The sequence below is a fragment of the Arachis stenosperma genome, chromosome 9 (assembly GCF_014773155.1).
Source record: "Arachis stenosperma cultivar V10309 chromosome 9, arast.V10309.gnm1.PFL2, whole genome shotgun sequence".
Classification (NCBI taxonomy): Eukaryota; Viridiplantae; Streptophyta; class Magnoliopsida; order Fabales; family Fabaceae; genus Arachis; species Arachis stenosperma.
The window spans coordinates 26,865,850-26,937,338 of NC_080385.1; the positions used below are offsets into that span (position 1 = coordinate 26,865,850).

At 38.7% G+C, this 71,489-nt stretch overlaps 5 protein-coding genes and 1 non-coding gene across 6 annotated transcripts; 3 read left to right on the forward strand and 3 right to left on the reverse strand.

Moving 5' to 3' along the window:
• Positions 1-15,195: 15,195 nt before the first annotated feature.
• Positions 15,196-17,529, reverse strand: LOC130949299 (uncharacterized). The gene is made up of 2 exons (XM_057878059.1): positions 16,058-17,529; positions 15,196-15,964 (listed from the first exon to the last, which is right to left on the reverse strand). Exons 1-2 carry the CDS (start codon positions 17,527-17,529, stop codon positions 15,196-15,198), a joined length of 2,241 nt encoding a protein of 746 aa, XP_057734042.1.
• Positions 17,530-23,869: 6,340 nt separating this feature from the next.
• On the reverse strand, positions 23,870-24,355 carry LOC130949300 (agamous-like MADS-box protein AGL80). The gene has a single exon (XM_057878060.1). The coding sequence runs from the start codon at positions 24,353-24,355 to the stop codon at positions 23,870-23,872; it is 486 nt and encodes a 161-aa protein (XP_057734043.1).
• Positions 24,356-32,063: 7,708 nt separating this feature from the next.
• Positions 32,064-36,640, forward strand: LOC130949301 (uncharacterized). Its single transcript, XM_057878061.1, has 5 exons — positions 32,064-32,099; positions 32,695-34,368; positions 34,848-35,442; positions 35,520-36,010; positions 36,338-36,640. The coding sequence occupies exons 1-5, from the start codon at positions 32,064-32,066 to the stop codon at positions 36,638-36,640; spliced, it is 3,099 nt and encodes a 1,032-aa protein (XP_057734044.1).
• A 312-nt stretch (positions 36,641-36,952) lies between these two features.
• On the reverse strand, positions 36,953-38,108 carry LOC130947374 (uncharacterized). Its single transcript, XM_057876060.1, has 2 exons — positions 37,566-38,108; positions 36,953-37,495 (listed from the first exon to the last, which is right to left on the reverse strand). The coding sequence occupies exons 1-2, from the start codon at positions 37,800-37,802 to the stop codon at positions 37,238-37,240; spliced, it is 495 nt and encodes a 164-aa protein (XP_057732043.1). The 5' UTR covers positions 37,803-38,108; the 3' UTR covers positions 36,953-37,237.
• A 192-nt stretch (positions 38,109-38,300) lies between these two features.
• On the forward strand, positions 38,301-42,310 carry LOC130947718 (putative pentatricopeptide repeat-containing protein At1g56570). Its single transcript, XM_057876422.1, has 3 exons — positions 38,301-38,966; positions 39,281-40,590; positions 40,989-42,310. The coding sequence occupies exons 2-3, from the start codon at positions 39,976-39,978 to the stop codon at positions 42,057-42,059; spliced, it is 1,686 nt and encodes a 561-aa protein (XP_057732405.1). The 5' UTR covers positions 38,301-38,966; positions 39,281-39,975; the 3' UTR covers positions 42,060-42,310.
• A 20,402-nt stretch (positions 42,311-62,712) lies between these two features.
• Positions 62,713-62,820, forward strand: LOC130952601 (small nucleolar RNA R71). The gene has a single exon (XR_009074780.1). It is a non-coding gene; the product is annotated as a small nucleolar RNA R71 (small nucleolar RNA).
• Positions 62,821-71,489: the final 8,669 nt, after the last annotated feature.

Below are 71,489 nucleotides of genomic sequence, written 5' to 3' on the forward strand. Positions count from 1 at the left end.
ACTACTATTTTCTATTCAATTCTATTTATTCATATTCTAAGATATTCGTTGCACTTCAACTTGATGAATGTGATGATCCATGACACTCATCATCATTCTCACCTATGAACGCGCGTGACTGACAACCACTTCCGTTCTACCTTAGACCGGGCGCATATCTCTTGGATTCCTTAATCAGAATCTTCATGGTATAAGCTAGAATTGATGGCGGCATTCATGAGAATCCGGAAAGTCTAACCTTGTCTGTGGTATTCCGAGTAGGATTCCGGGATTGAATGACTGTGACGAGCTTCAAACTCCTGAAGGCTGGGCGTTAGTGACAGACGCAAAAGAATCAAGGGATTTTATTCCAACCTGATTGAGAACCGACAGATGATTAGCCGTGCTGTGACAGAGCATTTGGACCTTTTTCACTGAGAGGATGGGATGTAGCCATTGACAACGGTGATACCCTACATACAGCTTGCCATGGAAAGGAGTAAGAAGGATTGAAGGAAGAAGTAGGAAAGTAGAAAAAGAAAGGGCAGAGTATCTCCATACGCTTATCTGAAATTCCCACCATTAATTTACATAAGTATTTCTATCCCTTTATTTTATTTATCTTTTAAATATCTAATCCAATTATATTTGATTCTATCTGACTGGGATTTACAAGATAACCATAGCTTGCTTCATACCAACAATCTCCGTGGGATCGACCCTTACTCACGTAAGGTATTACTTGGACGACCCAGTGCACTTGCTGGTTAGTTGTGCGAAGTTGTGAACCATGGTATTGGCATCAAGCTTTTGGAGCCATTACTGGGGCAATCAATTTCGAACAACAATTCAAGCATGAATCATAATTTCGTTCACCAAGTTTTTGGCGCCGTTGCCGGGGATTGTTTGAATTACAATTACGTGCAACTACAGCGCCAAGTTTTTCTGATCCGGTAACAACACCAAGTTTTTGGCGCCGTTGCCGGGGATTGTTCGAGTATGGACAACTGACGGCTCATCTTGTTGCTCAGATTAGGTAATTTTATTTTATTTTATTTTGTTTTATTGTTCTTAAATTTCGAAAAAAATTATATTACTTATCCTGTTCTTCAGAATTTTTAAGAATGAATTCTAGAGTTTCATGAAGTATGTTGAAGCCTGGCTGGCTGTAAAGCCATGTCTAATCTTTTGGACCGAGGCTTCAACCCATCATCACAAGAGCAAGCTAGCTGTTACTAATCCATCTGCTGCTGTATGCTTGATTTGTCACTTAAAGCTTGGCTGGCCATTGGCCATGTCTAGTGTTTTGGACCGGAACTTTTACAAAAGCTTGGCTGGCTAGTAAGCCATGTCTAATTCCTGGACTGAAGCTTTAGACTGACATTTGATGAACACTGGAATTCTCATTAAAAATTTAGAATTTCTTATTTTATTTTTCCTATATATTTTCGAAAAAATATAAAAATAAAATACAAAAAAATTAGAAAATCATAAAATAAAAAATATTTTGTGTTTCTTGTTAGAGTCTTGTGTCAAGTTTTAAGTTTGGTGTCAATTGCATATTCATCATGCATTTTTCGAAAATTGCATTCATGCATTGCATTCATCATGATCTTCAAGTTGTTCTTGATGAACTTTCTTGTTTGATCTTCATATTTTCTTGTTTTGTGTTGTATGGTGTTTTTCATATGCATTATTGCATTCATAGAGTCTAAACATGAAAAATTTCTAAGTTTGGTGTCTTGCATGTTTTCTTTACATTGAAAATTTTTCAAAAATATGTTCTTGATGTTCATCATGATCTTCAAAGTGTTCTTGGTGTTCATCTTGACATTCATAGTGTTCTTGCATGCATCATGTGTTTTGATCCAAATTTTCATGCATTGAGTATTTTTAGTGTTTTTCTCTCTCATCATAAAAAAATTCAAAAATAAAAAAAAATATCTTATCTTTTTAAATCTTATTTTTTTAAAATCTTTTCAAAAATCATATCTTTTCCATTTTTTTATCATATTCGAAAATTTCAAAAATCTTTTTCAACATATTTTCAAAAATTTTTTCTTATCTTTACATCATATTTTCAAAAATATCATCAACAATTAATGTTTTGATTCAAAAATTTCAAGTTTGTTACTTTCTTGTTAAGAAAGATTCAAACTTTAAGTTCTAGAATCATATCTTGTGATTTCTTGTGAGTCAAGTCATTAATTGTGATTTTAAAATTCAAATCTTTTTCAAAACTAATTTCAATCATATCTTTTTAAAACCATATCTTTTAAAATCATATCTTTTCAAAAAAAATATCTTTTCAATCTTATCTTTTCAAAAATCATATCTTTTTATCATATCTTTTTATCATATCTTTTATATCATATCTTTTTCAAAATTTTATCTTTTTCAAAAATTTGATTTTAAAATATCTTAACTAACTTCTTATCTTCTTATCTTTTCAAATTTGATTTTAATATCTTTTTCAACTAACTAATTAACTTTTTGTTTGTTTCTTATCTTTTTCAAAACTACCTAACTACTTTTCCCTCTCTAATTTTCGAAAATACCTCTCTCTTTTTCAAAAATTTTTTTTAATTAATTAATTGTTTCAAATTTTAATTTTAATTTTATTTCTTCCTTTAATTTTCGAAATTACTAACCCATTTTTCAAAATTATTTTCGAATTTCTCTCCCCCTCATCCCTTTCTATTTATTTTATTTATTTATTAACACTTCTCTTCATCCTAAAATTTGAACCTCCCTCTCTCTGAGTTCAAATTTTCCTCTTCTCCTTCCTATTCTTCTTCTTTTCTACTCATATAAAGGAACCTCTATATCTGGACAAAGAGGATCCCTATTATTATTTTCTATTCCCTTTTTTTTCATATGAGCAAGAGCAAGGACAAGAACATTCTTATTGAAGCAGATCCTGAACCTGAAAGGACTCTGAAGAGGAAGTCAAGAGAAACTAAAATTCAATAATTCAGAGAAAACTTTACAGAAATTTTTGAAAAAGAAGAGGAGATGGCAGCCGAAAATAATAACAATGCAAGGAGGATGCTTGGTGATTATACTACACCTAATGCCAGAGAAACCTCAAAAGAAAAAAAAAGAAAAAAAAAAGAGAAAAGGGAAGACAAAAAGCTTCCACCTCCAAGTCATGGGAGATGGAGAGATTCATCTCAAGGGTCCATAGCTCAGTAGAAGAGCATTTGACTACACATCAAGAGAACATGAGGAATTCCCTCATCAAGAAATCTCTAAGATACCTCAGGGGATACATTTTCCTCCACATAATTATTAGGAGCACCAAAATCACTAGAGAGGAGCAACAAAGACAAGGAAGAGACATAGAAGAGCTCAAGGACATCAATGGTCCTTCAAGAAGGCGCCACCCTCACTAAGGTGGACTCATTCCTTGTTCTTAAATTTTTTTCTGCTTTTCATTTTTTTTATGCTATATGTTTATCTATGTTTGTGTCTTTATTACATGATCATTAGTATTTAGTAACTATGTCTTAAGGCTATGAATAATTCCATGAATCCTTCACCTCTCTTAAATGAAAAATATTTCTAATTCAAAAGAACAAGAAGTACATGAGTTTCAAAATTATCCTTGAATTTAGTTTAATTATATTGATGTGGTGATAATACTTTTTGTTTTCTGAATGAATGCTTGAACAGTGCATATTTTTTATCTTGTTGTTTATGAATGTTAAAATTGTTGGCTCTTGAAAGAATGATGAACAAGAGAAATGTTATTGATGATCTGAAAAATCATAAAATTGATTCTTGAAGCAAGAAAAAGCAGTGAAAAAGCAAAGGCTTGCGGGAAAAAAAAAGTGGCGAAAAAATTAGAAAGAAAAAGAAAAAGCAAGCAAAAAAAGCCAATAGCCCTTAAAACCAAAAGGCAAGGGTAAAAAGGATCCAAGGCTTTGAGCATCAATGGATAGGAGGGCCCAAGGAAATAAAATCCAGGCCTAAGCGGCTAAATTAACTTGTCCCTAACAATGTGCTTGTGGCATGAAAGTCCAAGTGAAAAGCTTGAGACTGAGTGGTTAAAGTCGTGATCCAAAGGAAAAAGAGTGTGCTTAAGAGCTCTGGACACCTCTAACTGGGGACTCTAGCAAAGCTGAGTCACAATCTGAAAAGGTTCACCCAGTCATGTGTCTGTGGCATTTATGTATCCGGTGGTAATACTGGAAAACAAAGTGCTTAGGGCCACGGGCAAGACTCATAAAAGTAGCTGTGTTCAAGAATCAACATACTTAACTAGGAGAATCAATTAACACTATCTGAACTCTGAATTCCTATAGAAGCCAATTATTCTGAACTTCAAAAGAAAAAAGTGAGATGCCAAAACTGTTCAGAAGCAAAAAGCTACAAGTCCCGCTCATCTAATTAGAATTAATATTCATTGATATTTTGATATTTATAGTATATTCTCTTCTTTTTATCCTAATTTATTTTTAGTTGCTTGGGGACAAGCAACAATTTAAGTTTGGTGTTGTGATGAGCGGATAATTTATACGCTTTTTGGTATTATTTTTAGGTAGTTTTTAGTATGATCTAGTTACTTTTAGGGATGTTTTTATTAGTTTTTATGCTAAATTCACATTTCTGGACTTTACTAGGAGTTTGTGTATTTTTCTGTGATTTCAGGTATTTTCTGGCTGAAATTGAGGGACCTGAGCAAAACTCTGATAAGAAGGCTGACAAAGGACTGCTGATGCTGTTGGAATCTGACCTCCCTACACTCGAAATGAATTTTCTGGAGCTACAAAACTCCAAATGGCGCGCTCTTAACGGCGTTGGAAAGTAGACATCCAGAGCTTTCCAGAAATATATAATAGTTCATACTTTATTTGGGATTTGATGACGTAAATTGGCGCTCAACGCCAGTTCCATGTTGCTATCTGGAGTCAAACGCCAGAAACACGTTATGACCCAGAGTTGAACGCCAGAAACACGTTACAACTTGGCGTTCAACTCCAATAAAAGCCTCAACTCGTGGATAGATCAAGCTCAGCCCAAACATACACCAAGTGGGCCCCGGAAGTGGATTTCTGCATCAATTACTTACTTCTGTAAACCCTAGTAGCTAGTCTATTATAAATAGAATTTTTACTAGTGTATTATACATCTTTGAACGATTAGTTCTCAGATCATGGGGGCTGGCCATTCGGCCATGCCTGAACCTCTCACTTATGTATTTTCAACGGTGGAGTTTCCACACACCATAGATTAAGGGTGTGGAGCTCTGCTGTACCTCGAGTTTTAATGCAATTACTACTATTTTCTATGCAATTCTCTTTATTCCTATTCTAAGATATTCGTTGCACTTCAACTTGATGAATGTGATGATCCCTGACACTCATCATCATTCTCACCTATGAATGCGCGTGATTGACAACCACTTTCGTTCTACCTTAGACCGGGCGCATATCTCTTGGATTCCTTAATCAGAATCTTCATGGTATAAGCTAGAATTGATGGCGGCATTCATGGGAATCCAGAAAGTCTAACCTTGTCTGTGGTATTCCGAGTAGGATTCCGGGATTGAATGACTGTGACGAGCTTCAAACTCCTGAAGGCTGGGCGTTAGTGACAGACGCAAAAGAATCAAGGGATTCTACTCCAACCTGATTGAGAACCGACAGATGATTAGCCGTGCTGTGACAGAGCATTTGGACCTTTTTCACTGAGAGGATGGGATGTAGCTATTAACAACGGTGATGCCCTACATACAGCTTGCCATGGAAAGGAGTAAGAAGGATTGAAGGAAGAAGTATGAAAGTAGAAAAAGAAAGGGCAGAGTATCTCCATACGCTTATCTGAAATTCCCACCATTAATTTACATAAGTATTTCTATCCCTTTATTTTATTTATCTTTTAAATATCTAATCCAATTATATTTGATTCTATCTGACTGGAATTTACAAGATGACCATAGCTTGCTTCATACCAACAATCTCCGTGGGATCGACCCTTACTCACGTAAGGTATTACTTGGACGACCCAGTGCACTTGCTGGTTAGTTGTGCGAAGTTGTGAACCATGGTATTGGCATCATATTTTTGGCGCCATTGCCAGGGAAAGAAAGAGTAATGAATTTTACATAAACATATGAATCACAATTTCGTCCACCACAAGGCTTTGAGCATTAATGGATAGGAGGAGGGTCCAAGGGAACAAAATCCTGGCCTAAGCGGCTAAATCAAGGTGTCCCTAACCATGTGCTTGTGGCATGAAGGTCCAAGTGAAAAGCTTGAGACTGAGTGGTTAAAGTCGTGATCCAAAGTAAAAAGAGTATGCTCAAGAACTCTGGACACCTCTAACTTGGGACTTTAGCAAAGCTGAGTCACAATCTGAAAAGGTTCACCCAGTAATGTGTTTGTGGTATTTATGTATCCGGTGGTAATACTAGAAAACAAAGTGCTTAGAGTCACGGCCAAGACTCATAAAGTAGCTGTGTTCAAGAATCAACATACTGAACTAGGAGAATCAATAACACTATCTAAATTTTGAGCTCCTATAGATGCCAATCATTTTGAATTTCAAAGGATAAAATGAGATGCCAAAACTGTTCAAGAGCAAAAAGCTACTAGCCCCGCTCATCTAATTGGGACTAAGTTTCATTGATATTGTGAGATTTATTGTATATTTTCTTCTTTTTATCCTATTTTATTTTTAGTTGTTTGGGGACAAGCAACAATTTAAGTTTGGTGTTGTGATGAGCGGATAATTTATACGCTTTTTGACATTGTTTTTACGTAGTTTTTAGTATGATTTAGTTAGTTTTTAGTATATAATTATTAGTTTTTATGCAAAAATCACATTTCTAGACTTTACTATGTGTTTTTTGTGTTTTTCTGTGATTATAGGTATTTTCTGGCTGAAATTGAGGGGCCTGAGCAAAAATCTTATTCAGAGGCTGAAAAAGGACTGCAGATGGTGTTGGATTCTGACCTCCCTGCACTCAAAATGGATTTTTTGGAGTTACAGAAGCCCAATTGGCGCACTCTCAATTGCGTTGAAAAGTAGATATCATAGGCTTTCCAGCAATAAATAATAGTCCATACTTTACCCGAGTTTTGATAACGCAAACTGGCGTTTAAACTTCAACTTTCTACGCTTTTCTGGCGTTAAACGCCAGAACTAGCATAAAAGCTGGAGTTAAACGCCCAAACTAGCACTAGAGCTGGCGTTTAACTCTAAGAAAAGCCTATGCACGTGAAAGCTTCAATGCTCAGCCCAAGCACACACCAAGTGGGCCCCAGAAGTAGATTTCTGCATCATTTACTTATTTCTGTAAACCCTAGGTTACTAGTTCATTAAAAATAAGACCTTTTACTATTGTATTTGCATCTTTTGATCATCCTTGATCTTGGGATCAGGTCTTTGAACCCTTTTTTGATTGTTTCATGTTATTTGGGATGCTTGGCCATTCGGCCATGTCTGGACCTTCATCACTTATGTATTTTCATCGGTGGAGTTTCTACACCTCATAGATTAAGGTGTGGAGCTCTGCTGTTCCTCATGAATTAATGCAATTACTAATGTTTTCTATTCAATTCAAGCTTATTCTTGTTCTAAGATATTCATTCGCACTTCAACATGATGAATGTGATGATCAAGTGACACTCATCACCATTCTCACTTATGAACGTGTGCTTGACAACCACTTCCGTTCTACCTGAAAACAAGCTCGAATGTATATCTCTTGGCCTCCTGGTCCACAATGCATGGTTGCCTCTCCTGACAACAGAACCTTCCATTCCGTGAGATCAGAGTCTTCGTGGTATAAGCTAGAATCAATTGGCAGCATTCTTGAGATCCGAAAAGTCTAAACCTTGTCTGTGGTATTTCGAGTAGGATCTGGGATGGGATGACTGTGACGAGCTTCAAACTCGTGAGTGTTGGGCGCAGTGACAGTGTGCAAAAGGATTAATGGATTCTATTCCTACACAAGTGAGAACCGACAGATGATTAGCCCTACGTAAACCGTAGTCGGACCATTTTCACTGAGAGGACAGATGGTAGCCATTGACAATGGTGATCCCCCAACATACAGCTTGCCATGGAAAGGAGTACGCATGACTGGATGAAAGCAGTAGGAAAGTAGGGATTCAAAAAGGAACAAAGCATCTCCATACGCTTATCTGAAATTCTTACCAATGAATTACATAAGTATCTCTATCCTATTTTATATTTTATTTATCTTTTAATTATCAAAACCCCATAACCATTTGAATCCGCCTGACTGAGATCAACAAGATGACCATAGCTTGCTTCAAGCCGACAATCTCTGTGGGATCGACCCTTACTCACGTAAGGTATTACTTGGATGACCCATTGCACTTGCTGGTTAGTTATGTGGAGTTGTGAAAAGTGTGATCACAATTTCATGCACCAATGAGGGAAAAGCCGATAATCACATTGCTTGAAGAAGTGAGGATGTTTTTAATGAGGACAATGGCAAAAAATAAGGTGAAGCTGGATAATTATGTGGAGATACTTCCCCCAGTAATCAAGAGCAGACTTGAGAAGGTGAGGAAGGAATCTAAACACTGGAAACCAATTTGCGCTGGAGACACTGGCTATGAGAAGTTCGAGGTGCATGGACATCCTACAAACTATGTAGTTGACTTGGGGAAAAGGCTATGTACTTGCCAATTTTGGATGCTAACTGGTAATAACTTTTAACTCTCTGTCACAAATATATTACTTAGTTACTGGATTATTGTTTTGATGTTTGGTTCGATTAATAGTTAATTAGTCTACCTGGTTACCTAATTACTTAGTCACCAGATTTATGATACGAGTGTCATGATTACTTAGTCACCAATATGCTTTGCTAGTTAATCAGTTAGATAGTTGCTTAATTACTTATTTAATTACTTAGTAGTTATTTGGTTATTATTTCTACTATTACAGGAATTTCGTGTGTTCATGCTTGTGCTGCTATTGTTAGAGTGAACAAGCATCCAAAGAATTTCTATCACAAGCTATTGTCTATGGAGTCATATAAAGTCACTTACAGCCACCACATCAACCCCCTACCTGGCCAACAATTATAGGAACAATCTGAATAAAATAGACTTTTGGCACCATTTGTTAAGAGAAAACTTGGATAGCTCCAAACCAAGAGGAGAAACGATGCGGATGAAGGAGGACAATCTAACAAGAAATCAAAGCCAACTACCACTTTGAAAAGGCAGCTACGACGATTTACTTGCAAGTATTGTCTGCAGAAGGGTCATACAAAAAGAGGATGTCAGAAAAAGAGAGCTGCCAATACTGCAAAAAACTGCTGTTGCCGCCAAAGCTACGGAGGCTGTTGCAAAGGACCCTAAGAATGCTGCTCATAATGCCACTGTAACTGTATCTGCAAATGCTACAGCAACTAGAACTACTATGACTTACACTGTAACTGCCACTACAACTGCCACTGCTACTACTGATCCTACCCCTCTTGTGGAAGTGGATGGCCAACAGGCTGAGATTGATCTATCTCAGTCGTCATATTCTGAAGCAAAAGACTCCCAAAAGGTATTGTCTCATAAGGTTTCATATTATGTCTTTTTAATATTTGGAATATTCTGATTTTTGTAACTATTTATGGTGTCATATGTTTGCACTGCAGAATCATCCACTTAAGAAGAAGACACCAACTAGACCTGTAAAGCTGTCACATAGAAGAAGGTCACCTCCTCCAATGGAGTCTGCACCATTGAATCCAATGCAGGAAGCTAGTGAAGCCACTGCAGCACGGTTGGAAGGCTTCCTCAAGTTTGTGCCCACCCTAGGAATCAAAGCCCCAAAAGAGAAGTGATGAATGTCCATAGGTTTAGGATGTCAGTCTAAAAGCTTGTGTTATTTTGTGAAACAATTATGACAATGTTCTATTTATTTTTTGTTTGTTTATGGTGATTTATAGACTTCTCTGCAACTATGTTATGGTAACTAGGTCACCGAAAAATAGCTAAAACAATGCTAAATATCTTTTTGATTGTGATTGTCATCATTGCATTATTGCAGAACTTTAGATGAACTAATGTTATTGTAGATCATTTATGAATGATATTTTATATTAGCTATTGTTATTGTTGCTTATCCATTTGATAATTGTGTGTTCAATTACATTTACAAAAACAAAACCACAGAAACAAGCTACCAAAGAGCACAATCATTTGATGCTTCAAAACCCACCTTATATCAATTATAATGTTTATAAAATATATTACATTAATATCTGGTTCTGCATTGCAGGACTGATTCTATTCAAACCTTTAACATCAACATTACCACAAACACAAATACTATGAAAAATCTTAAACCAAGCACTTGGATAATCACTTTTACATTTTTTATATCTACTTCCATTTAACCCACCCTTCATGCAATGTTTATCTTCATCTCACCATTCTCATTTTCTTCATCAGATTTTATTGGCACCTTATCTTGTATAAAATCTGCCCAGACAAATAACCCGCACCAATTCTTTCCACTAATCTGCAAATATACATCAAGCTTAGCACATTATAATTTGGACACCCGAAGAACGACTTATTAGGATGCGTCTTTGTCCCTGACCATCTAAGAACCTGCCGACACCCACATTCGCACCACTCTGAAAATGGTCCATGCCTGCTTTGCACATTGTTCCCTGTCCAGTTTCCCGTCGCAGAGGAGCGATTCGACTTTCCTAAAACGTGATTGCCACTCATGGGCACAATAGCGATAGCACACTACAACAAATTCGGGCTGAGGCAACCCTTTAAAAACGTTGCTTATAATAAGAGAAAGTGTTGCCTTTGATAGAAGGCAACACTTTCCGACAAAAGGCAACGCTTTTTGGGGGGTTGGCTATACGGCCGTTACCTTTGGTCTAAGGCAACGCTTTTGTATATTATAGGGAACCCTTTTTTTGGCAACCTTCAAAAAATGTTGCCTTTTCTGCAAATAAAGCAACTCCGCGAAAGGGTTGCCTTAGAGCACCCAAACACATCGCTTTATATGAAACGCTATAGCAACACTTTTTACGAGTTGTATTTTCTAATATATAAAGCAACACTTGTCCAGAGTTTTGTAAGTTGCTTTTTCATATACCTAAAGCAACACTTGTACAAGTTTTTTTAAGTTGCCTTTTCCTCTACCTAAAGCAACACTTGTCCAGGTTTTTTTAAGTTGCATTTTCATATACCTAAAGCAACACTTGTCCAGATTTTTTTAAGTTGCATTTTCATATACCTAAAGCAACACTTGTCCAGGTTTTTTTAAGTTGCCTTTTTTATAGACCTAATGCAACACTTATGTAGGTTTATTTACAGTTGTCTTTTTTTAATACATAAAGCAACACCTTATTGAATTTTTCTTAGATTCTCTTTTTTAATATCTAAAATAATATTTTTTTATCTTTGTTATATTTATATGACATTTGAAGAATATATAACACCCGCATTTGATAAGATAATAATATATTATATATATATATAGAAAGGTCTTTCAAGTACCAATTAACATATATATACTTGCTAATAAGTTACCAAGTCAAATAATAATAAACCTAAGTAAGCAAAATACATGTTTTTCTGCTAATGAACTTAAACAAAAAAGAAACTAAGTTGTCCACTTAAAACCAAAAGACTTTGTGCTTCACCATTGTGGCAAGAATTGTTTTATGTCTTCAGAAAACTTCCTCCACAATAAGAAAGCTGTAGTCAAATTTAAATGAACAAAAAAATTATAGTCAAAACATCAGCTATACAATAATATGTATACTCAAGTGGTACAACAATTTAGCATACATATACCTAATCATGATTTGGTATATGAGTCGATGGAGGAGAATGCCGAGGAACTAAATTTGGATCTTGTGCACTATTTGCATACGATTGCTTAGATCGCAAAAGAGAAAGCGCTTCATCAACATTCATACCAGGAGAAGTTTGTTGCAACATAAGTTTCACAATATCTTCCAATCCTTGCAGTCGTTGCTTATGGTCGTCTAATTCAGTTTTTAAAGCTGTTACCTTCTCTTCACTTTGTTTTTTGATTTCATTTATTTCTTTATTTTTCTTAAGAGAAGTTTTTGTAACAGTTCTTCTATAACATCGAACTCTTCCTGAATTCTCTTTACCAAAAACTTTTTGAAATGCATTAGTAGGAGTTTCTCCAGATTCTTGGAGATCATCAAGTTCATCCTATACACACAAATATATGATATGTCTATTTTTAGTGATAAAAATTCAATGAAAGAATCCAAAAACCTATTGATAACTAATAGGGACAGCAATCCAAAATAGCCATAAAAGAGCCATAAAACAGCAATCCTTGATAGCCATAAAACATGGTTGTAAATTGTCATAGAACAGCAATTAAATCAGCCATAAAACAGCCATGAAATAACCATAAAATAGCAGTCCATGATAGCCATAAAACATCGATAAAATAGCCATAAGTAGATACTAAAACAACAACCACGATAGCCATAAAACAGACATAAAATAGCCACAGAACAGCAGCTAAATCAGCCATGAAACAGCCCATGAAACAGCCACAAAATAGATACCACAAAACATAGAAAGCAGCAAGTCAGCAACCATGACAACCACAAAATAGCCATAAAGTAGATACTAAAACAACAACCATGATAGCCATAAAACAGTCATAAAATAGCTGCCATGACAGCCATAAAATATGCATAAATAGCCATAAAAAGCAACTAAATCAGCCATGAAACAGTCCATGAAACAGCCATGAAACAGCCACAAAATAGATACCATAACAATAATCACGATAGCCATAAAACAGCAAAAAAACTAGCATCCATGACAGTCATAAAACAACAACTAAAACAAGAAAATTATAGAGGAACTTACAATAACAGCTTGTGTTTCTACATCAAGTGTTTTCCCTTTTAGTCCATTCCGAGTTGCAACAAACATTTCAGCTTGATTTGGTTCCTTTTTGTTCTCTTTTTTCTCACGCTACAGATCAAGATAACAATTACAAAGTTATAACATACTTAAATTAGGGAGAAGTAACAAGTAGAAAATTTTAACTTAAATGTGACCTTACAAAATCAACACGCACTCTTGCAAAATTGATTGGGCCCATTTTATACCTCCATTGTTGCTTCTTGCGATTTTCAGAATTATAACACATGGCCTGTGTTTAAAATAAACAATGATGAAATATAATAATGGAAAGAATTATACTTGATCATATAATAATAATAAATCCTCTAGCTCACTTTGACAGTTGGAATACTCCAATATGCAATTAGCTTCCGAAATTGTATTTCTGGAATTTCCAAAGGACGATTCACCAACATATCCTCAATATTTCCAGAATATGGTTCAAAATGCTTCTTTTTTATTCTTGTTTTGTAACGCTTCCATGCTCCTTGAACACCAGTCATCACCCATAACTTTGAAGATTTTGGAAGAATGAACTTTGACTACAAACACATCAATTTCATCATATCATATGCATAAAAAGATTATTAACATATGGCATAAACATAAAGATAAATGGAGCTTACATTAATATACTTCCAAATGCGCTTTTTGATTTGCTTAGGCACAGCTTTCCAATTAGTGTACATCAAGGTAATAAAATCACTATTCCTTCCCATTGTTCCAATAAAATTAGTTAAATCCTTCACTCTTTGAGCTGTTGGCCCCACGACTGCTCCCTGATCAAAAGTCACTTCTTCCCTTTCTTCCCAAGTTCTTGCATAAATCTTTAGGCATCTTGTTTTTCCACGAGTCTTTTTAACCTTTGAAGTATCTAAATTAAAAATTGAGAAATAGTACAAATTAAAACCAAAGACAGCCGTGAATGGTATGAAAGGACAGCCCCTCATAGATAAAAAGAAAATGTAAAACAAATAGCAACAAACTAAATTACATCACCTTCTACATGAGCCTCTTCCATAACTTGATCCCCTTCTACATCAAAATTGTCACTTTCATGTTCACCAATATAATCTTTCTCAGAGGGGATATGAACATTTTCTCCATTATTCGGGGATGGCCTAGATCTAGCATCCTCAGTAGTTGGAACTTCATTATGTTCCTCTTCTCTTTCCACATGAATTCCTTGGTCACCCAAAAAAGCATCAAGAGTCATGGCTGGACGCTTTAAGTTATTTTTTAAGTTTGTCAAGTTAGCTGGTTCTTTTTCAGTAGCTCCAGCATCCTCACCAATTGACTCAAAGTCATCTTCCTCTTCTCTTTCCACTTCTACTCCTTCTGTATGCAAAAAGGCATCAAGAGCCATTGCTGGACACTTTTCCTTGCTCTTCATCTTCTTAGGAATTGGTTGTTCTTCTAGTTGAACATTATTCCTCACTTGGTTATGGGAAGACCTCAAAGACCGGTTCATAACATTGTCTACAAGTGTTTTATTTCTCCCTTCCATTGAATTCTCCCTACTATATTTGTCTCCAATTTCTGAAATTTTTCTCCTAGGCTGTTGTGCTATTTTGGCTTGATTACTTCCTTTATCACCTTTGGTTATAAAATTCCGAACTAGTTTCGCAGCAGAAGATACTTCCGTCATTTCAAATTCCTTAACTTTTGCATGAGCTTGATACTTTTTTACCAGTCTTTTCCTCTTTGAAGTTGCTCCGTTTTCCATTAAGTTGCTGTATAAAAATATTAAAACGGCCATAAAATACCATTGCATATGCATCTAATAAGGGGAAGAGGTAAACCATATCAAACAATTACCAAATTCTATATCACAATATTTAGCAAAAGAGGAAAAATGCAGAAAAATTCAACATGCAGAAAAATGCAGAAAAATATGTCCCACACATACTCATAAGGCAGAAAAATACAGAAAAATTCAAAATACAGAAAAATTTAAAATGCAGAAAATTCTAAGAAGCAACAATCAGAACATAAAAGAGGGAAAACAAGTTGAAAACTGCTAACATAAAGCGATAAATCTGACTTATATACCATAAAAGAGGGAAACAAGTCACTCAAAAAGTCTTCAGAATCATATTCTTCACTCAAAAGGCAGAAAAATACAGAAAAATTCAAAATGCAGAAAAATATGTCCCATACAAACTCATAATCAAGATGCAGAAAAAATCAGAAAATTCTAAGAAGCAACAATCAGAACATAAAAGAGGGAAAACAAGTTGAAAACTGCTAACGTAAAGCGATAAATCTGACTTATATACCATAAAAGAGGGAAACAAGTCGCTCAAAAGTCTTCGGAATCATATTCTTTATCCAATCCTGTGTTATACTCTTGGAAAAAATAGACTTCTTTTGCAACATCGACCAGAACTTCATTCAAATCATTCCTTACCAAGTCTACTTCACCATCATCATTAGGTATAGAAGGAACCGTCGAATTATCAAATGGCTCATTTTCATAAGTATCTTCAACATCAATGGCAACTTGATCACTTATGCTAAATAGGTCCCTTGGAACAGTCTTCATTACATAATGTTTATTTTTATCAAATGCATCTTGCACATAGAAGCATTGGTGCACTTGACATGCCAATACAAAAGGCTCTTCCTGATAGCACTTTTTGTTAAAATGCACATATGTCGAGCCATAAGCATCCTCCCTAGCCTCATACCAATCACATTTGAACAATGTAACCTTAAAATTTCCATAGTAGTCCAACTCAATGATATCATTCACTCTACCATAATAAGAAACATTTTCATGAATTGGATTTGCATCCTTTGTGCTTGCAAAGCTTGTCGTTAATGCTACTAAAGTAACACCACTATTTTGTGTCTTGCGTCTTACCTCACGTTGCCTAGTGTGAAATCTATAACCGTTGATAAAATAACCAGAATATCTTTTTGCACATTGGGTTTGTCCTCTAAATAGCTCTTTTATCCAATTTGGAACATCATGCCGCAAAGCACGTGTTTTAAACCATGTAGGAAAGTTTTTGCTATGGTTTTTAGCTCTCATCCATCGTGTTCCTTGTTGATAAGTCTCATGCTCACTAAAACTCAAAAATATAATATTTGTAAGTATAAAACAGACCTATCAATTTCTAATTAAAATACCAAAATATAGTAGAATTAGTATGATTTACCTAACATAGTCGTCTATTTTGTGACAATTCAATAATATGTAGCTATGAACTTGCTCTCGAGACTTGTCGTCAAGGAGAAAAGGTTCACCTTTCTTTGCACCCAAAGGAACACCTCTTTTTGGAAATAGATTCAAAAATGCATCTGTAGTTTCCATCATAGAATTATTAGGTTCATCATTATTTCTGGGTTGTCTATTCAATTTTGTTTGGACACCAGAATGTAAGTAACGCGAGCAAAATGTCAAACATTCTTCAACCAAATATGCCTCTGCAATAGATCCTTCAGGACGACTTCTGTTTCGAACATAGGACTTCAAAGTACACATGTATCTTTCGGGAGGATACATCCACCGAAATTGAACTGGACCTCCCAATCTCACTTCATTAGCCAAATGAATAGGCAAATGAATCATTATATCGAAGAAAGAAGGAGGAAAGATCCTCTCTAATTGGCATAATGTTGTGACAATATCCTCTTCTAATTGATCTATCTCTTGTAATGTGATAGACTTTTGACACAATTGACGGAAAAATGAGCTAAGTCGAATCAAAGGAACTGCAACTTGATCTGAAAGTATTCCTTTAATAGGAATTTGTAACAAATAGTGAAGAATGAAATGAGCATCATGAGTCTTATAACCAGATATTCTTCTCTCCAAAAGGTTCACACACCGAGAAATATTTGAAGCAGAGCCATCTGGCAACTTTGCTGTCTTCAAGACGTCACAAAAAATCGACTTTTCAGCATTGGTCATTGAGTAGCATGCCTTTGCCAGCTTAACCTTTTTCCTACCATTTGTTTTCTTGGGGTGAAGGTTCTTTCGAATGCCCATTTCTTGCAAGTCATATCGAGCATTTGTGTGATCTTTTGTCTTGCCAGAAATATCCAAGAGAGTTCCAAGAATACTATCAACTATGTTCTTTTCTATGTGCATCACATCTAAATTGTGTCGTGATGTGTTATACTGCCAATAAGGTAAATCAAAGAATATTGACCTCTTCTTCCATGGACCATCTTTCTTTGGTTTTAGCTTCCCAAACGAATTATCCACATACTCCAACTGACTTAAAGCTTCAGTACCCGACAATAATGGTGGAGCTTGCCTATGTTCTACTTTTCCATTGAAAGATCTCTTGTTAGCTCTCCATGGATGATCCTCAGGCAAAAAGGCACGATGACCCATGTAGCATGTTTTGCGACTATATTTAAGATAGTTAGAACAAGTCCCATGGTTACAACAAGGACAAGCTAGCTTCCCTTTTGTACTCCAACCAGATAGCATTACATAAGCCGGAAAATCACTTATTGTCCACATGAGAGCTGCATACATTTGGAAGGTTTCATTTTTTGATGCATCATATGTTTCCACCCCGACCTCCCACAACTCCTTCAACTCCTCGATTAAAGGTTGCAAGTAAATGTCTATATCATTTCCTGGTGACTTTGGTCCAGGGATTAGCAACGACAACATAAAGTATTCCTATTTCATAGACATCCATGGCGGCAAATTATAAGCCATTAAAACAACAGGCCACGTGCTATGAGATATGCTCACGGTTCGATATGGATTGAATCCGTCACTTGACAAGCCAAGTCTCACATTACGGGTATCGAGAGCAAAATTTGTATGACGATTGTCAAACTCCTTCCATGACTGGCCGTCAGCGGGATGCCTTAACTTGTCATCTTTTCTGCATTCTTCGTCATGCCACCTCATGCTTTTAGCTGTTGCTGAGCACATGAATAGTCTTTGAAGCCTAGGAATTAGGGGAAAGTGTCGCAATGTCTTCACAGGAATATTGTGAGATTTTTTTGAAGGCAAAACATCAGCTTCAACTACAGGATGTACAATCCAACGAGAAGCGCCACATTCATGACAAGATGTGTCCTTCTCGTACTCTTTCCAATATAGCATGCAATCGTTCGGGCATGCGTCAATCTTCTTATAGTCAAGACCTAAGTCTCTCACCATAGTCTTGGCTTTATTGAAAGAAGTTGGAATATTTAAGTTAGGAACAGCCTTTTTTAGCAACTCCAAGAGAGAAGCAAAAGAGGCATTACTCCACCCATGTTGACACTTTAACAAGTATAGGCGGATGGTGAAAGACAACGTAGAAAATCCCTTGCAACCGGGATACAGTTCTTTGCTAGTCTCTTCAACCAAATCATAGAATTTCTTTGCATCTTCATTCATACCTTCTTTTATCCCTTCAGCTTGTGCCACATCCCTAAATCTATCATTCAACAAGGCGTCCATGTCGTCATACGAGTTAGTCTCACTATGACTATCAATCTCACTATCACTATCGCTATCAACATCCATGCCGACTACGCTTTCCCCATGATGAATCCATCTCGTATAACCATTAACGAATCCAAAGGCAATCAAATGGATATAAATTGTTTGTCGTTTATGCCACAAGAAATTACAACACTTTGCACAAGGGCATAAGATTTCCTCTCCTTGCGGGCTTCCGATAGAGTAAGCAAAGTCTAAGAAGTCATTGACACCGTTACTAAACTCAACTTTATCTCTCGGTAAACTCATCCAATCTTTTTCTAAGTCTTGGGAAAACCTAATTATTAATATATTGTTATTACTATTTAACCAAGCATGCAAATAATAATGTTCATGCATATTGGGTACATAAATCCATCAAAAAGGCACACACAAATATTATTAAAATTAAGAAACAATTATATTGCTTATCTAAAAGTGGACTAAATATCAAAAGACATTCAACATGAAAAACAAAAAACTGCACAAAGGTCATAATATACATATGAAAACCTACAAGTATATGCAAGAGAAAAAAAAACTTACGGAGTCATGGCTCAACAAATTGCAATCTTCAAGTTCTAGAATGTCCACCAATGTTCCTTAAAGTCCTTTGAAGCAATCTTTCTCTATAACAGAGTAAAGTATCAAATTTACAGTATTCTTTATAAACAATTTAACTCAATCAAAGTGGCAAACAGAACAATCAATTGAAAAATAATAATCGATTCTATATGAACTAGTTAACTCAGCTAATTACGAAAATTAATCTTTTTTTTGTGAAGACATAAATTTCTAAGCAAAAGTAAGTACTTACAGGGCTTTGACCACTGAAAAAAGAGTGACATAAGTCGTTCTATTGACTATAAAAAAGTTTATTTCAAAAGGAACACCATGAATATAGATAGAAAAAACTTGCAGGCTCGTAGAAATATTAGTTCGAAAAGGCAAGATGCAGGTTAAAAGGAACACCATGATAAATTGCAGGCTCGCAGAAAAACTGCAGGTTCGTAGAAATATTATGTAGAAAAGGAACACCATGAATAGAGATGATAAAAAGGCAATATGTTTTAACTTTCAGCATCATAAAAAAAATATTATTATTCAGTGTTTTCTCCTTTCTCAATTTAAGGTGGAGGAAAACAATCAAATTCATAGAGACTAAGAGCAACTTTGCTTAATAATGCATCACTAAATGCTACTATAAAGTATTGACAAGCTAAAGTGCATGAATTCAATTCTTATTGAAAACCCTGGCATGGATTAAGCAGATAACAACAACCAAAAAAATAGCTAGATGTCCAGGGCCAAGAAGAAAAATGTTTACCTGATGAGTTTACATATAGCTTTGGCAACTGGAATTCCAAGAACTGGTCCAGCTCTTCAATTGGGAGTTTACTACAAGAATTAATGTAAAATCAGCATCAACATGTGTTTAAATATAATTTGTATATTAATTTTTAAATGTTAAGAAAAAGTGGTCAATTAAAATAACATATATATACAAGTACACTAAACATTTAGAGATCAGATGGGTCAATATTAGGAAGCATGAAGACAATTTAGATGCCAAATGTTTGCAAAAAACCATAGAATATTATAATGAACAATGCATATTTAGCATAATAGAGGTAGTGGATTCCTACTGCAAGATGGTTTTCTGAGCATTCAGTGCATATGATTGGAGTTTAGATGAGATGAAGTCTCATTTCCTTTAGTAAGATAAGGGTTTAAAAGTAGCACAGATGGCATGAGGGATATTTTGAAAATTATTACAGATTTTTCTATGATACTTTTTATTTTGATTCCCTGCTAATTGCTAAATAACACCTCCAAACATAAGTTTTCAAAATAGTTAAAATATTTCTGGTGATAAATATGTAAAACCTATATGTATTTTCACTTAAAAAAGAAAAAAACACATTCATGGCATGTATTTTCAATTTTACCAACAAAAAGTCTTCTCCTTAGTATTTGAATTTGTGCTTTGCAATTCATATAGCAATTCACTCAGCACCGGGATTTGAAATTGCGTTGGAAACACAGGACCAAAGCAAAACTTTAAAACATGATAGCACTCAAGTGTGAAGAAAATAGAAACATGCTGATAAACATTTAGGTAAGAAATTCTACTTCGAAACAACATTGATTTAGATTTTTCCCTGATTATATAAGGTGGGAGGAGGGGAAAAACACAAGTTGAAGCTCAACGGAATTCCTAACAATAATAAAGGATGAAGATAGCATAGATGAATGAAGCAAACAGAGCATATAAATATATATAAATTGATAAATGTTGTTTTCAAGCACTTTCTCAGGAACCAAACAACATGAAGGTAAGAAAATGAACCTCATGAATGTGGATTTCTTAGGATCAGAGGCACAGCCAAGAAATAGCAAGATGTCCAGGGCCAAGAAGGAAAATGTTTACCTGATGGGTTCACATATAGCTTTGGCAACTGGAATTCCAAGAACTGGTGCAGCTCTTCAACTGGGGGTTTACTGCAAGAATCAATGTAAAATCAGCATCAACATGAAATCCATGATATCACAGCTTTATGTATTACTAAAATTCAGTACATTCAGAACATTCCCATAGCGAAAATTTAGATTCAATGCATTCAAAAATTCTATTTTCATAGTAAAATTCAGAACATTCCCAATCTTCATTCAAAATCAAAGTATTCAGAAAATCCAATTCATAGTAAATCAGAAAATCCAATTCATAGTAAATCAGAAAATCAGAAGCTTCTTACCAAGCAATACGCAGAGGAGGCGGAAGGGGATTATCGCTGCATGTAGTGTTGTCTGAGCTTGCGAAGAGGAGGAGGCGAGACAGGGGAAGAGGAGGAAGAAGGAGAGGGGTTTCTCAAACGTGACTGCGACGCGAAGCTGAGACAGGAGGAGGAGAGCAACTCGCCGACGCCTGTGGAGGAGAGCAACTCGCCGACGCCTGTGGAGGAGAGCACCGCGCCGTCGCCGACAGAGACCTGCTCTCGTACGCGAACGAGACCTGCTGCCGTTCGTGTCGTGCCGTCTGGGTCGAGACCTACTGCCGTTCGTGTCGTGCCGTCTGGGTCGAGACCTACTGCCGTTCGTGTCGCGCCGTCTGGGTCGAGACCTGCTGCCCTTCGTGTCGCGCCGTGAGTTAGGGCTTTTCCCTTTTCTTCGAATGGTGGGTGGCTGTGAGGAACTAAGCACTGGAAATATGACTTCTCTAATAGCTTTTCTTTTTTTTACTAAGTTATTTGATTGGGAAATAATTATTTGGAGGGAATATGATTAAAAGTTTCCCTCTAAAATTTTTAGCTATGAATGATTTTAGGCAACTTTTTATAAAAGTTATTTATTCAATTTTTTTATAACCCTTATAAAATGTTGTATTTTTATTTAAAAATGTTGTCTTTAATGTTTTATATTGTAATATTTTTTAAGTGTTGCTTTAGATATCAAAGACAACTCTTTTTATGGGTGGCCAAAAATTTTGTTATCTTTGCCTTACTCAAAGGCAACTCGTTAAAAATGTTGTCTTTACCTATCTAAACAAAAGTTGCTTCGAATAAGGGTTACCTTAGGCCAAAAATGTTGTAGTGGCAAGAACTATGTTTAGGGTTTATGATTCAGAAAGGAAGGAGGAAGAACTATGTTTAGGGTTTATAATTGGTGTCAAGGACTACATTGGAGAATTTTAGAATGTATTCTGTATCAGCTAGCCATTTCAAATGTCCTACGTAAAAGTGGCAGCGCTAGGTCAGCGCTCTGCCTGCTGACTCATGCCGAAATTGGGTAGAAGGATCTGTATGTAGCCCGGAGTTCAAATTGAAGGATATATTTAGTGCAATTGAAAACTGAGGGGACAACATTGGTGGACGGACCAAATTTTGGGAGACTACTTTAGAAATTTACTCAAAAGAAAGTTTAACGTTGTGACTTCAATTTAAATCCTTTAACTTTAGGTCTTGTTATACTTGTTAACTTCAATTTAAAGGGTCATACTTTCACAGAGTCCATTAATTAATGATAGGCTCATAGGCCTTGTTAGCACTTGTTTGTGCAAAATTTTTTTTTAATAATTTTTGGATTAGACTTTATTTATATTAAACTAAATACTACTTTTTTTTCTAAAATGTTAGGAGAGCATATTTTTATAAAAATCGGATCAAATTGACCGATTTGGCAAGAACTAGTCAACCTCAGGTAAAAATTTTAAAATTGATGAAGATGAGATTTAAACCCAAATTCTCTTTATTACTACATACTTCTCTTACCATTAGACTTTGCTATTTCTTATTATTTTATATGATAGTTATTAATTATATAGTAAAAATATACAATAATTTTATTAGATATTATTTTAATTTTATATTCACTTATGTTTAAATTAATTATATTTTTTATTATGCATAATTATTAATATAAATATTATTAAACATGCATAAAAAAATATCAAATAATTTTATTAATTATAATATAATTATTCTTTTTTATTATATAATATTTATTAATATTATTTTTTAATAAATACATATAGTATATAACAATTAATAAATATAAATTAGTTAGCTACTAATTAAAATTAAAATGAGTTACTTTAATATAAAAATAAAAAAATATTATAAAGAATACTAAAATTTTATATAATTATTTAATAATAATTGAATTATAATTTGTTGATTATAATTTGTTGAGATTTGATTGTTCTTAAAATATCAGTAAAAATATGTATTTTAAATTTTAATTTTAAATTTTTAATTATTTTATATTTTTTATTTACGTAAGATTGAATTAACTGGTTCAACCAATAATTTTTCAGTTAAACTAATAAACTAGTAATTTAACCGGTTTGATTCTAATAACTATGGGGCAAAGCTTATGCTTGCCTCCCTTGTCTGCCTCTATGTACAAGTGAAGCAGAGACGCCAGGTGTGCACATGGAATAAGAGAAGCATGCATCAGTTGTGAACAAAGAGAAAGAAAGCACATATACACTTAGCGCGCATTTCGCATGCCCTTTCTAATAAAGAAAGTGATAGACTGATTGGCATGTTTTAATCAATAAAATATACGACACTTCAAATAACGTGTTTTGAGTAAATACGATTTAAAAATCATATTTATGTAACTTATTTCTTTTTAGGCGAGTGTAAATTTTGGTTTCAAATGTCAATTCTTTTATTTTTATAATTTTATCAATGTGACATACATGTTCATTTAATTTATCATCATAGGATATACATATAATTTACATGTAATATAATTGATTTGTCAATATAGCACAAAAATAGATTACATCACCATTATAAAATAAGGAGTCCTTATAACACAAAGAAATACAGGAGATAGAATAGACCCAGCCATGAATCCAACACAAAATAAACACCAATTAATATATAAAACGATAAAATTAAACCTGTTTAAAACAGGCTAACCCTTCCGCATTGACATTAAAGCTCATGAATACAAGAAGTTTTATTTTATTTCAAGGTTTGCACTTCTCATCAAACATAATAATAACATGAACATACACATATATCTATTCATCATCATCTTCAAGAACCATCTTAATTTCAATGTCCTTCATACTCTGATCAATGAGATTATCAAGTTGTTTCAAATCTGCAACAGTCATGTTATCCGGTAGTTCTTGATCACTTTTCATGTACTTATACATAGAAAGAAGCATCTCCTTTTCACGATTCTCCTTACGCTTCTTCTTCAGCAACTCCTTCGCTTTAGCGATTCTCTGCAGCATGAAGCTTTCTTGATTCATGTTCTTACTTTCGTCAATCACAGATGAATTACTGTACTTCTCAATCACTTCTTTGGCCCTCTCTGGATCTGGCCAAACCTCTGCTTCTTCAGATTCAAAAGGGTTCGAGATTATAGCACAAGCTTCAATGCCGCATAGAATGCTGAGTTCATTCACCTTCTTCAGAATTCCCCTCTTCCTTTTCTTGAATGTTGCTTTTCTTGCTGAGTCATCAGGAATGTAAGCCAACTTCACCTTCTTTCTTGTCATGGTTTGGTTTTGTAATTTATTTACTCTTTTAATGCATTTTTTACTTTGTACATTCTGGACTTTATATGGACCTATATATGTATGTGAGTCACATTGTGATAAGGATTATCAAGACAGAGATGGAAAATTATCTCTACATATGTTGTTTCCGAATTTTCGGATGCTTTATTAAGACAAACATTAAAAGCTAATATGACAACTTAATGTATACATTGCATTCAATAATATTTGGAAATTCCGGTAGGTAATCAATAAGAATGTAGCCAACAAATATTTTTAAATTGTATTTTATACTAATTAATTATTATTAATTAGTGATTATTTAAATTTAATTTTTTTAAAAATATAAAATTAATGATTATTAATTACTGTTATTTAAAGTTGGCTGGTTAGGAATTGTCTGCCTATACTTTTTTATATTTGAAAAAAAAATAAGCCAAAACAGCTTAAATTTATTTTATTTAGCATTTATTATTTGTTGATACAATTAATAAATATTAAAAACAAGATAAGTTTGGAATTTTTTTGTCTCTCTAATATTATCGATTTTAAATTTAGTTTACTAAACTAGTTCGTTTAAATAAGTGTTGAGAATTCGAATTCTGCCTTATACATACAACAACTCATTAGCCAACACTAAACTCTTATATGGAGCTTTGATCCACAACAGATTAATTTTTAACTTATTGAATTGAAAGATGCCGTAAAAAATCAAATATATAATACTATTACTGTGTAATGGTTACAATTAAAGATAGCAACAAGATAGGTTAAGTACAATTTTAGTCCTTAAGGTATAAGCCAAAAATTTTTTCGTCCCTAACTTTTTTTGCATACAAAATTGTCCCTTTGATTTAACTTAGTTTTAAAATTGTTCTTTTTACTAAAATATTAAATTTTATTACCAAATTACTCAAAATTAAAAAAATGATAAAATAAAAAAAAAAAGAAAACGAAAACGGACAAGAGGGAGAAAGAAGAAGAAATGGAGGCAACTCCCATTTCAGCGTGGTCTTCTCCCCTAGTTCCTCTCTTCGAACCCGTTGTCTTTGTTGTCCTTCTTCTTGGTGAACTCAATGGCGGCGATTTGGCAACGGTGTTAGAAGCTTGGCGATGGCTCTCTTCTGAACTCGTTGTCTTTGTCGTCTTTTTTCTTTGTGAACTCAACAGTGGCGGTTTAGCAACGACGTTAGAAGCTCACTGATGACTCTCTCCCGAACTTGCTGTCTTCGTCGTCCTTCTTCTTGGTGAACTCAATGGTGGCGGTTTGGCAATGGTGTTAGAAGCTCGGCGATAGGGCAACGACCCCCTTCTCTTTCTCCAATTTGTTCTCTCTCTACCCTTTTTCGCTCGCGCTCTCTCGTCTCTCTCACGGTGCTCGACGACTGCTCCGTGCCGCTACTACTCCCTAAGGTTCCAATTCTGTTTCTGTTTCTGATTTTGTTAATCACATTATTTCTAATTGTGATTTTATTAATCCATTATTAATCACATTGTTTCTAATTTTGATTCTATTTTTTATTTTGTTAATCTATTGTTCTGTTTCTTTTGCTTCCGTTTTTTATGTTTCAGATTCTGCTTATGTTTGTGTTCCTATTTTGTTTTCAATTTTGTTTTTGCTTCTGTTTTCAGTTTTGTTTCTTCTTTTATTTCTTTTGCTTCGAATGCTGCTTCTATTTCTGTTTCTATTTTTTTATGTTTATTATATTATTTCTGCTTCATTGTTGTTATTATTGAAGAAGAAAAAAAAGAAGAAGAGATGCTATTGTGATGGAGAAGAAGAATAGAAATTGTGTATTTTGGTGAAAAATGAGAAGGATATTTTGGTCTGAAATACAATTTTAAAACCAAATTAAACTTTAGAGACGATTTTTTATGCAAAAAAAGGTTGGAGAGAAAAATTTTTTTTGACCTATATTTTAAAGACCACAATCGTACTTAACACTAATATTATTGTAAGCGACTTCTAACAAGGATGAGTTGGGAAGATATAGGATGATTTATCGTTTGAATTATATTAAGAGTAATTACCCAAATCAATCCCCAAGGATTTTAAAAATGGACATTTTAGTTCTCAAGAAAAATTAATACACAGATCAATCCCCAAGATTTTATTCCGGCAGACAAATCAGTCCCCAGTTCATTTTTCGGTAGAGTAATTACCGAGATCAGTCCCCAAAGATTTTAAAAACAAACATTTTAGTCCCCAAAAAAATTAATATATAGATCAATCCCAATGTTTTTCTCCGTCAGACATAACAGTCCTCCATAAAAAAAAATTATTATTATTATTATTATTATTATTATTAATTGCACAATAATATTATATCATAAATTTTTCGTACTTTTTGGACAAAAGTAATGATAAATTTATTCATTAGATTCTTATGTATCTATTATATATATATAGTTACTCAATAATAATAATAATAATAATAATAATAATAATAATAATAATAGTAGTAGTAGTAGATATTATTCTACAAAAAAATTTAAGATTAAAACTATTTGATATTTTTGTATTTAATATAATTAAAAGATGTCCTACTTTAAAAAACATGTTTGTATTAAAAGAAAATATTTTAGTTTGGATTTCAAAGCATCATTATTAACTTAGCTTTGTGCATATGAACGACGACACTAGCATATTAATATACTCTTTTCGTTAGAAACAAGTAAGGTGAATAATAATGCTTTGAAATCCAAATTAAAATATATTTTTTAATACAAACATAATTTTTATAGTAGGACATCTTTTGATTATATTAAATAAAAATATCAAATAGTTGCAACCTTGAATTTTTTGTAAAATAATCTCTAATAATTTTATTATTATTATTATTATTATTATTATTATTATTATTATTGAGTGACTATATATATATATATATATATATATTAGAAATACATACATAAGAATCTAATGAATAAATTTATCATTATTTTTGTTCAAAAAATACAAAAAAAGTATGGTACAGTATTATTGTATAATTAATAATAATAATAATTATTTTATTTTATTTTTTGGATGGAGGACTGTTATGTCTGACGGAAAAAAATGTTAGGAATTATTAATCGGTATATTAATTTTTTTGGGACTAAAATGTCCGTTTTTAAAATCCTTAGGGACTGAGCTGGATAATTACTCTGTCGAAAAATAAACTAGAGATTAATTTATTTGACGGAGTAAAACCTTGGGAATAGATTTATGTATTAATTTTTTTTAGAATCTAAAATGTCCGTTTTTAAAATCTTTAAGAACTGATTTGGGTAATTACTCTTATATTAATTGCTTGGTCATACATATTAATTACATGCATTATTACTTTCTATTACATTATTTCACATTAAATGAAATTTTATTATATATTTTTGTCAAATGGTTATTATATATTTATATTATTGGTTTGTTGTGGTATGAATGTCAATTTAATGATACGAGACTATTTTTATAATAGGACGATTCATTTTTTAATAGTAGAAGGTTCAAATTCTTCAGATTAATTAATGAAACTTGAAAAAATAAATTTTGTACGCGTATAAATAGAAAGAGTATGGTCGCGTAAGATACTTCTCTCTATATATATGTATGCTACAATATATGAAAGAGTAAATTATCAAGAAACATATGAATGATCTCAGTTATATTGAGATAATAATTTTAGAGCATATTAATACTAAAGTTTTCTATTTACGCTTCTTTATCTTATTTTTATTTTCTCTTCTCTATTTGTTTATTTTACAACACGTTATTAGTATGAGACTCTGATTAAAATTTAGAAAGACACAGATAATAAATTTACATTATATCAAAACTTTTTTATCTTAAATTTAATACTCTTAATATATCTGGAGACAACTATTTATCATGAATATTATATGTTGAAATCTATCTTGATTCAATGGATCTTGAAAATAATAGTAAGACTGATAATAAAACATCCAAGAAGGACAAAACTAAAGTTATGACCTTCTTTTATCGTTATGTTGACGAAGGATTGAAAAATAAGTATCTCATATTAAAAGATCTTGCATATCTTTGAAAGAATTTTAAAGAAACGTGTAACCATCAAGAGATAGTGATACTTCCTCAAGCTCGATATGAATGGACGCATTTGCGTCTATAGGATTTTAAATCCATAAATGAATATAATTCAACAATATTCTGAATCATCTCACGAATGAAATGATGTGAAAAAAAGATAACTAATAATGACATGTTAGAGAAAACTTTCTCAACCTTCCATGTCTTAAAACTACTTTTGCGGCAGCAGTATCGAGAAAAAAGAATTTAAAAAATATTCTAATATAATTTTTTACCTTCTTGTTGTTGAATGAAACAATGAATTACTTTTAAGAAATTATGAAGCACATCCAACTGGCGCCGCCCTATTATCTGAAGAAAATGCGGCAAATTATAACCTGAGAAGAGATAATTGACAAGGCTTTAGTAAAAAGAAAAATATGTAAGGAAGAAAAAATATGTTCACAAGAAATGATCTCACTAGAAGTGGGATAAAGAAAGAAATAATTGGCAAAATAAATCAACAGAGGATAAATATTTTTGTTTCGGTGGAAAGGACCATTGGTCACGTACCTATCGTACCCAAAGGTATTTAATTGATCTTTATTAAGCATCTTTGAAAAAAAATGACAAAGAAAAGGAGACAAATTTTATTTCAAAAAATGTTATGAAAATTACACCAATAGTTAAAAAAGTTTAATATTTTGGTTTGTTAAGTTTTTATGTCAATAAATAATATAAGAAACTTCTTGTTGAATTTTATCTTCTATATATTTGAATTTTAAGTATGATATTTATAAATAATATTAATAAAATATTATTGTTCTGTTTAAAAATTTTAAAATCAATAAATATGTCAAGTTCTATAATAATAATAATAATAATAATAATAATAATAATAATATTATTATTATTATTATTATTATTTTAGTATAGGATACTATTCTTATGTACAGTGCTACTTAGATAAATAGTTCTAATTAGAAATATAATTTTACTGTACATATACCTTTATTTATTTTATGTTATGATCATATTATTATTATTTGTCTTTGAAAAAAATAGCAAATACAAATAATGAAGATATTTAGCTTGTGGATAGGATAAGTTCGTATATTATTCTTAAAAGTAATATATATTTTACTCATCTTGTATTAAAAGAAGAATATGTTAGTACTATTATTAACTACGTAATGTGATAGAAGGCTCCAGAAGAGTTATAATTTTATTTTTTGGAAGAACAAAATTTATAATAAATAATCAATATTGTCTACTAAGTCTTTAAGAAACTTGTTAAATTTTAAAGATATTTGTCGAAATGGATATCATATTGAAATAACAAATGAGAAAAATCATGAGAACTAATATATCACAACTGATAATTCAAATAAAAATGTTATATTAGAAGGGTAATATTACGATGCTAAAATGATTTTTTTCAGCACATGCCGAAATGAATTGGACACAATATATAAGACATGCGTGTTGGTTTTAATATGATAGGAGAAACATCAATTGAGCTGAAGCATCAGTGGACACAATGTTTGTCGAAATATAAGGAGGTAATTATGCCAGGTAATGTATTAATTTGAGGTTTTGTTGGACTTTTTTGTTATTAGATGTATTGAATTGGTAATGGAAAGAATTGATCCAAACATAACAATAATAATAATAATAATAATATTGTTTTTAGAATATTTGGTGATGATTATTTTTTGTGTCGTTCAAATATTCTATTTTTTATGTGATATTAACGATGCAAGTCTAATGTGTTTAGATTTTTTATATGTTGATAAGAAAAAAAATTCTATTTTTGGTGTTTAATATAATTTAGATTCTGTTAATAAAAAATTATATTTTTATATTTTTTTGTTGAGTATTTAATTTGTGACATCAATAATAATAATAATAATTAAAGCTTGATATATTTAATTTTGAATATTGCATTGTTATTGTCCATGCTAATAATGAAATTTTTTATTTTTAGATTTTAATTTTTCATGTTAATAATGAATTAAATTATATTCAGGAATTAAAATATTATTATTTGGTATACTTTATTTTTTTTTTGTGTTAAATATGCTATCTTAAGTAAAGTTAAATTACATTTGGAAATTAGAAAGGAAAAATAATTTTGATTAGTATTTTATAATTTGATGATTTTGATCTTTTATTTTTTATAAAAAAATTGAAGAGCTCAGTAAATACAAAGTAATTAAGGAATCATTAAAAGTTTAAAAGAATAATGAATTTGTGAGAAAATAAAACTAATATATATATATATATATATATATATATATTAGATTTAAAAATAAGAAAAATTTATATTATTAAATTGATTGGAGACTAAAATTATACAAATTTTTTGAATAAAAATTAGTTTTATACATGTCCTAAATAGATTTATATAAATCGAATAAGGCAAACTCAATTTTTAGGTATTTACATATAAATCGAATCTCAATTTATTATGTACATGATATACATAATAAATCGAATACATACATAATAAATAAGTATGAATTAAAATAAAAAATTTATTATAATTAATTTTTTCTTTTAATTCATACATTAAAAATTTTTAATGTATTTATTAAAATAAAATTTGTATTTAAGGTTTATAATAATAAATTTATAGTCGTATGAATATAAAAAATAAAAATAATAAAATATAAGAATTATTATTTATATTACAAATTTAAAAAATATATATTTAGAATCAAATTTTTATATGAACATTAAATACTTATATATTAAAAATAACATAAAAATAATGGATAAAATAAAAAAATGCGACAAGAAGACAAATTCTTTCGAGGGAGGAGTGATAATATATTTCATTATTTTTTTGCTCACTTCATAAAAAGAAGTTGGGACATTTTTGGAGGTGAGTTTTGTTTCAAAGAAAGTCCTAGTACTGAGCACATCTTCAATTATTATTATTATTGTTGTTGTTATTGTTACTATCAAAATTTATTATTTTTAATTATTAATTAGTTATCAATATTTAAAAGTATGGGATAGAATATGTTATTGAATTACTAGATTAAAATAACTAAACTAAAAAATTTGAGTTAATAATTAAATAATAAAAAAAATAATAAATTCTGATCACTTTTTATTATTATTATTATTATTATTATTATTATTATTATTATTATTATTATTATTATTGTTGGATCAATTCTTTATATTACCAATCTAATACATCTATTAACCAAAAAATCCAACCGCAGTATTGATATATTTATTTGAGTGATTTAAAGTTTTGAAAACAAGAATGACTTGAAAGAAATGGAAAAAAATATGCAAAGTGGAGAATTCATGAAGATTTGTTAAATTCATGGCGACGCGTACGCGTGACTCACGCATACGCATGAGAAGAAAGTTTGTCAGGCGACGCGTACGCATGACCCACGTATACGCGTGACAAGTATTTTCCGTTGGGTTTGACGCAGGCATTTGGACGGAGAGAATCTAAATTTTGTAAAGATCAAAGACTTAAAATTATTTTTCAATGGTTAGAGGCAAAAATATCTGCGAAACAAAAAGTCAAGATCTATTTATCATTTTTTCATTTTTATAAGAGTAAAAGCCCTTTCCGGTCCCTAACCATTTACCCGATGGACGACCCACCCCCTAAGTAATTTAAAACCCCAAATCGGTCCCTATCAATGATGGTATATGGACATTGAAGACCCTGCAACCGGTTCCCAGCAGGTGACATGCTGATCTGTCAGTCACTTGTCCACCTGGATTTTTGTCCTACATAATTAGGACTAATCGCCCCCTGCACCTTTGAAACGATGCGTTCCATGAAAACCATTATTCCATAAAACACCTTCCTCTCCCTCGTCATTTACCTTTGGCCCTAATTCAGCAAAGCTTTCTTCTTCCCTCCAAAACAGAGTTACGTTGAGGACGTGGGAGCTAGTTGCACTACTGCGTGGGAAGACAGGGTCTTCATTTGGAAGCTTCCTTTGAAACGGTAACGTATACTTGGTTCTCTTCTACATACATTATTCTTTACTGTAGTGAAGTTGAGGAGTATGTCAGGTAGTGGGGGTTAAATTAGCTTTGATATGTGAGTTCTCCCCTGCATGGTGATTATGGGTGGATCGGGTGAAGCAGTAGGTTTGTTTCATGAGTTAGGGTTGTTGTGAAAGTATGAAAGTGATGTTAAGTTTGAAAGTTTGTACCTTTGTGTTGGCTTGATGCATTAAGAATGCTTAATGGATAGGCAGGATAGCCTAGTTGCTGTTGAGGGTGTTTGAAGTTTAGCTCTGTTACTGAGTTGTGATTTGGTTTTTTACAGATGTCTGTGTTTGTTGCCCCTGTTTTTCATCACGGTGGGAGACTAGAGAAAGATTCAAATGGAGTGTTACGCTATGTAGATGGGAAGATTGAGAAATTTCCACCGATGGATGTTGATTTTGTCAACAAGAAGGACTTGGAAGAACTCTTCAGGGGATTAGGTTATCTGGAATACAAAGAAATTTATTGGCTTGATCCAGCAGCAAGAAACTTGGAGTTTGGGCTTCATATCCTTAAGGGTGATCAGGATATTAATGACATGTGTGAAGCCACCTTAAGTTGTCCAGATAAGTATGAGTTCTACATCTACTTTGAGCACCCGGTAAGCCAACCAATGCAAGCCGAACCAGAGCCAGAACCAGAGGAAGAGCCCGTTGTGGTGACAGATGAATCCTCATTGGATGACGGATACGAGAGTGCCGAGGATGAGGCCTACAAGCCGCCACCTCCTGGTTATGAGAGTGATAGCAGTGATATTGAGTCAGCAGAAAGGAGTGGAAAAAAAACAAAGGAAAAAACTTCGGTGTCTGCAAGAAACAAAAAGAAAGTGTCACCCAAGAAGAATGGAAAGAAATCATCCAAGAGGTATACTGGGAGGAGGAGGAAGAGACATGTGCTACATGGTGAATCTAGTAAAGGGAATGGAACTGAGACACCTCCAAGTGGGTTGGGTTCTGGCCAAGGGCCAGTTGAGACAGATATGGGAGGGCCAGTTGAAGATGAATTAGGAGGTCCAGCAGTGGCTAATGAGGAGAGTGATGACTACAAATATGAATATGCTTCGGAAGACTGTCATACCCCGGTATCTTCTGAGGATGAGAGGACAACGCACGGACTTGATTTCAATGAAGAAAATGAATATGGAGAGGTTCAGTTTGAGCTTGGAATGCAATTTGCGACTATGGAGAAATTTAAGAAGGCCTTGAAGGATGTATTTGTCTGGGATGGAAGAGATTGCATGTATATAAAAAATGAGAAGGAGAGGGTCAGGGCTAGATGTGCAGAGGAGAACTGCCCATGGTTGATATACGTGGCAAGGAACTCAAAAACAATGGCTTTTGAGATTAAAACATTTAACAACAAGCATACATGTGGAAGGGATTATGGAAGTAACTTGGCCGATAGGGTTTGGGTCACAGATAAGTTGGAAAAAAGGTTGGCAACACAGCCTAAGCTGACACCGAGGGAAGCAACGGAGCATCTGAAACAGGATTATAATGTTCAGGTCCATCCTAAAATGATCCAAAGAGCTTTGAAAGCAGCTAGGGAAATTGTGAACGGCAATGACAGGGCACAGTATGGGAAGTTGTGGGATTATTTGCAAGAGTTGCACAGGAGTAACCCAGGCAGCACGGCTGACATGTGTGTTGACCCAATTCCGCAGTCTCTACCACTGTTTGACAAAATTTACATTTGCTTAGATGCGTGCAGAAATGGTTTTGTTAAGGGCTGTCGACCACTAATAGGCCTAGATGGTTGCTTCTTAAAAGGTTATTACGGAGGGCAGCTCCTAACTGCAATGGCACTTGATGCTAACAACCATGTATTCGTTATTGCATATGCTGTGACAAGAGCTGAAAACACAGAGAACTGGATGTGGTTCTTGACGCGGCTTCAGGATGATTTGGGAGACCATCAAGTGCGCGGATGGAATCTGATGTCCGACCAACAGAAGGTAACTACAATTCCCTATACTATTCTGATATAATGTATGTTTTATGAATGTAACTCTGCACAATGTAGACTTGTGTTGAATGTGTTAATTAGTTGTTTGTTTAGATTTAAAGTGGAATATCTGCTAATTGAAGCAAAAGGCTATACTTGTTAAACTGAAGAAATTCATCAACATAGTTGGTAGTAAATACAACCAATCTAACCATCTTCCCTTACAATTGTTGGTATCCCTTCCATAGAAAATAATCTGTTAATCTGTGAATTGTCACCTGGGTTAGTATTTGTTTGTAATCGTGTTGTTTAATTTCTAGCTTTTGGTTAGTAGAATTCTGCACAACATAATACATTCATAATTAGTTTATGCATATATGGTTAAGTGGCTTATGATTGGTCTATGTCTATTCCCAGCAATTGGTGTGTAGTTATTGGTGTCTTTATGTCATAAGTGCATTATATTTGGTTTGTAAACCATCTTTGCAGGGACTTATGCGTGCAGCCAAGGAAGTCATGCCCTATGCACACCACAGAAATTGTGTGCTGCATATTTGGAAGAATCTTCAACAAAGGTTCAATAACAAGCAGGTAAAGGGTCTGTTATGGCATGCTGCCAAGTGCACCACTCAGGTGCAGTTCAAAGCGGCAATGGAAAAATTTAAAAGTGTGTGCCATGGAGGATGGGAGTACATGAATCAATTTGACCCAGCAGTTTGGTGCAAGGCATATTTCAGCCATGGTCCGAAGAATGACAGCCTCACCAATAACATGTGTGAGGTTTGGAATTCTATGATACTTGAGGCCAGGGAGAAGCCCATTCTAACAATGTGTGAAGAGATAAGGTGTACAATAATGAAAAAGATGGCCAAGCACAAGAGGATTCTAGGAAGATGCACTGGGAAACTGGCACCAGCGCAGCAGTGGAGGCTTGACAGGCACATTAAACCTCAGAGTCATAAATGGAATGCACAATGGAGCGGAGATAATGACAGGGTTCTATTTGAAGTTACTAGGGGAAAACACAAGTTGGGAGTCAACCTCCAACATCATACATGCACTTGCAACTCATGGCAGTTGACAGGTATACATTGTTTCTTGTCTTGCTGTTTTCACATAAATTTGGCTAACCATATTCTTGTTGTTGTTGCTGTTGGCAAGGGATGCCATGTGTCCACGCAGTTGCTGCTATATCTAGGTTGAGGATCAAGGCTGCCGAAGAATTTGTGAGCCCTTATCTCACTATGGATGCTGTCAGGAAAACATATGATTTGTGTGTAAATCCAGTCAACAGCGAAGAATTCTGGGAGAAGACAGACCATCCAAAGCCACAACCTCCCAGGATAATAAGACCAGCTGGTCGTCCAAAGAAACGCCGGACTGAAACTGGTGCACCACCTCCCCCCCAAGTGATTGGAGACAAAGTCAGAAGGACTTTTCAGGTAACGTGTAGCAAATGCGGGGAGAAGGGTCATTATTATAAAACCTGCAAGGGAGCACCGGCTACACCGGATTGGCAACCAAAAAGGAAGAAGGCAAAAGCGGCCACCAGAGCTATGTGTGTGTTGACCGAAAATGTTGCTCCTGCCCCTCCCCCTATAGGGAATGTGGCTAATACTGAGGAACCTGCACCTGTTAACCTGGAACCTCTTGTAAGTGTTTTTTTTTTGTTTAAGAAAACCCTTCTGTAACTTGTATACATTTTGGGTTGTGTCTTTTTGAATTCACAATGAGTTAACATTTCTCAACATATGTGGGTGCAAAACATGATTCTGTGATATAGGACAAGGCTAGGAAAAACAAGAAAAAATGCCAAAGAGGCCGCAGGTAGAGCCAGATGAGATAAACATCTCACAAACTGCCCCAACAGCCCCAACTGCAGAGGTAAATATACCTACAATTGTTCATAATTTTTTGTTATAGACAGAGAAGAAGATGCAGTTTTTTAGCCCATATGTTTTTCATCATTGTGTTACCAGGTTCCAGGAACTGACGAACCTGCTCCAATGAACCAGGCCACAACTCAGGCTCCAAATGCTCAGCCCCCTTCTGCAGCTCCAAAGTTTAGGCCCAAACAGAGTGTCAGAAGGCCCCAAGGACATCCAATGCAGCCCAACCAACCGTCTCACAATGTACAACCCCAACCACAAGCACAAGGCTTACAACAAAACTCTCATGCAGTCTCCAATGAAACTCTGGCAGCAGCTAGCCCTGGGACCTCAGCAAGGCTATTTCAGTTCATTCCAACTCCAGGAATGAAGCCTCCACCAAAGAAACAGTGAAACAACCTGCTATATGGATATCATGTTGTTAGGGAATGTAGAATTTTGGTTTAAGGGGACACTCTATGTTAGTTATTTTGGTTATGGTGTTGATGTTATCATTAGGTTCTGATTTCAAGCCTTGATTTACAGATCCTCTCAAGTTTTTTGGTATTAGTTTTAGTGTCAACTTGGAAAAACTGACATTGTCTTCTGAGTGAAACTCTGGGGCAGTTCTTGGTTCAGAGTGAATTTTTTGTGAAACACTCATGCTTGGGTTTGTGAATCACTGAATCAATTTGTAACTTTGTTTCAACTTTTACCAAACTCTCATGAATTGAAGTACACTTGCAAATCATGCACAAATTTGTGTCTGTACATTACTATCTTCATAGACAACTAGACAAGTGCTTCACAATTACATAATAATACAACATCATAATAACTACATCAAGCTACTCAATCAGGTATAACTACATCAAGCTACTCAATATCATAATAACCATAACATCAGTTGTTGTCTTCTTACAAGCCATGGATTTCAACCATAATACATGAAGTAGTTCTCTTCTATGAACAAAACTTTGCACACTAAATCAAATTCACATTTGTCTCAATTCATCCACTGTAAATTGCTGAAATTACAACTGTAACTGCAATTCCAATTAAAAAACTGGTTAAGCTTCGGCATTTCGTGTTTCCTCCAACTGTTTTTCCAATATCCTGCTTCGCAATCTTCAGTTCCAGTGCTTCCAATCTTTCTTCCATCGTCTTCAGCCTTTCAACCACGCCATTTTCTTTGCCATCAGCTTTATATGAACATGACACTATGTATTCATCAAGCCAAGCAAAGTACTTGCAGTGTGGAGATGCGGTCTGCAACAAACAACACTCCATGCTCATGGCAACGAATTTCGAAACAAAACTAAAATTGCAAAGCGATTACCTTAAAATAAGAGCAACCAAAAAAAAGCCTGTTCGGATTTCCTGCAGTGCTAGATTGAAACAATATTGCATATGTGCCACAATGACATCTCGGTGCTACAAATCTTTTCTGGCCTTGGTTTGCCATTTCCCCCATACTCCCTGTGGAACCCAGAATCGGACTCCAGCACAAATTCTTCCCACCTTCACTACTTTCCTCCACGGTTCGTGACGAAGATTCTCTGGCTTTCATAGCCATATTCTTCTTCAGCAGAGAAAAGCCCTAATCTTTACTCTACACACAACTAACACGATGAAGAATGCAGATAAAACCCTAAACAAACCCAGGAGACAACTGGTTTTCATGGAACGCATCGTTTCAAAGGTGCAGGGGGCGATTAGTCCTAATTATGTAGGACAAAAATCCAGGTGGACAAGTGACTGACAGATCAGCATGTCACCTGCTGGGAATCGGTTGCAGGGTCTTCAATGTCCATATACCATCATTGATAGGGACCGATTTGGGGTTTTAAATTCCTTAGGGGGTGGGTCGTCCATCGGGTAAATGGTTAGGGACCGGAAAGGGCTTTTACTCTTTTTATAATAAAATAATATTTGACCTAGTTATATATTAAATAGATAAGAACCAAATTGAAACGTTCGGATTTCATGAAAATTGGTGACCTGGCCAATTTTAAAAACCGGACCAGGTCTTTTTTTGCTAAATCAAATCCTCAATACGACAGGAGACAAAAAAAAAAAAAAAAACCTCAATTGAACGGCACACCCAAGACCCAACCATCCCCAACCTGCAGCCGAGTCCTTGGATCAATGGCAGCATCACCTATCACGTTGGGAGCTGCATTCCGTTCGAATTCTCAGTGAAAAAATATAAAAACCCATATTAATAGTAGTAGTGTGTGTGAGTGGATGTGTTGTATAAAATCTAGAATTGAAAGTTGTCCACTCCATTACCAAAGAAAAAAAAAAAAACCATCCCCAACCTCAACTCACTCTTACGCACAGAGCTTCACTCAGACACTCGCTCTCACCTCTCTCACTCACCGAACGCTCACTGCCGGTTGTCACTCGTCATTCTCCTCGCCGGCTCCTCTGCGTTGTCCTCGCGCCGTCAGTGTTTGCTCGCCTCTGCTTCCTTCGCGACTGTGCCTCCTCCGTCAGTGTCGTCCCGGCCGCCTTTGCTCTGCTGTTCCTCCGCCTCGTGCCTTGTCTGTCTTTGCTTCCTCCGTCGTCATCATGTTGGCTCATCTGCAGACTCTGCTCTGCTCCTCTTCGAAGCTCTCCCTCCGCCGAAGCTCTGCTCTCTCTCGTCGGCAGCTTACTCTGCAGCTGTTCAACACGGCAACTTCCCCAAGTTGAAAAATCGTCCCTGACTGTTTCTGGCTTTCTGCTTCTGCTGTAGGTGAGATTTTTTTTAGCTATTGTTATTAATTTTTTATACTGGATTTTTGATGTTTTAATGTATTGAGGCTAATTGTATTTGTATAATTGTATGTGAAATTGGCTGATTTCATTTGTAATAAGGTTTACAGTGAATTGTATTTGTATGTAAAATTAATTGATTTAATCTCTTGTTCTCTTTGATCTTTTTCCTTTCTTGTGTATACCATTTTGCTGTTACTTTACGATATTATGTCGTTGTATCGATCCATTTTTGTGCTTGAGGTTTAATTTATAAGTGTTTAAATCCTTACTCTTTTATTTTGTGATGGACAGATTTGACAAGATCATCAATAAGGAAATTCTTTCTATTGTGCTGTATGAGGATGATAAGGTAGTAAGGTACTTTTTTAGCTTTTGGCCGAATCCTCAACTTAACTAGGTGAAAGCCGCGGAATTTAATCTGTTGTTTTTTCTGTCTGACTCTTCTATATTGATTTAAAATCTTATTAACATTTATATACACTCTTTAGTTTATACTATGTTGATCAGGTAGACATTTAAATTAGTTCTGTGGTATTAATTCAATGTTAAAAGCAATAAAATAAAAATTACCTATTATGAAAAAAAAATCATCTATAATTATTTAATTATAACCAGGTCAACCAGTTCAACTAATCACCCAACAGTTGAACTAGTGATTCAATAACCACAGTACTCTGATCGTGTTGCTCTGATCGTGTTGATTCAGGTTCAGTTCTGATAACTATAGTTTAGGTATTCCTTATGCTGTTATACACACCCCTAACCATTAAACCTGTTTTCACAAACAGGTACTGTCTGTACAACTACCTGCTTCTTTCTGCTCTTCAGGTTCAAGTCAGTCTCCCAATTAATTAAACCATTTTTGTTGACATTTTGTCATTATTTGCTTCATCTTACGCAGAAAAAATGAAGAACTTTTTCTATCATCTTATGCTGAAAAAATAAACAACTTTTTCTATGGTCACTCTTCATAAACAAGGACGAAGATGATGACTGGTACTAGGAAGTTACTGTCCCCAACCCATTTCCGGCCCATCCCCACCATTGTCCATAACTCTCTTGCTGATGACACCCAATTGAATTCTATTGCACCGTTTTGCCCCAAAGACATTTCCGGTTTAGCCACTGATCTCATCAAATCATATTTTGATAAGGGGTCCATTGAAGAAGCACGCATGCTGTTTGATGAAATGTCACATAGAGATGTTGTCACTTGGACTGCTATGATTACTGGCTACAATTCTTGCAACCACCATGGTCGTGCGTGGAGCGTGTTCTGTGAGATGTTGAGATACGGGACACGGTCTAACGAGTTCACCTTGTCTGCAGTTTTGAAGACATGTAAGGGGCTGAGTGCGCTTTTGTGTGGGAAGTTGGTTCATGGGTTGGCTATAAAGAATGGTACTCAAGGGTCATCCATATATGTTGATAATGCGCTAATGGATGTGTATGCCACTTGCTGTAGTAGCATGGACAGTGCAAGAATGGTTTTTGAGAGTATCCTTAACAAGAATGCTGTCTCATGGACAACTTTGATAACTGGATATACTCATAGAGGAGATGCCTATGGTGGCCTTCGAGCTTTCCGCCAAATGCTTCTGGTAGGTTCCCACTTTTCTTCAACTTTTCTGGTTCCAAATCCATGTTTGTTTTTCTCAAAACGATGGGTCTCATAGCAGCAAAGAAAAACAATAGAGAACACATTTTTTTCTTTTCAACAAAATGTTAAATTGTGTATTCATATAACAGATGTTATGAGATTTCTACCACTTTGTTCCATCCTACAAAACTCATGTATTCTGTTCAGATTAAGGCTCCTCTAAGGTGATAAACTAAGGAGGTAACCACAACATTAACCATTTATTGATTAAGGGTAGGTAACCTCTAATTTTCTCATTTGCGAGATAAACTCACCTTAGAGGAACTTCAAGGAAAACATTAAAATTCTTGGTGGAGCCTAGCTATAATGGGGTTTTCATATTTCCTTGGCGATAAACAGGAGGAAGGAGAGCTGTGCCCCTTCAGCTTTTCAATTGCTGTTAGAGCTTGTGCATCTACTGGCTTGGTTAATTTGGGCAAGCAGGTACATGCTGCAGTGATTAATCATGGATTTGAGTCCAATCTTCCTGTCATGAATTCTATACTGGACATGTATTTCAAGTCTTGTTCAGCATGCGAGGCAAAGCAATTATTCTTTGAAATGAGTCAGAAAGATACTATCACACGGAATACCTTGATAGCTGGTTTTGAGACATTGGATCCTAAACAATCATTCTGCATCTTTTCTCAAATGGTATCTGAAGGTTTTAGTCCAGATTGCTTCACATTCACCAGTGTGGTAGGTGCATGTGGTAAGTTAGGGTTTCTGTATTGTGGGCAGCAGCTTCATGGGGGAATTTTTCGTAGAGGCTTCAATAACAACTTGGTATTATCCAATGCCCTTATTGACATGTATGGAAAGTGTGGAAACATAACAGATTCACATAAAATATTTAGCCAAATGCCATGCAAAAATGTGGTCTCCTGGACTTCCATGATGATTGGATACGGGGCTCATGGGCATGGAAAAGAAGCTACTAAATTATTCAATGAGATGGTCAGATCAGGTATCAAACCTAATACGATAGTATTCATGGCAGTTCTGAGTGCTTGTAGCCATGCCGGACTAGTGGATGAAGGCCTGAGATATTTTAGACTATTGACAAGATTTTATAATGTTGCACCCAATCAAGAGATATATGGATGTGTAGTCGATCTGCTTGGGCGTGCTGGTAGAGTAAAGGAAGCTTATCAACTAATAGAGAATATGCCTTTTAAGCCGGATGAATCTATATGGGTTGTCCTTCTTGGGGCTTGTAAAGCTCATAAACAACAAAGTGTAGGCAAGCTGGCAGCTTCAAGGGTGTTGGAAATGAAGCCAAATAGCGCAGGAACTTATGTGCTTTTATCAAATTTTTTTGCTGCTGAAGGTAACTGGACTGGTGTTGCCTGCTTAAGGAAGCTTATGAGAAGTATTAAAAATAAGAAAGAGGCAGGGATGAGCTGGATTGAATTGAAAAACCATGTTTAGAGTTTTGTTGTTGGAGGTGAATGTTTCTTCAAATGAGCATATTGTTGAAGTTTTGGAAGTATTGATTATGCATATAAAAGATTTTGGATATACACTTGGCTTAGATTGCTTTGTACATGACCAAGAAAATAAGGTTTGAACACAAGCCATATGGTTAATATGTCATTGCCGAATGCTCAGCTGTTCATAGCAGCTCATTTGGTTCAATTCTTGCTATCTCATTCAAACTTACTGACAATACTTATAAATTGGAGAGGAATTTCTGAAGTTCCAAACATTTTTTATTTATGCAGAGATACGAAAAACATACATAGGTTCATGCTTTTTAATAGACGGTAAGAATGGTAACAAAACAATAATTCTTTAACCATTAAGAGGGTTACTAAACGGTGAAGTGAATATTGTAGAGTTTTATACATTTTTTACTCTGTTGTTCTTTCTTTGACTTTAAATTGTGTTGTTATCACCATCTGCCATCAACTTGAGATAATACTTATCTTATTTTGATTAGTGAATATTCTTTACGAAAATTCTAGTGCTTGGTTTAAATTGAATTTATCTCTAATATATACTCTTATTCAAAATGCAGGACAATGTCACAAACAAATTTAACTTGGATATTTGGGCCTTTGTGTACACATTTTAGGACAATGTCACAAACAAATTTAACTTGGATATTTGGGCCTTTGTGTACACATTTTAGGACAATTGGTATACACACACAAGATCACGATTGTTTACTCTTTTTTCTTTGTTTGGGAGGCGAGTCTATATAAGTGTAGTGTATGGATTGAGCCATGTTCTGCTTATCCATTTAGGTAATAAATTTTTCAACTACAGTCTTTAGTTTAGAAAATTTTTCATTCTTGCTAAAATTAGAGTTTTGATAAGACAAATAATTTATAGGTCTCTCATCGAGTTGCATCAAGTTTAAATCTTAAGACTAGACTATATTTCTAATGTATCATATATGTATATGTTCGGTGGTTCGGGTACCGGACGGTTCGGAGTGGTCCTCGGATGGGTAGGTGAGGTGTAGCCTGAATTAGGTCGCGAAGGTGAAGTAGGGGTAGCCGATTTCCCGAGCTCTTGGTGCGGAGAGGGGGGGGCGTCACTTGCAAAGACACTCCGACGCCCAAGTTAATCGAGTGTGCAGGCGAGAAAAGGGTAAAGTAGTGTATGACGTACCTTGGGGGAGGGGTAGGACCCTCCCATATATACTGTGTCAGAAGTAGGTCCCACTAGGGCAGAACCCACATTCCTCGAAGTTTCCTTATACAGCTCTAGCGGCTAGCTGTCCCGAGTGCGTGTTCGGGTCGGCAAATGAACGCCTCACACCCGACCGTTAGGGTCGGGTGGCTGGGGGGTCGGGTCGGCCCATGTTCCCTTTGGACCGGGCCGTAACAGTGTTCCCAACGCACCAGCAATAGTCGTGTGGGTTGTTGGTGGCGTGTTATTTCTTTTCTCACGCGTTGTCAGGTCGGCCGTCCGTGGAGGGGACGTGCCTCTTGCGCGCGTGTCTGTTTGTTGCTGGGACAATCCTTCGTCGCCTCGTTCCTCGCGTAGAGCATTAAATGCTCATAATGGGTTAAAAACCCCGCGTACAAAGACCGTTTTGCCCCTAGTCTTTTCGCGCTTCTTTGAGTAGCAGTTTTAAAACCGTTTTGCATTCGTTCCCGTATCTTCATTTCAGCTATCTCCATCTTCTTCTTTTCCCAAAATTCCCAAATTGCTATTCTTGCCTTCTTGTGCATTTGCTTTTCTTCCCTTCTTCTTCAGATCTTCAAAACCAATCCAGGTAAGCAGTCGTTTCTTTATTTTTTGCTTTGTGTTTGTTTTGCCTTTGCCATTGTCTCCTGTTACATGCATGCTGTTTGTTTGATCTTGTATGCTGGATAGCCTTTAGCATCGAGTAGGTGTGTTAGGGGGGTTACCATTTCAGGGTAGGCTTTGTTTGAATTTAGCTTTAGCCATGCTTAATTTTAGTTGCAGAAAAGGTTAAGTGTAGTTTCTGAGTTTTTTCGAGCTCCCGACCTCATAGACTAATTGAGTGGTACCCCCACTGTAGGTATACCTCGCGTCGTCTCCCGAGCTTCTTCTTCCGCCGCGGGTTACAACCCGTACGCTTGGGTGGCTTTCGACTTGAAGGACTCCCCGAACCAGATGGGTGAGGAGGAGCTTACCGAGTTTCGTCAGGCCGAGTACTTGTGCGGGGGTACTGACGAAGAGGCCAACTACGACGTTTTTGTTCCTGCCCCTCATGAGCAGTTATACGAGCTCAATTTCCACGCCCCCGGGTTGCCGACTGGATTTGATTTTACAAAACCATGTTCACCCAAGTGGGGGTTCGCATCCCCTTCTCTGCTTTCCAAATGGGGCTCCTTAGTCGGATTTCCGTGGCACCGTCGCAGCTGCATCCGAACAGTTGGGCTTCAATCCACTGTTTCGAGATGGTATGTGAATACTTGGAGCTGCCGGTGTCCGTCGACGTTTTTCTTTATTTCTTTAATCTCACGAACCCTTTCAAGGAGGGGAAGGCGAGGAAATGGTTCATGTCCTTCCGATCTGCCTAGGGACGGAGGATTTTTGGCTTGTTCGAGGACTCATACCATAGGTTCAAAGATAAGTATTTTAAAGTGCTCCCGGTCAAGGGTCATCACCTTTTTGGTTGTCGTTGGAGGGAGTACGCCTCATCCCGATATATTCGAGTTTCGGGGCGGGGTCCAACGCTTTTATTAAGGTAACTTACAAGGGATGTCGGTTGTGGACCGAAAAATTGCTGACGTGCTGTGCGCCATTTTTGGGAGAAACCATGTGAACCCTAACCTCCTTATGGGTAGCCAGGAGGTCGCCAGAGATTATATTTGTGAGTCGCTTTTGTCGTGTCATTTTTTGCATGGTTGCTTTTTTGGTTTGTTATGCTGAATAATGACTAACTTGTTCATTTCTGTTGCAGTGGGAATGTCTGCCGAAGTGACCGGCCTTGAAAACTTGTACAAAACTTTCCTAGCGGAAAGTGATGGGGAGAAGGCCAACGAGCCACCGGTAGTTCCTCCGGGGGACAAGGGGGATCAAGCGGCACCCTCAACTCGTGACGTCGCTATGTCGGACCAACTTGTCGATGCGTCGCGTGTTTCCCCTGTTCTTGACGAGGCAGCTGGTACCGGGCACTTGTCTCCCGTTCAACAGGCCGAGGATGACGATTTGAGGGTCATTCCTACCCCTAAGAGGCAAAGGTCGCACTCCAGCCCCGAAGGGGCCCTTACCGTGATGGAGAGGAACTTCGATGCCGGGTCGTTTATAGACTCCCAACTGCTTCCTGGCACGGAGGAACACTTTCACGGTACCGACCTTGCAGGGTAGGCGCGATGGATGTATCGCACCCTCCTCCGCGGTGCAGCCATAGCTCGGAAGGCTGAGTTCGAGTTGTCGGGTATGCAATCGCTACGTCGGAAGCTCGAATCTGCCGCCACAGCCAACAATAAATTCAAAGCTCAAGTTGAAACACTCCAGGGGCAGCTATCCGAGGCGAAGGAGAAGCTTAAGACTGCCGAGGAGAAGGTTGCGTCTGCTGAAGAGAAGTTGAAGACTGCCGATGCCTCCGTATCTCGTCTGACTGAGCGGGAAATGACTTTGGAAAGCCAGCTGAGCCCCGCGCAAGGTCGGGTGGTCGCCTTGGAAAAGGAACGGGATACGGCCGTTACGACTGCTAAGACTGCTCAGGACGAGGTTGAGGGACTCAGGAAGAAACACAAGGAGGTCAGAGAGCAAGGAAAGAGTGCGATCTTCATGATTGAGGAGGCTCTTAAGGCTCAGGTGAAGATCGTGGCTCCTGACTTCGATACATCGGCAATCGGGGTTTTCAAGACGATCAAGAACGGCAAGATTGTTGATATGCTTAAAAAGTGAACTCTTGTACCTTTTGTTTTTTGTGGCCTTGTTGTAGAACTTTTGAAACTATTTTGTCATACTCTATTAGCCGTTTGGTCGGCTTGTGGATATCATATTTTCCAGCTTATCTGGTAGTGTTTATGTTTTGTTTCGTTTCTATTTTGTCGTTGTATGCCTTGTTCCTCGTGTACCGGTTGCTCGTCATTTGTTTACCGTTATGTTGGTATCTTTGGCGAGGCCATGTCGTGGCTTTATTATTATTGCGGCCGTTTATTATGGCTTTTTAACTTGGTTGGCTCCTGGGGTGATCAGTCCTGGGGCGCCGTGCCGTTACCCCGTTTACCGTTCGTTATGAGGAACGTATTGTTGTGGGATGCGTAGTTGAGGAAAAATAAAAGGAGAAATTTGTTAAGTAAACATTAATCGGCAATTAAACAGGTCTATAGCCATGGTGAGAGTTTTAACAATAGTGAATTACTAAACTCGTCGAACCGCCTAGCCGGCGTGCTCGAGCTAGGAATAAAATCTCCTCAAGTTACTAGCAGTCCATGTTCTCGGGATTCCCTTGCTGTCGAACTTCTCCAATTTGTAGGCGCCTTTGCCGAGCACCTCTTTGACCCTGTAGGGGCCTTCCCAGTTTGCCGCTAGTTTTCCTTCCCCTTGGGTCGGTAGCCCTATGTCGTTGCGTCGCAGGACCAGGTCATTTTCTCCAAACTCCCTCTTGAGCACTTTGGCATTGTAGCGTAGGGCCATTCTTTGCTTCAGTGCTACTTCTGTCAAGTAGGTCATTTCCCTGGCCTCATCCACCAGGTCTTTCTCCACTGCTTCTTCTGTTCCCTTTAGAAGTAGCCGTGGGCTCGGCTCGCCGATTTCCACGGGTATCATCGCGTCCACCCCGTATGTCAGGCGGAAGGGGGTTTCTCCTGTGGAGGACTGCTCGGTTGTATGGTAAGACCAGAAGACTGAAGCGAGTTCGTCGGCTCATGCGCCTTTTTTGTCGCCGAGTCGCTTCTTGAGGCCTTATAAGATGACCTTATTTGCGAACTCGACTTGCCCATTCGTCTGGAAGTGCTCTACTGAAGAGAACTTCTATTTTATACCCAGGCCGTCGAGGAATTCTATGAACTTCTTGTCGGTGAACTGTGTCCCGTTGTCAGAGATGACGACTTCCGGGATGCCAAATCAAGTTATCACCTGCCTCCACATGAACTTTCTACAATTGGATGAGGATATGCTAGCCAGTAGCTCGGCTTCTATCCATTTAGTGTAGTAGTCGATGGCGACTATGCGATACTTGACTTGCCCTGGGCCAACCGGGAAGGGTCCCAAGAGGTCGACTCCTTATTGTGCGAAGGGTCGGGAGGACGTCAGTAGGCTTAGCTCAGAAGCGGGTGTTCTGTGGAAGTTGGCGTTCTCCTGACACTTGACGCATTTCTTCACAAATTCTTTGGAATCTACCATCATCGATGGCCACTAGTATCCAGCTCGGATGAGCTTTCTTGCTAGGGCTTTGCCCCCGATGTGGTGGACGCAACATCCTTCGTGGACTTCTCTGAGTACGTAATCCGTCTGCTCAGGGTGCAGGCATTTCAACAGGGATTGGCTGAGTCCTTTCTTGAACAGTTGTCCCTGTATGGTCGCATATTTGGCTGCCTCCCTTCTCAATACTTTAGCTGCTTTCTCGTCGTTTGGGAGTTTGCCGTTTTCTAGGAAATCGATGACTGGGTCCAACCAAGAGGGGCCTAACTTTGTCAAGTGGAGGGCAACCGCTGGTTCTTTTACCATGCCTTGGATGAGGGATCGGTTGCCGACTCCCGATTTCGTACTTGCTAGCTTAGATAGGAGGTCTGCCCGTGTGTTCCTTTCCCTTGGGACATGCTGGATCGTGACCTCCTCGAACTGCTTGCTCAACTCCCTAACCTTCTCCAAGTACTTTTGCAACAACGAGTCTCTGGCTTGGTAGCTTCCATTTACTTGCGAGGTGACGACCTGTGAGTCGCTACACACCTCCAGCCTCGTCGCCCCTACTTCCTGAGCTAGGGCCAGGCCTCCCAAAAGGACTTCGTATTCCGCTTGGTTGTTCGATACCAGGAACTCAAACTTGATCGATTGCTTGTATATAATCCCGGCAGGGCTTTCCAAGATGATCCCGGCTCCCCCGGACTTTTGGTTGGAGGCCCTGTCTACTTGGAGCCTCCACCGTATGCCCGTTTCCTCGGTTGGGTCCCCCGTTACTTCTACCAAGAAGTCGGCCGTTGCTTGTGCCTTAATCGCATGCCGGGGTTCATACCGCAAGTCGTACTGGGAGGGCTCAATGGCCCAAGTCATCATTCTTCCCGCTAGATCGGGTTTTTGGAGTACTTGACGGATTCCCTGGTCTGTCCTCACAATGATCTGGTGGCCTTGGAAGTACTGCCTTAGTCTACGGGAAGAGGTCAAGAGTGCCAGTGCTTGTTTCTCTAGCTTGCTGTACCGTGGTTCTGCTCCTTGTAGTGCTCTACTCACAATAAATTGGCTACTGAGCCTTTCCTTCTTCCCGCACCAAGATTGCCGCGAGCGCCTCCTCCGTTATGGCCAGATATAGGTAGAGTGGTTCTCCGACCTTGGGCTTCCCGAGTACGGAGGGTGCTGCCAAGATCTCTTTGAAGTGATTGAACGCCTCCTCGCACGCAGGGGTCCATTCAAACGCTATCATTTTTCTCATCAGATTGAAAAAGGGTAGAGCTTTTGCCGCCGACACTCCGAGGAAGCGAGACAACACGGTGAGCCTTCCTGCCAGTCTCTGGACGTCTTTGACACAGCCTGGGCTCTTCATTTGGAGTATCGCTTGGCATTTTTCAGGGTTGGCTTCCACCCCCCTTTGGGTAATCATAAATCCTAGGAGTTTTCCGGCCTCCATGACAAAGGCGCACTTGAGCGGGTTGAGCCTCATGCCGTGTTGTCGGAGGGACGCGAATACGTTCCTCAAGTCGCTCAAGAGATCATCAGGCCGGGTGGTCTTCGCGAGGATGTCGTCTACATAGACTTTTACCGTCTTGCCTATGAGATCGCTGAATATCTTGTTCATCAATCTCTGGTATGTGGCCTCCGCGTTTTTCAAGCCAAAGGACATCACCTTGTAGCAATAGATTCTGTTCCGAGGGTTACCTGAAACTGTGGGTCGATCTCGGACGAGATCTTCTGTGCTGGTCGGGGCTGTTGTGTCCGACTTGGTGATGGTGCTGATCCTTCATTCCCGGAGGGTTGGGGGTACCTGCAAGGGACTCCGATGCTTAAGTTAGCAAGGGTATTAAACAGGTATTGAGTAGAATCAGAGTATGAGTTATACCAGGGTACTCCAGTGTATTTATAATGGTATAGAGTGACCTTTGCAGATAAGATAAGTTGGTTATCTTATCTTATCTTTTATCTTTATCTTTCATGGGAACCGCCCTTATCTCTATAGGCTTGGGCTGCCTTTGGATTGGGGTCGTGTTCCTCTATTTGGGCCCTTTATTGGGCTTTCCTGTGACTTGGCCGAGCTCTTTGAGAAGAGGTCGGGTCATCCTGACCCAAAGAGGTCGGTCGCTTTGTCTGAAAAATATCCCGGGTCGGACAGCTCGACCCAGGGTATGAACAGTGCCCCTGCTCGAGCTCGGTCTTCCTTTTTGAGGTTGAGCCTTTAGTTTTAGGACTTCGATCCTTCTTTGGTGAAGCCGAACTCGAGCATTTTGTCGATCCCTTTTTTTAGAGTTCTCCTTGAATGCGGAACCTTTCTGTTTCTTTAAAAGCGCGCGCCCTTGCATTTAGCGCTCTAACTTTGGAAACGTGCGAGGGTTTTAACTCCTTCATTAATGGGCTTTTAATACTCCGCTTTCTCTGGGTCTCTTTGTTTTTAAACTTCGTATTTGAAAAACGGTTTCTCTTCTTCATAACCTTCTTTCTCTCTTTTCTGTTTTCTTTGTGATTTTCTTATTTCCCTCTGCGATCTTTGCTCGGCGATCGTTTGGTGTTGCTCTTGGAGTGCGATTCTGGTTTCCTTCTTTCTTCACTTTCTTCAGCGCTTCTTCTTTCCTCAGGTTGGTTCTTTTCCCTGCTTCTTTACTTGCTTTGGAATGTGATTCTTCAATAAAGTTTTGATTTTGCCTGCATCTATGTTGGAAAGCTTGAATCTTTTCATATTACCATGCTTGACTGCCGTTGTGATGTACGTGTTCTGGTCTTCTTTTTGCTCTTCCGTGTAGTGTCTCTAGGGTTTTGCATGTTGCCGCCGCTTGAAAAAGGTTGCTCCTTTAGTAGGTTTAGGTTCTGTTGGTAGTTTTTCTTTTGATGAAGATGATGTTTTGATGATTTTTGATGAAGACGATGTTTTGATGATTTCTGCTTCGGGTATTGTTTCTGGTTTGAAAGGAAGAGGTTGTTGCTGGGGTGTGGACTTTGTAAATCTTCTTGGGTTCTTGTACTGTGGCTGCCCCCAAATGGTGCCCCAGGATTTTTAGTGTAAGTCCTGGGGACTCCTTTTGTTGTTTGTAATGTGCTGGGTTATGCGGTCGAGTTGTTTTGCTACTGTCCGAGATGTGTTTTAGTAATCCGATATTCTTTTCTTTATTGTAGGACTAGTTGGTCTTATGGCTTCTTGCAAGAATATTGTTGAGACGTCTTCCCAAGTCCCTGAGGGCATGGCCGATTGGGTGGATTCCATGGTTCTTCTATGTCTTTCAGTGGTGGATTCTGACTTCTGTAGAGAGCTGCGAAAACACCATAGGGTTTGTGGTAGTGGTGCCCAGGAAGGGAATTACGAGCTGGTAGCGCCTGATTCCAATGAGAGAGTTTGTTTTCCTACTTCAGTCGAGGGGGAGTGTCCCTATTTTTATGCTTATGAATACTTCTTTAGTCTATTGGACATTACTTTTCCTTTTTCCGCTTTTGAGACCGACTTGTTGTGGTCTTGTAACATTGCTCCATCCCAGCTTCATCCCGATTCGTGGGATTTTATAAAAAATTTTCAGCTGCTGTGTCAAGAGTTAGGCATCAAGCCTTTTCTAACTCTTTTCCTCTATTTGTTTGTTTCGGCCAAGCCTGTGGCCTCTTCAAAAAAGAAAGCTTCTTGGGTTTCCTTTAGATCTGCTCAAGGGCACAAAGTCTTTGCCATGTATGACGAGTCCTTTAAGGACTTTAAAAACTATTTCTTTAAAGTTCGAGCTGTTGAGGGTGTTCGCCCCTTTTTTCTTAATGAAAATGATGAACCTGCTTTTCCTCTTGAGTGGCAAAAGAATGTCATGGTGTCTCGGTATACTTGGGAGATGTTGGACGAGGTCGAACAGGCCTTTGTGAGTGTATTGGAGGATATTTGGGGGGAGCCTCTGCATCTGGATACTAAGAAATTTCTGGGGGACCCATCTTTGGTCCGAAATGTGTTGGGTACTGAATGACGTGTTTTCATTTTATTCTATTTTACCCCTGTGATCCATGACTTTTGTTTGTTGATTCTGTCTTTTCTGTTTTTCAGAAATGTCGAAAAACAACGACTCCATGAAGGCTTTCAAAAAGGCCAGGAAGGCAGCCGCTGCACAAAACATCTCAGTCATGGCGGCTGGGGAGGGGTCTTCTCAAACCATCATGAAGCCGCCCGTGCCGAGTTCCCCTGGGCCGAGGAGGGTGATCCCTACTCCTCGGGTTCGCCTGGCAGATCCTCCACAAACTTCTACTACTGATTCTGGTGCTCCTTCCTCGAAAAAGCAAAAAACATCTGAGCCCTTTAACCTGGATGCCCCGGATTTTGATGCTGTCGAGTTTGTCGACCAGCAAATTGCCCCTTATGGTGCGCTTTCCATGGATGATGTGTCCCTTCTTCAGCACCTAGATTTCATCACCAAAAATAGTGTGAAGATGGCACATATGGGTGCGGTTATTTTTCGAACTGCTCAAGGTATCCCAATTCATGCTACGAAATCCTTTATGGAGGAAGCTAAGTCGGAGTTTGATCGGATCAAGGGTCTGAAAGAGGAGTTGGAGGTGAAGTTGGCGAAGGTGGAAAAGGAATTGGAGGGTGAGAAGGCTAGTTCTATCGCCTTGGCGGCTTCCTTGAAGTTGGCTGAGGACATGGCATTGAAGCACAAGGATAGCTATGTCTCAGCTTATAGGGAGTTGGTGCATCTCCGAGATGACTTGAAAACTGCTCGGGTTGATTATGCCGAGCTCCAGGGTCACCTTGTAGGCAGCGTGACTGCTGCCTATGAGAACCTGAGGGAGCAGGTCCGGATTATTGCCCCTGATGCCGACTTGACTCTCTTTAGTCTTGATAATGTAGTAAAGGATGGCAAGATTGTCCCGGATGATCCTGATAATGACGTTGAGCATCCTCCTGCGCCTTCTCTTAAAGCTTCTGCTATGCCGGTCTCTTCAGCCCGATCAACCGTAGTTGAGCCAGATCCTGATTGTCAGATCTTGAGTCGAGACGACGGGACAGTGGATGCGGTGCCTCTCCAGACTCGTCCTCCTTCACCTCATGTTGATGCCGCCAGTGAGGGACTTCCGAATTCTCTTTAATTATCCTTGGTATATTTTGGCGTAGCCCGGCCTGTGGGCTTTTGAACTTTTTATTTTGTAAAGCATGCTTCTGACTTTGGTACTTCTTTAGTTGCTTTGTTTAGCAACTTTATTTTCGTTAAACAAAATAGTCTCCGAACTCTTGGGGCTGACTCAGATGGCTTCTTGAGTTCGTTCATTACTGCGACTTGTGTTTGGATTGGACCTTTTTGCTTTATGTTTGTAGCCCGACTTCTGTTAAGGCTGAGTCCACCTTGTGTGTTGGTCTTCTTTCTTTGTCCCGAAGTTATCTTTAGCAATCCATTTCGGTTGGACCTTTTGTGAGGTTTCTATTAGGATTTTCTTTCTAAGGTTTTCGGGTAGCCATTTTTATCATGTCGAGCTCTTACGAGTTATTTCTGTAATTCTCTTTCTTGGACCTTGTTCAAGTCTCTTTCAGTGATTACTTTATAACTCTTTGTTGTTTGTGCCGACTTCGTCATGTCGGGCTCTTCTGGGTTATTTCTGTAGCTTTATCTTTCCGGGCCGACTTTGTCATGTTGGACCCTGTCAAGTTGCTTTGATAATCCTCTCTCTTGGACCCTATTTTAGGTCTCTTTCAGGGATTACCTTTTTGTAGCTTTTTCGTTCCGAGCCGACTTTGTCACGTCGAGCCCTGTCGAGTTACTTGATAATCCTCTTTTTTGGACCTTGTTTTAGGTCTCTTTCAGGGATTACCTTTTTTCTAGCTTTTTCTTTTCGGGCTGACTTTGTCACATCGGGCCCTGTCGAGTTACTTGATAATCCTCTTTTTTGGACCTTGTTTTAGGTCTCTTTCAGGGATTACCTTTTTTGTAGCTTTTTCTTTCCGGGCCAACTTTGTCACGTCGGGCCCTGTCGAGTTACTTGATAATCCTCTTTTTTGGACCTTGTTTTAGGTCTCTTTCAGGGATTATCTTTTGTAACTTTTTGTAGGAGTCCGACTTCGTCATGTCAGGCTCTTCGAAGTTATAGTAATCCTCTTTTATAAGGTTGGCCAGACCTCTTTCCAGGGCTTTACTTATAACTTGGGTTGTTGTGACTGGTCCGACTTTTTGTGCCGGCCAGTCTTTAAGTTATTTTATAGCAATCCATTTTATTAGGACCTCGTCAGGTCCTTTCTATGGATCACTTTCTATAACTTCTTGCATTATTCTGTTTTCATCTTTGCCGATTTTGTAGAATTTGGGTTTTTAGCCCTCGTTTTTATCGTGATTGCGCAGTGAATTTGGTTTTCACTTTCTGTCGATCTGTAGCTTTACAATCGGGCGATGAATGTTTTCAGAATAATACGACTTGAGCGTTTGTAGAAAATCTGAGCAAATTTTATTAAAAAAGAATGCAAATATACATGAAGAGTTAATTTCCTAAGTCGGGCGATTTGTAGGTCTTGGCGGGGCGCCTCGTTAAAAAACCTTTTTCAGGAAAAAGAGTGGGCCTTGTCCAAGATCTTTTATCATCCCTAGCTATAGTACCTTCTTAGGTTACAGGCGTGCCATGATCTAGGAAGCTCTCGCCCATCGAGTTCGGAAAGCTTGTAGTAGCCTTTTCCCAATACTTCTATAACTCGGAAGGGTCCTTTCCAATTTTCTGCCAGCTTTCCTTCTCCAGGTCGAGTTGTTCCTATGTCGTTTCGAATTAGGATGAGGTCATTTTCAGCAAAGGCCCGCTGTATTACTTTTTGGTTGTATCTGGAGGCCATTCGTCTTTTCAGCGCCTCTTCCCTTATCCGAGCTTTCTCTCGGATTTCTAGAAGTAAGTCGAGCTCTTCCCTTTGAAGTTGGAAATTGGCTTTTTCGCTAAAATGGATTACTCTGGGTGATCCTTCTTCGACCTCTGCTGGGATCATTGCCTCCATTTCATAGGCTAATCGGAAAGGTGACTCCTTTGTTGTGGAATGTGGAGTTGTTCGATATGCCCATAGGACTTGCGGGAGCTCTTCAGCCCAGGCTCCCTTTGCATCCTGTAATCTCCGTTTTAACCCTGCTAGTATAACTTTATTAGCAGCTTCAGCTTGCCCATTCGCTTGGGGGTGCTCGACAGAGGTGAATTGTTGTTTTATATTCAAGTCGGCCGCTAGTTTTCTGAAGCCTGCGTCTGTGAACTGGGTACCATTGTCTGTAGTGATGGAGTATGGAACTCCAAACCTTGTGACTATGTTTCTGTATAGAAACTTCCGACTTTTTTGAGCTGTGGCGTTGGCTAGGGGTTCTGCCTCAATCTATTTTGTGAAGTAGTCTATTCCTACTATGAGGAATTTGACTTGTCCCGATCCTTGAGGAAAAGGTCCGAGGAGATCGAGTCTCCATTTTGCGAATGGCCAAGGTGAGGTTATACTGATGAGTTCTTCTAGCGGAGCGGTGTGGAAGTTGGCATGCTTTTGACATGGCGAACATGTCCTTACAAATTCTGTGGCTTCTTTCTGTAGAGTTGGCCAATAGAATCCTGCCCAAAGTACTTTTTTGGCGAGTGCTTGCACTCTGAGGTGATTGCCACAAGTGCCACTGTGTACTTCTTCTAGGATATCCTTAGTGTTGGAAGTTGACATGCATTTTAGCAATGGTGTTGAAATCCCTCTTTTATATAAAGTATTATTTATAATGGTGTAGTATTGTGCTTCCCGTTTTAACCTCTTTGCCTCTTTCCCATCTGTAGGGAGGGCTTCTGTTGTGAGGTAATTAATTATGGGGGTCATCCATCCCTGATCACGACCTGTTATGGCTAGGACCTTTTCTTCTTCTGAGATTGATGGCTTCTATAGAATTTCTTAGATAAGGCTTCTATTGTTGCCTCCTGATTTGGTGCTGGCTAGTTTTGAGAGTACATCGGCCCGGGCATTCTGTTCTCGGGGTATGTGTCGAATCTCATGCTCTTCGAGTTGTCCGAGCTGTTCCCTGGTTTTGTCCAAGTATTTTTTCATAGTGGGATCTTTGGCTTGGTAGCTTCCTGTTATTTGTGAAGTGACTACTTGTGAGTCGCTGAAGATGATAAGTTTTTGAGCTCCAACCTCCCTAGCCAGCTTCAAACCAGCTAGTAGTGCCTCATATTCCACTTGATTGTTTGAGGTAGGGAACCCAAATTTGAGGGAGAGATCGATTTGGGTCCCCTGGTCGCTTTCAATTATTACGCCTGCGCCACTTCCCATTTTATTTGAGGAGCCATCCACATATAGATTCCATTCTGCAGGGATTTCCGGTGTGTCAGTAAATTTCGCAATGAAGGCGGCCAGATATTGAGATTTGATGGCCGTCTGGGCTTCGTATTGAAGGTCGAATTCGGACAACTCGACTGCCCATTGCAAGATTCTACCTGCCAAGTCTGTTTTCTGTAGGATTCCTTTTATTGGCTGGTTGGTCCGAACTTTAATGGTGTGAGACTGGAAATATGGGTGAAGTCGTCGAGATGTTATTATGAGAGCGTAAGCGAACTTTTCTATTTTCTGGTAGTTCTACTCGGACCCATGTAACGCTTTGCTGATAAAGTATATGGATTGTTGCCCACCGTTGTCTTCTCGGACCAGTGCTGAGGCTATTGCCCGATTTCCCACTGCGAGGTACAACATGAGTGGTTCTCCTTCCCGTGGCCGACTTAATATAGGTGGCCGTCCCAGAAATTTTTTGAAGTCTTGGAAGGCTTGCTCGCATTCAGCTGTCCATTCAAACTCCTTTCCCTTCCTTAGAGTGGCGTAGAAGGGGAGAGATCTTATTGCTGATCCCGCTAGGAATCTGGACAAGGCTGCCAACCGCCCGTTGAGTTGTTGTACCTCTTTGATACAAGTCGGACTTTTCATGTCGAGTACGGCGCTGCACTTGTCCGGGTTTGCCTCGATTCCACTCTGTGTGATCATAAAACCCAAGAATTTACCAGCTTATTGGTGCATGAAATTGTGATCACTACTTTTCACAACTCAAATAATCCCTAGTAATGGCCCCAAAGACTTGATGCTCAATACCATGGCATAAACACAACTTCGCACAACTAACCAGCAAGTGCACTGGGTCGTCCAAGTAATAAACCTTACGCGAGTAAGGGTCGATCCCACGGAGATTGTTGGTATGAAGCAAGCTATGGTCACCTTGTAAATCTTAGTCAGGCATACTCAAATGGTTATGGATGATATATGAATAAAAGATAAAGATAGAGATACTTATGCAATTCATTGGTAAGAACTTCAGATAAGCGAATGGAGATGCTTTGTCCCTTCCGTCTTTCTGCTTTCCTACTGGCTTCATCCAATCCTTCTTACTCCTTTCCATGGCAAGCTGTATGCAAGGGTTTCACCGTTGTCAGTGGCTACCTCCCATCCTCTCAGTGGAAATGTTCAACGCACCCTGTCACGGCACGGCTATCCAGCTGTCGGTTCTCGATCATGTCGGAATAGAATCCAGTGATTCTTTTGCGTCTGTCACTAACGCCCCACAATCGCGAGTTTGAAGCTCGTCACAGTCATTCAATCATTGAATCCTACTCAGAATACCACAGACAAGGTTTAGACCTTTCGGATTCTCTTGAATGCCGTCATCAATTCTGGCTTATACCACGAAGACTCTGATCTCACGGAATGGATGGCTCGGTTGTCAGGCGAGCGCTCGTTTGTCAGGCGAGCAGCAACCATGCGTCGTGTATCAGGAATCCAAGAGATATCCACCCAATCTAAGGTAGAACGGAGGTGGTTGTCAGTCACACGTTCATAGGTGAGAATGATGATGAGTGTCACGGATCATCACATTCATCAAGTTGAGGAACAAGTGGTATCTTGGAATAAGAACAAGCTGAATTGAATAGAAGAACAATAGTAATTGCATTAATACTCGAGGTACAGCAGAGCTCCACACCTTAATCTATGGTGTGTAGAAGCTCCACCGTTGAAAATACATAAGAACAAGGTCTAGGCACGGCCATGAGGCCAGCCCCATGATCTAAGATAGCATAAGACTAAAGATAGCTACCAAGATGTCAAATACACTAGTAAAAGGTCCTATTTATAGGGAACTAGTAGCTTAAGAATTACAAAGATGAGTAAATGACATAAAACTCCACTTCCGGGCCCACTTGGTGTGTGCTTGGGCTGAGAATTGAAGCATTTTCATGTAGATACTTCTCTTGGAGTTAAACGCCAGCTTTTGTGCCAGTTTGGGCGATTAACTCCCACTTTGGTGCCAGTTCCGGCGTTTAACGCTGGGAATTCTGAAGGTGACTTTGAACGCCGGTTTGGGCCATCAAATCTTGGGCAAAGTATGGACTATCATATATTGCTGGAAAGCTCAGAATGTATACTTTCCAACGCCGTTGAGAGCGCGCCAATTGGGCTTCTGTAGCTCCAGAAAATCCACTTCGAGTGCAGGGAGGTCAGAATCCAACAGCATCTGTAGTCCTTTTCAGTCTCTGAATCAGATTTTTGCTCAGGTCCCTCAATTTCAGCCAGAAAATACCTGAAATCACAGAAAAACACACAAACTCATAGTAAAGTCCAGAAAAGTGAATTTTAACTAAAAACTAATAAAAATATACTAAAAACTAACTAAATCCTACTAGAAACATACTAAAAACAATGCCAAAAAGCATACAAATTATCCGCTCATCACAACACCAAACTTAAATTGTTGCTTGTCCCCAAGCAACTGAAAATCAAATAAGATAAAGAGGAGAGAGTATACAATGAACTCCAAAAACATCTATGAAGATCAGTATTAATTAGATGAGCGGGGCTTTTAGCTTTTTGCCTCTGAACAGTTTTGGCATCTCACTTTATCCTTTGAAATTCAGAATGATTGGCTTCTTTATGAACTCAGAATCCAGATAGTGTTATTGATTCTCCTAGTTAAGTATGATGATTCTTGAACACAGCTACTTTATGAGTCTTGGCCGTGGCCCAAAGCACTCTGTCTTCCAGTATTACCACCGGATACATACATGCCACAGACACATAATTGGGTGAACCTTTTCAGATTGTGACTCAGCTTTGCTAGAGTCCCCAATTAGAGGTGTCTAGGGTTCTTAAGCACACTCTTTTTGCCTTGGATCACAACTTTATTTCTTTTCTTTTTCTTTCTTTTTCTCTTTCTCCCTTTTTTCGTTTTTTTCAAAATATTTTTATTTTTATTTTATTTACTTTTTTTTGTATTCACTGTTTTTTCTTGCTTCAAGAATCATTTTTATGATTTTTCAGATCCTCAGTAACATGTCTCCTTTTTCATCATTCTTTCAAGAGCCAACAACTTTAACATTCATGAACCACAAATTCAAAAGACATATGCACTGTTTAAACATACATTCAGAGAACAAAAGTATTGCCACCACATCAATATAATTAATCTGTTATAAAATCTGAAATTCATGCAATTCTTCTCTTTTTCAATTAAGAACATTTTTCTTAAGAAAGGTGATGGATTCATAGGACATTCATAACTTTAAGGCATAGACACTAAGACACTAATGATCATAAGACACAAACATAGATAAACATAAGCATGATTTTTCGAAAAACAGGAAAATAAAGAACAAGGAGATTAAAGAACGGGTCCACCTTAGTGATGGTAGCTTGTTCTTCCTCTTGAAGATCTTATGGAGTGCTTGAGCTCCTTAATGTCTCTTCCTTGCCTTTGTTGCTCCTCTCTCATGATTCTTTGATCTTCTCTAATTTCATGGAGGAGGATGGAATGTTCTTGGTGCTCCACCCTTAGTTGTCCCATGTTGGAACTCAATTCTCCTAGGGAGGTGTTCAGTTGCTCCCAATAGTTTTGTGGAGGAAAGTGCATCCCTTGAGGCATCTCAGGGATTTCATGATGAGTGGGGTCTCTTGTTTGCTCCATCCTTTTCTTAGTGATGGGCTTGTCCTCATCAATGAGGATGTCTCCTTCTATGTCAACTCCTACTGAATAACAGAGGTGACAAATGAGATGAGGAAAGGCTAACCTTGCCAAGGTAGAGGACTTGTCCGCCACCTTATAGAGTTCTTGGGCTATAACCTCATGAACTTCTACTTCTTCTCCAATCATGATGCTATGAATCATGATGGCCCGGTCTAGAGTAACTTCAGACCGGTTGCTAGTGGGAATGATTGAGCGTTGGATGAACTCCAACCATCCCCTAGCCACGGGCTTGAGGTCATGCCTTCTCAATTGAATCGGCTTCCCTCTTGAATCTCTCTTCCATTGGGCGCCCTCTTCACAAATGACTGTGAGGACTTGGTCCAACCTTTGATCAAAGTTGACCCTTCTAGTGTAAGGGTGTTCATCTCCTTGCATCATGGGCAAGTTGAATGCCAACCTTACATTTTCCGGACTAAAATCTAAGTATTTTACCCGAACTATAGTAAGCCAATTCTTTGGGTCCGGGTTCACACTTTGATCATGGTTCTTAGTGATCCATGCATTGGCATAGAACTCTTGAACCATCAAGATTCCGACTTGTTGAATGGGGTTGGTAAGAACTTCCCAACCTCTTCTTCGGATCTCATGTCGGATCTCCGGATATTCACTCTTTTTGAGTTTGAAAGGGACCTCGGGGATCACTTTCTTCAAGGCCACAACTTCATAGAAGTGGTCTTGATGCACCCTTGAGATGAATCTCTCCATCTCCCATAACTCGGAGGTGGAAGCTTTTGCCTTCCCTTTTCTCTTTCTAGAGGTTTCTCCGGCCTTGGATGCCATAAATGGTTATGGAAAAACAAAAAGCAATGCTTTTACCACACCAAACTTAAAAGGTTTGCTCGTCCTCGAACAAAAGAAGAAAGAAGAGAGTAGAAGAAGAAGAAATAGAGGAGATGGAGGTGGCTTTGTGGTTCGGCCAAAGGGGAAGAAGTGGTGTGTAGGGTGTGTGAAAATGAGGGAGTGAAGATGGGTTTATATAGGGTGAAGAGAGGGGTAGGTTTCGGTCATGTAAGGGTGGGTTTGGGAGGGAAAGTGGTTTGAATTTGAATGGTGAGGTAGGTGGGGTTTTATGAAGGATGGATGTGAGTGGTGAAGAGAATAGTAGGATTTGATAGGTGAGGGTTTTTGGGGAAGAGGTATTGAGGTGATTGGTGAATGGGTGAAGAAGAAAGAGGGTGGTGGGGTTGGTGGGGATCCTGTGGGGTCCACAGATCCTGAGGTGTCAAGGAAAAGTCATCCCTGCACCAAATGGCGTGCAAAAATGCATTCTGAGCCAATTCTGGCGTTAAACGCCGGGCTGGTGCCCATTTCTGGCGTTTAACGCCAAGTTCTTGCCCTTTTCTGGCATTTAACGCCAGTCTGGTGTCCCTTTCTGGCGTTAAACGCCCAGAATGGTGCCAGACTGGGCGTTAAATGCCCATCTGCTAGCCTTACTGGCGTTTAAACGCCAGCACGACCTTCCTCCAGGGTGTGCTGTTTTTCCTTCTGTTTTTCATTCTGTTTTTGCTTTTTCAATTGATTTTGTGACTTCCTATGATCATCAACCTACTGAAAACATAAAATAACAAAGAAAAATAGATAAAATATAACATTTGGTTGCCTCCCAACAAGCGCTTCTTTAATGTCAGTAGCTTGACAGAGGGCTCTCATGGAGCCTCACAGATATTCAGAGCAATGTTGGAACCTCCCAACACCAAACTTAGAGTTTGAATGTGGGGGTTCAACACCAAACTTAGAGTTTGGTTGTGGCCTCCCAACACCAAACTTAGAGTTTGACTGTGGGGGCTCTGTTTGACTCTGTTTTGAGAGAAGCTCTTCATGCTTCCTCTCCATGGTGACAGAGGGATATCCTTGAGCCTTAAACACAAAGGATTCTTCATTCACTTGAATGATCAATTCTCCTCTGTCAACATCAATCACAGCCTTTGCTGTGGCTAGGAAGGGTCTGCCAAAGATGATAGATTCATCCATGTTCCTCCCAGTCTCTAGGACTATAAAATCAGCAGGGATGTAATGGTCTTCAACCTTTACCAGAACATCTTCTACAAGTCCATAAGCTTGTTTCTTTGAATTGTCTGCCATCTCTAGTGAGATTCTTGCAGCTTGTACCTCAAAGATCCCTAGCTTCTCCATTACAGAGAGAGGCATGAGGTTTACACTTGACCCTAAGTCACACAGAGCCTTCTTGAAGGTCATGGTGCCTATGGTACAAGGTATTGAAAACTTTCCAGGATCTTGTCTCTTTTGAGGTAATCTCTGCCTAGACAAGTCATCCAGTTCTTTGGTGAGCAAAGGTGGTTCATCCTCCCAAGTCTCATTACCAAATAACTTGTCATTTAGCTTCATGATTGCTCCAAGGTATTTAGAAACTTGCTCTTCAGTGACATACTCATCCTCTTCAGAGGAAGAATACTCATCAGAGCTCATGAATGGCAGAAGTAAATTCAATGGAATCTCTATGGTCTCATTTTGAGCCTCAGATTCCCATGGTTCCTCATTAGGGAACTCATTGGAGGCCAGTGGACGTCCATTGAGGTCTTCCTCAGTGGCGTTCACTGCCTCTTCCTCCTCTCCAAATTCGGCCATGTTGATGGCCTTGCACTCTCCTTTTGGATTTCTTCTGTATTGCTTGGAAGAGTACTAGGAGGGAGTTCAGTAATTCTCTTGCTCAGGTGTCCCACTTGTGCCTCCAAGTTTCTAATGGAGGACCTTGTTTCAGTCATGGAACTTTGAGTGGTTTTGATTAGATCAGAGACCATGGTTGCTAAGTCAGAGTGGCTCTGCTTAGAATTCTCTGTCTGTTACTGAGAAGATGATGGAAAAGGCTTGCCATTGCTAAACCTGTTTCTTCCACCATTGTTATTGTTGAAACCTTGTTGAGGTCTCTGTTGATCCTTCTATGAGAAATTTGGATGATTTCTCCATGAAGAATTATAGGTGTTTCCATAGGGTTCTCCCATGTAATTCACCTCTTCCATTGAAGGGTTCTCAGGATCATAAGCTTCTTCTTCAGATGAAGCATCCTTAGTACTGCCTGGTGCATTTTGCATTCCAGACAGACTTTGAGAAATCAAATTGACTTGCTGAGTCAATATTTTGTTCTGAGCCAATATGGCATTCAGAGTATCAATCTCAAGAACTCCTTTCTTCTGATTTGTCCCATTGTTCATAGGATTCCTTTCAGAAGTGTACATGAATTGGTTATTTGCAACCATTTCAATGAGCTCTTGAGCTTCTGCAGGCGTCTTCTTCAGATGAAGAGATCCTCCAGCAGAGCTATCCAAAGACATCTTGGATAGTTCAGACAGACCATCATAGAAAATACCTATGATGCTCCATTCAGAAAGCATGTCAGAAGGACATTTTCTGATCAATTGTTTGTATCTTTCCCAAGCTTCATAGAGGGATTCTCCTTCCTTCTGTCTGAAGGTTTGGACTTCCACTCTAAGCTTACTCAATTTTTGAGGTGGAAAGAACTTTGCCAAGAAGGCATTGACTAGCTTTTCCCAAGAGTTCAGGCTTTCTTTAGGTTGTGAGTCCAACCATATCCTAGCTCTGTCTCTTACAACAAAAGGGAATAGCATAAGTCTGTAGACTTCAGGGTCAACCCCATTAGTCTTGACAGTGTCACAGATTTGCAAGAATTCAGCTAAAAACTGATGAGGATCTTCCAATGGAAGTCCATGAAACTTGTAATTCTGTTGCATTAGAGAAACTAATTGAGGCTTAAGCTCAAAGTTGTTTGCTCCAATGGCAGGGATAGAGATGCTTCTCCCATAGAAGTCGGGAGTAGGTGCAGTAAAGTCACCCAGCACCTTCCTTGCATTGTTGGCATTGTTGTTATTTTTGGCTGCCATAGGTTCTTCTTCCTTGAAGAATTCTGTTAGGTCCTCTACAGAGAATTGCGCTTTAGCTTCTCTTAGCTTTCACTTCAAGGTCCTTTCAGGTTCAGGGTCAGCTTCAACAAGAATGCCTTTGTCTTTGTTCCTGCTCATATGAAAGAGAAGAGAACAAGAAAATGTGGAATCCTCTATGTCACAGTATAGAGATTCCTTGAGGTGTCAGAGGAACAGAAAAATAGAAGAAAGAGGTAGAAGAATTCGAACTTAGTGAGATAAAGTTCGAATTGTGCATTGAGGAGGAGTGGTACTCCATAAATAGAAAGATGTGAGAAGAGGGGAAGAGATTTTCGAAAATTAATTAAAAAGATTTTAAAATCATTTTGAAAATTTTTTTGAAGAAGATATGATTGAAAACTTTTTTTTGAAAAAGATGCGATTAAAAAGATATGATTGAAAAGATTTGATTTGAAAAACAATTTAAAAAGATTTGATTTTAAAAATTAATGACTTGCCTAACAAGAAAAGATATGATTCAAACATTAAACCTTTCTCAACAGAAAAGGCAACATACTTGAAATGTTGAATCAAATCATTAATTGATAGCAAGTATTTTTGAAAAAGGAAAGAAATTGATTTTGAAAAAGATTTGATTGAAAAGATATGATTTGAAAAAGATTTGATTTTGAAAACTTGAAAACTTAAAAAAAATTTGCATTAAAAATAAAATCTTCCCTCTTGTGCCATCCTGGCGTTAAACGCCCAGAATGGTATCCATTCTGGCGTTTAACGCCCAAAATGCTACCCTTTTGGGCGTTAAACGCCCAACCAGGTATCCTGGCTGGCGTTTAAACGCCAGTTTTCCTTCTTCACTGGGCGTTTTGAACGCCTAGCTTTTTCTGTGTAATTCCTCTGCTGCATGTACTGAATCTTCAGTTCTCTGTATTATTGTCTTTGAAAATAGAACCAATATCAAATAAACAATGCATGCAAGACACCAAACTTAAAATAAGACACTAGACTCAAACAAGAAACATAAAATATTTTTTTGGTTTTTATGATTTTGTAATTTTTTTGTGTTTTTTCGAAAATTATATGAAAAAAGAAAATAAAGATATCAAAATTCTTAATGAGAATTCCAGGAATCATGCAATGTTAGTCTAAAGCTTTAGTCTAAAGAAATTAGACATGGATAGTAAAGCTTCAGCAGGACATTGCATTCAAGAGCTAAATTGATGAGAATCAATCAGCTTTGGTGATGATAAGAACATCACCTTGAAACACTAGAATTCACTCTTAAGAATTCTGAAAAATACCTAATCTAAGCAACAAGATGAACCGTCAGTTGTCCATACTCGAAACAATCCCCGGCAACGGCGCCAAAAACTTGGTGCACGAAATTGTGATCACTACTTTTCACAACTCAAATAATCCCTAGTAATGGCCCCAAAGACTTGATGCTCAATACCATGGCATAAACACAACTTCGCACAACTAACCAGCAAGTGCACTGGGTTGTCCAAGTAATAAACCTTACGCGAGTAAGGGTCGATCCCACGGAGATTGTTGGTATGAAGCAAGCTATGGTCACCTTGTAAATCTTAGTCAGGCATACTCAAATGGTTATGGATGATATATGAATAAAAGATAAAGATAGAGATACTTATGCAATTCATTGGTAAGAACTTCAGATAAGCGAATGGAGATGCTTTGTCCCTTCTGTCTCTCTGCTTTCCTACTGGCTTCATCCAATCCTTCTTACTCCTTTCCATGGCAAGCTGTATGCAAGGGTTTCACCGTTGTCAGTGGCTACCTCCCATCCTCTCAGTGAAAATGTTCAACGCACCCTGTCACGGCACGGCTATCCAGCTGTCGGTTCTCGATCATGTCGGAATAGAATCCAGTGATTCTTTTGCGTCTGTCACTAACGCCCCACAATCGCGAGTTTGAAGCTCGTCACAGTCATTCAATCATTAAATCCTACTCAGAATACCATAGACAAGGTTTAGACCTTCCGGATTCTCTTGAATGCCGCCATCAATTCTGGCTTATACCACGAAGACTCTGATCTCACGGAATGGATGGCTCGGTTGTCAGGCGAGCGCTCGTTTGTCAGGCGAGCAGCAACCATGCGTCGTGTATCAGGAATCCAAGAGATATCCACCCAATCTAAGGTAGAACGGAGGTGGTTGTCAGTCACACGTTCATAGGTGAGAATGATGATGAGTGTCATGGATCATCACATTCATCAAGTTGAGGAACAAGTGGTATCTTGGAATAAGAACAAGCTGAATTGAATAGAAGAACAATAGTAATTGCATTAATACTCGAGGTACAGCAGAGCTCCACATCTTAATCTATGGTGTGTAGAAACTCCACCGTTGAAAATACATAAGAACAAGGTCTAGGCATGGCCATGAGGCCAGCCCCATGATCTAAGATAGCATAAGACTAAAGATAGCTACCAAGATGTCAAATACACTAGTAAAAGGTCCTATTTATAGGGAACTAGTAGCTTAAGAATTACAAAGATGAGTAAATGACATAAAACTCCACTTTCGGGCCCACTTGGTGTGTGCTTGGGCTGAGCATTGAAGCATTTTCGTGTAGAGACTTCTCTTGGAGTTAAACGCCAGCTTTTGTGCTAGTTTGGGCGTTTAACTCCCACTTTGGTGCCAGTTCCGGCGTTTAACGCTGGGAATTCTGAAGGTGACTTTGAACGCCGGTTTGGGCCATCAAATCTTGGGCAAAGTATGGACTATCATATATTTCTGGAAAGCCCAGAATGTCTACTTTCCAACGCCGTTGAGAGCGCGCCAATTGGGCTTCTGTAGCTCCAGAAAATCCACTTTGAGTGCAGGGAGGTCAGAATCCAACAGCATCTGCAGTCCTTTTCAGTCTCTGAATCAGATTTTTGCTCAGGTCCCTCAATTTCAGCCAGAAAATACCTGAAATCACAGAAAAACACACAAACTCATAGTAAAGTCCAGAAAAGTGAATTTTAACTAAAAATTAATAAAAATATACTAAAAACTAACTAAATCCTACTAGAAACATACTAAAAACAATGCCAAAAAGCGTACAAATTATCCGCTCATCACTTATACTGTGAAGGTACATTTTTTGGGATTGAGTCGCATGTCGTGTCGTCTTATGGTGTTGAATACTTGTGTCAGGTCGGATAATAACATCTCTTCGTTTTGCGTCTTCACTAGCATGTCGTCTACGTAGACCTCCATGATCTTTCCGATGTGATTCGAAAAAACTTTGTTCATTAATCTTTGGTAAGTGGCTACCGCATTTTTGAGATGGGTTAAGAATGAGGTTTTTTCTTGGTCGGGTGGGTACATTTGAATTTGGTTATATCCCGAGTATGCGTCCATAAAAGAGAGGTATTTGTATCCGGAGGAGGCATCTACTAGTGCGTCGATGTTTGGGAGCGGATAAGGATCCTTCGGGCAAGCTTTGTTGAGATCGGTATAGTCGGTGCACATTTTCCACTTCCCATTTAACTTTTTTACCAAAACGACATTAGCAAGTCATAGCAGGTATTTGACTTCTCTTATGAAGCCTGCCTCCAGTAGGGCTCGTACCTGTTCTTCCACTGCTTGAGAGCGTTCTGGTCCTAGCTTTCTGTGCCTTTGTTGTACCGGTCGAGATCCTGGGTAGACTGCTAGCTTGTGGCACATTAGCTTAGGATCTATGCCTGGCATGTTTGCGGCCTTCCATGCAAAGAGGTCGGCGTTGTCGCGTAGGAACTGTATGAGTGATTCTTTTATGTCCCCTTTTAGGAGTATGCCGATGTTGGTTGTTTGGTTCGAGGTGTTTCCGATCTGGATTTTCTCTATTTCTCCTTCAGGTTGTGGGCGGAGCTCCTCTCGCCTCCGAACTCCACCGAGCTCGATTGTGTGAAATTATTCTCCTCTGCCTCTGAGGTTTAGACTTTCGTTGTAATAGCGGCGCGCCATCTTCTGATCCGCCTTTACTGTGGCTATTCCTTCTGCAGTTGGGAACTTCATGCATAGATGCGGAGTCGAGACTATTGTGCCGAGCTGATTTAACGTTGCCCGACCTATTAGGGCATTGTAGGCTGAGCTTACGTCGACGATGATGTAATCTATTTTGAGTGTTCTTGACTGACTTCCTTTTCCAAAAGTTGTGTGGAGCGAGATGTATTCCATTGGTTGAACTAGGGTATCTCCTAGCCCGAACAGGCTGTCCGGATATGCTCTGAGTTCTTTTTCTTCCAAGCCGAGTTTGTCGAAAGCGATTTTGAATAAGATATCGGCAGAGCTCCCCTAGTCTATCAATGTGCGGTGAAGGTTTGCGTTTGCCAGTATAATAGTGATGACCATGGGATCGTCATGCCCTGACGCGACGCCGGATGCGTCTTCCTTGGTAAAAGTGATCGCCGGGATGTTGGGTGCTTCCTCTTTTTCTGTGACGTGGTATACGTCTTTGAGATGTCTTTTGCGGGATGATTTGGAGATTCCTCCCCCGGCGAATCCGCAGTGTATCATGTGGACATGTCTTTCTAGCATCCGGGATGATCGCGCAGTTGGTCCGACATCTTCTGCTCTTCTTCTTTTCCTTTGTTCATCATCATGGGTGGCCAGGTATCGATCTAGCTTTCCTTCTCGTACGAGCTTTTCTATGACAATTTTTAAGTCAAAACACTCATTGGTGGAGTGCCCGCAGATCCGATGGTATTCACAATATTCAGCCCGATTTCCTCCTCCTTTTTTGCCTTTGAGTGGTCGAGCTGGTGGTATTTTTTCTGTGTTACAAACCTCTCTGTAGACATCCACAAGAGACACCCGAAGAGGGGTGTAATTGTGGTATTTTTTTATTTTCTCTCCAGGGCGATCTTCCTTCTTTCTGGAATCTGTCTTTATCCCGAGAGGTGAACCCGGCCTTTGAGGTCTCTCCTAATCGAGAGTTTTCTTCTATGTTGGTGTACTTTTCCGCTCGTTCTTGCACATCGTTCAGAGACGTGGGGTACTTCTTTGATATAGATTGACTAAAAGGCCCTTCTCGCAGGCCATTAATGAGGCCCATGATAGCGGCTTCTGTTGGCAGGTTTTGTATATCCAGGCATGTCTTGTTGAATCTTTCCATGTAGTTGCACAGGGTTTCCCTTTCTCTTTGTCTAATTTCCAGTAAGCTCGGCGCATGTTTAGCTTTGTCCTTTTGGATGGAAAATCTGGCCAGAAATTTCTTGGCAATGTCGTCGAAACTCGAGATGGATCTAGGAGGGAGGTTGTCGAACCATCTAATTGCTGTTTTTGTTAAAGTAGTTGGAAAGGCTTTGTAACGAACTGCATCTGAGGCGTCAGTGAGATACATTCTGCTCCTGAAGTTGCTGAGATGATGGCTGGGATCCGTAGTGCCATCGTACAAGGTCATGTCTGGGAGTTTAAAGTCTTTTGGGATTCTTGTCCTCATGATCTCCTTGGTGAATAGATCTTGCTCCTTGTGGGTGCTGTCTTCGGGAGTGGATCGGCTGGCTTTAGTCTTGACATCGGCTTCAAGTTTTAGGAGTTTATTCTCCAATTCCCGGCGTCACCTTATTTCTCTTTGCAGGTCCTTCTCAGCCTCTCGTTGACGTAGAGCTTCTTTCTCAAGTTGTTTTAACCGATCTTGAAACGCATCCAGGGCTCCCTCGTTTGGGGAGTTCTTTTTGTTGATTTGGGGAGTATCTTTTGGTGTAGTGTCCGCATTTTTGTGCGGCGTTCTATCCTCTAGATCTGAGCCGTGGTTGTTGTCATGGTCATCCGCCATGGTGCTGGAATGACTTCCAGGTCCCTGGCAACGGCACCAATGTTTCGAGGATTACCTGAAACTGTGGGTCGATCTCGGATGAGATCTTCTGTGCTGGTCGGGGCTGTTGTGTCCGACTTGGTGATGGTGCTGATCCTTCGTTCCCAGAGGGTGGGGGTACCTGCAAGGGACTCCAACGCTTAAGTTAGCAAGGGTATTAAGCAGGTATTGAGTAGAATCAGAGTATGAGTTATACCTGGGTGCTCCAGTGTATTTATAATGGTGTAGAGTGACCTTTGCAAATAAGATAAGTTAGTTATCTTATCTTATCTTTTATCTTTATCTTTCCTGGGAACCGCCCTTATCTCTATAGACTTGGGCTGCCTTTGGATTGGGGTCGTGTTCCTCTATTTGGGCCCTTTATTGGGCTTTCCTGTGACTTGGCCGAGCTCTTTGAGAAGAAGTCGGGTCATCCTGACCCAAAGAGGTCGGTCGCTTTATCTGAAGAATATCCCGGGTTGGACAGCTCGACTCAGGGTATGAACAGATTCCTTTCGGTGTTATGAATGTTGTTTTATCCTCGTCAGGCCGGTGCATCGGTATCTGATTGTAGCCGGAGTAGGCGTCCATAAAGCTAAGATACTGGTACCCTGCCGCCACATCAACAAGCGCGTCAATGTTGGGAAGAGGGTAGCAGTCCTTGGGGCATGCTTTGTTAAGATCGGAATAATCCACACACATCCTCCATCTCCCGTTGTACTTTTTTACCAGAACTACATTCGACAACCAGGTCGAGTAGTCTTGTTCTCGGATAAAACCTGCTTCTAGGAGGCTGGCCGTTTGCTTGGCCACCTCCTCTGCTCTCTCCTGTGACATCTTCCTTCTCCTCTGAGCCACTGGTCGGGCTTCAGGCTTGACGGCCAGATGGTGTGACATGAGGTGAGGGTCTATCCCTGGCATGTCGGCTGGAGTCCAGGCGAACAGATTGCCTTTGGCCCTGATCATTTCTACCAAAGGCTCTTTCAATTCATGCGGGAGGTTTCTATTTACGAACGTAAACTTTTCTTCCGTGTCCTCGACCCTAAACTTCACCAGGTCCCCCTCTGGCTCGGGTCTGGGCTTGTCGGCGAGGAACACTCCCGATGCTTCCTTGGATTTTTTCCTCAAGGATAGGCTGGCGTTGTCGCAAGCGACCGCCGTTTCCAATTCTCCTTTTATGGATCCCACAGATCCGTCATCCGTGACAAACTTCATCACTAGCAGCTTTGTGCTGATCACTGCCCTAACATCGTTAATGGTCTTCCTCCCTAGGATGATGTTGTTGGCCGTGGAGTCTCTCAGAACTACGAACTCAGCCATTACCGATCTTCACCCCTGTCCTTGTCCCACGGAGATCGGCAGGGAGATTATCCCGTCCGGCTTGATGAAGTAATCGCCTAGTCCTACGACACCGTGCTGGTGAGTGTTAGGTCGGCATCCCGTATTCCTAATGCATCGAACACGTTGCGGAACATAATGTTCGAGTTTGTCCCTGTGTCTATAAGGATCCGTTTGACGAGATCGGTTCTGACCCTGGCCGTGATGACCATGGGGGGGCTTTCCAGGACCTCGTCGAACCATTGGTCTTCCGGGCCGAAAGAGATGGAAGGGGCCCTTGTGGAGCTTCACGAAGACGAGGAGGAGACCGCCAGGACTTTGGCGTCTTTTTTGTGCGCCAATTTCGACCTTGGAGCCGTGTTCCTCGGGGTTACTACGTTCATTACGGTAAGTCCGTGGTCGTCGTCCCTTGGCTCATGTCGTCGCTTCGCCGTTCGAGTCTTGTCTTCCCCATCGTGGTCACGATTTCGTCTCCTCAGCTCCCTGATGAGATGGGAGAATTCGGCTAGTTTTCCATCCCTGTTCGCTTGTTCTAGTGCGTCCTTCAGGTCGAAACAGTCCTGTGTTTTGTGTCCATAGCCCTTATGGTAATCACAGTAGAGGCTCTTGTTCCCCCCAGTTCGGTCCTTCAGAGGACGGGGCTTTGACAAGATTCCCTTCTCAGCTATCTGTTGGTAAACTTCTATGATGGGGAGGGTGAGGGGAGTGTAATTGGTGAATTTTCCGACACGAGGAATCGGTCTGGGTGCCTTGCTCGGGCCGCCGTCTCTAGCGTGCTCCTTCTGTCTTTCTCCATTGCCGTGCTGCCTGGGTTGAGTGTAGAAGGGCTGCCGCTTGTTGGCAGCCATAACTTGACTGACTTCCTCATCGTTAATGTATTCGCGGGCTACAGTTTCGATTTCTTGCATCGTCCTAACCGGCTTTGTGGTGAGATGTTTTCTGAAGTCCTTGTTAAGGAGCCCGTTCGTCAGGCAGAGACTGGCCACCGAATCGGTTAACCCCTCTATCTCCAAGTATTCGTCGTTGATAAATACTAGTGCATGTTAAAAATAAATAAAAAGAAGTTAGGTAAAAAGTCAGATGTATTATTGTTTTTCTTTTTTTTTCCATCAACTTTTGAATAATTTTAATTTTAATTGCTGCAC

What these genes read in the sequence shown, in the direction of transcription:
- LOC130949299 (XM_057878059.1), bottom strand. Translation starts at nt 17,529, where the DNA reads ATGTTGTCGTTGCTAATCCCTGGACCAAAGTCACCAGGAAATGATATA. An exon ending in AAAATAGACGACTATGTTAG is followed by an intron (nt 15,965 to 16,057) that starts GTAAATCATACT and finishes TTTGAGTTTTAG; the next exon opens with TGAGCATGAGACTTATCAAC.
- LOC130949300 (XM_057878060.1), bottom strand. Translation starts at nt 24,355, where the DNA reads ATGACAAGAAAGAAGGTGAAGTTGGCTTACATTCCTGATGACTCAGCA.
- LOC130949301 (XM_057878061.1), top strand. Translation starts at nt 32,064, where the DNA reads ATGGACATTGAAGACCCTGCAACCGGTTCCCAGCAG. An exon ending in CTGCAACCGGTTCCCAGCAG is followed by an intron (nt 32,100 to 32,694) that starts GTGACATGCTGA and finishes GGTTTTTTACAG; the next exon opens with ATGTCTGTGTTTGTTGCCCC. An exon ending in CAACTCATGGCAGTTGACAG is followed by an intron (nt 35,443 to 35,519) that starts GTATACATTGTT and finishes GCTGTTGGCAAG; the next exon opens with GGATGCCATGTGTCCACGCA.
- LOC130947374 (XM_057876060.1), bottom strand. Translation starts at nt 37,802, where the DNA reads ATGGCTATGAAAGCCAGAGAATCTTCGTCACGAACCGTGGAGGAAAGT. An exon ending in TTGGTTGCTCTTATTTTAAG is followed by an intron (nt 37,496 to 37,565) that starts GTAATCGCTTTG and finishes TGTTTGTTGCAG; the next exon opens with ACCGCATCTCCACACTGCAA.
- LOC130947718 (XM_057876422.1), top strand. Translation starts at nt 39,976, where the DNA reads ATGATGACTGGTACTAGGAAGTTACTGTCCCCAACCCATTTCCGGCCC. An exon ending in CTTTCCGCCAAATGCTTCTG is followed by an intron (nt 40,591 to 40,988) that starts GTAGGTTCCCAC and finishes GGCGATAAACAG; the next exon opens with GAGGAAGGAGAGCTGTGCCC.